Source organism: Brachyhypopomus gauderio, unplaced genomic scaffold (genome assembly GCF_052324685.1).
Source record: "Brachyhypopomus gauderio isolate BG-103 unplaced genomic scaffold, BGAUD_0.2 sc62, whole genome shotgun sequence".
NCBI lineage: Eukaryota > Metazoa > Chordata > Actinopteri > Gymnotiformes > Hypopomidae > Brachyhypopomus > Brachyhypopomus gauderio.
In genome coordinates, this window is record NW_027506883.1 from 1,817,006 (window position 1) to 1,889,094 (window position 72,089).

Here is a 72,089-nt window from a genome sequence, read left to right on the forward strand (position 1 = left end):
GTTTAGAAAGTTAATGGCCGTACTTTCATGAAAGTCACAGAGAACTTCTGTATTCTGAAAAGGTCTTTACGAATCGGTCTAGTTTGTATTCCAGTTGAAAAATCAAGATTTTAATTAAGAAGTCAACAATACTTCACGTTCCTTTGTGGGTGAAAAAAGAGATCACGTGACTTCTGGGAATTCCCCAAATCTGGAATCTGAACAGTTGAGATCAGCAGACGCAGCGTGAGTCAGTCATGATGAAACCAGTTCCAAACGTGTTCCCAGTACCATTAGCACAACTGGTGATGTCAGGCTTGAGACGGGGAGCTCCATGCCAGTTCAGCAATATTAGGTCGCTATGGAGGATGTTCTGTTTAGACTGTGGACCTTTACTGTAATCACACTAGGCATGAAATGGAGAGTGAGGAATTATCGACCCGCAGGTTGGCCCTGTGGAATTGTGGTCTGTTTCCTGGGCTGTTGAGTATCTCCTGATTAATAAGGGGCCGAGGTGGTTCTGGTGTTTTGGGCTAGTGCAGCACAGGGACAGCTTGACTGTGTGGAGGAAGATGTGTGTTTTGGTTTATATGATCCACAAAAGTGAAAAAGTTCAACATTTTATGAGCCATGATGCCAGTGTTGTGGGATGAGAGTTTGGTTTGGTCTGCAAACCACTGACATACCTGTCAGTTGTGTTTCTGCTCTGTGTGTTTTCATCCGAAGCTTGTAATATGTCAAGCTAGTTTTTGTGTGTGTGTGTGTGTGTGTGTGTGTGTGTGTGTGTGTCGGGCACATGTGAGTGGTACAGGAAGCCTCTGGTCTGGCAGGCCAGTGCGTTTGGCTTCCCCCTCACAGGGGATCATGCTTGGGGCGTTGGAGGGGCGATATGGGGTGTGGGAGGGGCGGTATGGAGTGGGGGAGGGGCGGTATGGAGCGGGGGAGGGGCGGTATGGAGCGGGGGAGGGGTGGTATGGAGCGGGGGAGGGGCGGTATGGAGCGTGGGAGGGGCGATATGGAGTGGGGGAGGGGCGGTATGGAGTGGGGGGCTGGTCAGGCAGAAGGAGAATTATGAGTTATTAGCTGTTCTTCAGCTAATGCTGATCTACTAGAAACAGAATTGAATCTAAATGTTACTTATTAAAATTACCAAGGTAGGTTGATGCGCACAGCCTTTCCAAACGTAGCATAAACAAGGGAAAGGTAGAGAAGAAAAGAGATGATAGCTGCCCCAGGCTTCATCGAACATTCGCTTTGTTTCATTTATAATATGGCATATTGGACCTTAATAATTCAAAGCATGTTCAAGCCCTCAGCAGTTTAAACCATATGGAAATGAAGAGATTACATGGTGTTTAAAGTAGTCCATTAAACGTAAGAGCAAGTCCTTCCTGACCTGCTGGAGTTAGTACTACCTGGACTTCTTTAACGCTGCCGAGAAGATCGGTTACCTCCAATCTCCTGTGTACAGACAGCATGACATGACCTTGGCTCAGCTTCTGGATCTCATTGCCAGTTGAAGATCACGTGGCAGTGGAGTTTAGTCACGGGGCATGTTGGTACAGACACGGCGGTGTTGGAGGCCCGTGGACCTTTGATGTCTCACACGGTGTCTGTCGGGGACTAAAGGCAGCAGACACGGCCCATGCAGATGACAAGAACAGTGAAGAACTCTGAGATAAATATGATGAAACTCCATGTAGTACAGTAAGGCTGCGTGCCCTTTGGCCTGTGCTTCCTGTGTGAATCCATGTATGTAATGCGTAATGAGTGTCTGATTAAAGAGGAGACTCAAAAGGAGAGGATGTATGGAGCAGACGCTTTGAGATGCACCTGCACTCATATACGTGTTCCTCTGTGCTCTGTGGAGATCAAACTAAAAGATCTTTCATGGCTCCTCAGTTGAAAGCAAAAGATGAATGTGTGGAGCACATAATGGTGGGGCTCCTTTAATGTGGTGCTTAGAAAGACACGATTGACACGCATGTGAAATTACACACGTGTATGTAAAATTGGTTGTGTTTTTTTTTTTTGAAGGTTCATTCATTAATTGTGACCAGACTCAAACAGATGTGCAGTCGTAATTGGGTTACTGCATCAGGCAGATGGGTATGTCTCACTGGGAGAGGCTGCTTGTGATTCAGGATTGAGAAACACCAAACGCCCATGTCCAGGGTCACGACCCATACAGGTTCTGATTACAAATGAACTAATCGCTGACGGGAGAGAGCAGGAGCGTGAGTCCTCCGGTCTCCTCTCTCCAGGACAGGCTGGTGAGGAATGTCTGCTGGGGAAGGAGGGGTGGGAGGGAGTAATGTGGACCGAGTCATGTGAAATGTCTGTCCACGTGTGTGAAACCCATCCAAAAATCCAACTGAGACAAAATGCAGTGCTGGGACTTCATTGAACTTCACTGCACTTCACTGGACTTCACTGGACTTCACTGGACTTCACTGCGCACTGTGTTGATATTGGTTTAAAATTGGCCTACAAAAAGTGGACTTAAGTGATCACTTTCATGTCATGTTTCCATATTATGTTCATTTTGTGTTACATGCTGTATAGATACTGTGGTGGTGATTATTTATTGTGTGAGCACATTGGCTGGGCTTTGAAAGCCAAAGAAAATCTGCGCCTGAATTTGTTTACTTCAATTCACCTCCTCGGTGTAATGAATGAAGATGGAACTCGGTCTTTATTCACTCACATCCCCTTTACACAAAGTGTTTACACACACTTTAAGCGCAGCCCCAACCGTTGATCTTAAATGGATCTACAGGGCCGGTCTTGTCCTAAGCTAGTCCTACTCCACCTGTGGTGATTCTTTACTGTTCCTTGTTTGGGCTTAAAGCGAATGCTTGCATTAGCAACTACATCCAAAGCGGGATTAGTCTTGGTGAACGAGGGTGCAGGATCATGTCCTGTGTGTTGGTGGGCGGGGCCAACTTATGAGTCAGCACCCAGCTGACTACGAGCTGCAGCCAGTCGGTTCTGTGTAATGGAAGTGTGTGTGTGTGTGTTTGCCTGAATATGGCCTTAGCCTCCCCCTCTCCTGGCTAACGGTTCCTCCCGTCCTGTGCTTGCCTGTCCTTCCAGACATGCCTATCGCTGACTGAATGACCGGCTGACCGCCCAGGTGAGTCCCGCTGCCTGCCTGCTGTGGTCAGCTCTGTCTGAACACTGGTCCTATGGCTCGTGCAGCAGCCGTGTAAAAAAACAGTCAAGCTGGACCGTGCGGCTCCGCCCCCCTCCACTGGCTCCGCCTCCGCCCTGCCCCCATCAGACAGCCCCACCGGCCTGCCATCACCGAGACAACATCCTCAACCCCTGGCAACCATCACCCCCGGCGACCACGAGGATCAGTATGTAAGCGAAGAAGTCCTCAACCAGGTCAATGCGTACTGCAAAGATGCAGGAACCCTCACAGGTAAGGGTCAAAGGTCATTGTCAACTCCTGCACAGTCAACCCACAGAACTAATGCGGTAAACTTAGGTGAGGTGTCCTTTGCTGTTGGTTATGTCATTGCTGTCTGTGTGATTTAGAAATGTTTCTGTTCCTGCTGGAACCACTTCTAATGCATGTCCTAGTGTGACAGGAGTTTTTGTTTGAACTTTCTTGCATAAATCTAGAATTTTACCACATATACTAAATGCAAAATGGCTCAGAAACCCTGACACTGTTCGCAGGGAGTTGGCCATGCTTGTAATTTAAGGCTTTTTGCATACACATGCAACAGATAGGCCTAAACAACTATGTCTCTCTTACTTATTACTAACCACTTGAAAATTGGTTTAAACCTTTAATCTCTTGAAGAACTTGAATCACTTTTAATGATGTGATACCATGGATTTCACAACATTTTTCAGACCCATAGAGGTTATGAAGTGTGTCCAGGTTAACACGCCATAGATATCAAACTCTCCATCTACATGTGGGCGGAGCATCTGTAGCTGGCCATCATTTACCTTTATGTGTGGGCAAATTCTCACTATTTAATCCTCTTAACACATATTTATAAAATGTTATATGCAATTGGAGTCGGAGCAGTAAGCATGTAATCATATTAAGTTATTTGTAGGGCCATCTGTGCAGCATATAAGGTTACCACAAGCCAGAGATAAATGTTTTTGATTAGATTTTGCATTTACATTACTGTGGTCATACCTTATAGCCCGCTTTCATTTACTTACCTACAGAGAGAACAGATCCCACTAATTAACCTGACACTGTATTATCTTACATTTTTGTAATTTGCTTGAGATTGTTAATTACATCTTAAACGTTTTTGTGAAAAAAAGGTTTATAGTGTGTAATACTGCACAGTAATTAAATGTTTATTTTCAAACATGTCTTGGGTGGTATGTAGCATCACCCCACGTGCAGTACAGTCTGATGGTGCTATTGGAATTCTCGCCTCTGCAGCTCAGTGAGGGGCATGCTGGGATATCGGAGATCTGCACTAATGTATGCGCACATGGGCGAGTGGGGTCGTGTCACACCTGCAGGTCAACACGCACACGGAGGTCCTGCGCTGGTTCTGGCTCGTACATCGCTGCTACAGCTCTTGATCACCACTTACTTGATTAGCCACATGAATGCCGAACAGAATAAAATAACTCTATTCAATTTGAACCTAAATATCTAGTGTGCAGCCAGGCTACAGTGCGAGGTTGAAACTCCACCTTCAGTGATGTTTTACTGTTTTACTGTGAGTTTAGTAGTTGTACATCTGACTCTTACTAGACTTCACAATGCTACACTTACTGTATTCTGTTGCTGTAACCAGTAGTGGACTTGTTCACTTTAGAGAGCGTTTACTTTGAGATGGTCTGACCAACAGAGGATGAGAGGCTATAATGTGATTTAGCACAGTCTCCTCAGCTGGGTTATGTAGCCAACTGCTTTTACTACGCTCTTCACAAATGCCTGAATTGCACCTTTTGTGATTCTGAAGTGTGCTAGAGATTTGTGCTTTTAATTTGGGCACAAAACCTTTTAGAACTTTGTATAAGCATCCTCATGATGCCCCAAGCTTTTAGGATAATGCTTTTACATCTCATTAAAGTAAGAGTGAACGTTTGGCAATAACTATGCTGGCATATGGTGGGGGTTCTCTTCCTGCGGGAGAGAGCGCTGACCCGGGTGTATTTCTCTTCCTGCGCTGATCTGGGTGTATTTCTCTTCCTGCAGAAGCATGTGCTGATCTGGGTGGTTCTCTCTGCTCCTCTCCTGGATGCTCAGGCTATGAGACGTGCAGCCACACAGACACACGCGTGCAGACACAGGGCAGACACAAGTTCTGGATCATCTCCTTTATATCAGCTGCTCCCTGCAGGAGAGAGAAGTGGAGAGAGTAGGACCACTCCTCATCAGTACCTCCCTGGCATGTAGCACTAGTGCCGCCCCCCCCCCCCCCCCCCCCACACCCAGGAGCAGGTGTAGTGGAGCTCATGCTCCTCCTTTAGGGAAACCGTCCCCCAGGAAGCTTGATCATGTTAGTGGGGGCTCACTGACTCCAGCAGATCCACAGAATGGCTCCTTTGGGGAATAAACCATTTTCTTTTGTTGAATTACACAGTAAAGGGGGATTTTAATCTCGAAATTGTTTTAATCTGTCACTTGCCGTAATGTGTATTATTTAACAATATTGTGTTGTAGTTGAACACTACAGTTGACCTACAGAGGAATAACAATGCTCTAAATGTCCTACAAAGAACGCTTTATAGAGGAAAATCTTAAATGTCTGTTTTTCATACTTGACATATGCCTGTCCAGCGGTAGCATCATGAATTATGCAGGTCGTACGGCTGGATTTGGTCCCTTAGCTCTAAAACGTCTGATAGGTCTACCATGAATGAGCTTATGAAGCAACAACACACAGCTGCCCCTGAAACAGCTGAGCAGTTGACCACTCTGAGCAGTTGACCACTCTGAGCAGTTGACCACTCTGAGCAGTTGACCACTCTGAGCAGTTGACCACTCCGCAGTCAACTCAAGCATATTTCAGATTAGCCCTCACTTGCTTTGTTTGTTTTCTAAAGCTACTAGTTGAGCTGAGAAATGCTGGATGTGACTGACTGTCAGGACTTTATTAAGGTGTCATGGGCAGAGAAACATCAACAAAGAGGGTTGCCTGCTAAGATCTTGTGAGGTAGTGGATTCTTAAGAGCTTGTGAGGTAGTGGGTTCTTAAGATCTTGTGAGGTAGTGGGTTCTTAAGAGCTTGTGAGGTAGTGGGTTCTTAAGAGCTTGTGAGGTAGTGGATTCTAAGAGCTTGAGAGATAGTGGAGGATTATTAGAGGTGAAGTGAGTGGGCTGAACCCTAAGCGAAACCCTATTGGTTCAGCACAGGATATTTGATCTCCCGTGCTGTGTAAAATTACATTGGGTAGGTATTTAATCTTGACAGGTTGCATCTGTCAAGAGGTCAGTCATCACATTTTTATTGGGGAGAGCCAAGTGATGATTCAGTGCACCTTTGGTGCAGGACATGAACACTAGGTTCTGATCTATTGTGTTCTTGTGGTTTGATTCATTGCTTAGCAGTTTGACACACTGGAGTTTGTCTAAATCGTTGTCACTTGCTGTTACTGTTTTAAACACAGTCCACCACACATCTAACCTATATGAATCTCACAGTATGTTACTGTTAATGGCAATTGAATTGCATTTGAATGCACTGAAGTTAGGCAAGATAGCATACTCCCTACATGGCTTATTTGTGAATTCTGCCATCTTGTGGATATTTAGGGACATGCATGGTGCTTCAGAATGTAACTGGTCATAATTGTTGCATGCGTTAAGTACAATATAGTTTTGTCTGACAGGATGGTTTCAGCATCATTCCTTGTTTAAAGGACTTCATACACAGAGATGTTGTTGCTAAGTGGCAATCCCATGCTGCTACTGCTGGAGTTAGTACTGCCACTGATACACGTGTAGGTCTGTTATATCTCAATCTCAGCAGACAGGACACTCTCAGTACACTCTCTGTCCCCGAGTTTGCAGACTGTCCATTTTGTGAAACAACTTTGAGTTAAGCCTAGTTACTTTGGCTTTTATGGTGTGTGGGTGGGTGTGTGTGTGTGTGTGTGTGTGTGTGTGTGTGTGTGTGTGTGTGTGTGTGTGTGTGTGTGTGTGTGTGTGTGTGCACGCACATGTCTGTGTGTCCCTGTCTGTATGTGTATATGGGGGGGGGGGCTTTTAGGCTTATGTATTTAATGCTGAATTCCTGCTTTTGTCCAAATCATCGGAGAGCGTTAACAGCAGCGGTGTTTATGCAGTCAGCCTGTTGCGACGTGCTCGCAGCAAACCGCCTGTGCGGTGTTTCCAGGGCACAGCCTCTGTTTAGCCATCATTACCATGGTGACGGGGAACACTGCTATACAGCTCAGCAGGACAGTCTGGTGGCCGCATGCCAAATCTCACTTCATTGAGTAACAATGAAGAGACTCGGCCGTTCTGGCATTTCAATAGTTCACCCAGAGGCACATATATTTTATACTGACTACTGCTGGCTCTACAGAAGCCTTTAGCCAACACAGCTCTTTGTGTTTATATTACAAAGTTACTATTCTAACAATCATGAGGTTTCTGTGTATTCTGTGCTTATTAAACATGCTAGTAGGGAATCTGGTTTTGAAATATGTATCCCCCCCCTCCCGGTAAATGAATGGACTGCTCTAATTTTAATAGGAAACTGCCTGCTTTAAAACTACTTCTTTTAGTAATACTACTGTTTTAATAGTTGGTGTTTAATACTACTGTTTTAATACTACTCCTACTATTAGTAATAATGCTCTTTTAATACGACTATTATTAGTAATATTGCTGATTTAACACCAGTACTAGTACATCTGTTCTGTTCCCTGTTAATATAAACTGCCTGTTTACACGTTATGTGAATTCTACATACATCTGTCAGACGTTCTCAGGGTGACTAGCTACCAGGACTGATGAGAAACCATTCAGAGAAGTGATTCACTGGGAACCCTTGGGATGGGTTTGTCTGTAAGGGTAGTGAATGTAACATGTAATTGTGAGGTTCCCATGAATTTCCCCATAGGTGTTCATACAAAGCAAAGTTTAATCCCTTCAGTCTTACTCAGGTCAGATTACATTAGCTAATAATTAGCCGCTTTCTAATGAGCTGTGTAGACAGAATGGAGAGGGCTGGGGTGAAGGTTTGTTTACCTGTTTTTAGCTGTTTGCTCGCCAGATTATGGGGCTGATCCAGTTAAATGGTGGGCTGATCCAGTTAAATGGTGTTCTGATCCAGTTAAATGGTGGGCGGTTTATGTATATTGCGTACACTTGTTCACACATTAACTCCTTCTGTAACATGTGCACTATGTACATATGAAGTATGATGAACCAGAACGAGAGTTTCCTGCTGCGTTTTCAGTTTTTTCTTCCTCTGCCGTTAGACTCCACTGGGTTTTGTCTTTACTGATCCCTTTCGCTTTTCAATCGATCAATCAGTCAAATTTTATTTTTACAACAGTTGTTGTCACAAAGCAGCTTTACAAGTGCCGAGTCCTAGCCCCCAGTGAGCAAGCCAAGGGCGACAGTGGCAAGGAAAAACTCCCTAGTTTTTTATTTTTTTGCAACTTCCTGTCTTAACATATTTGGACACTTGTGCCTGTGTCTGTTCACAATGACCCCTGACCCCCTCAACCACGTCTCCCGCCCTAAACACCGGGGACAGTGAGGGGACAATAAGTACAGCAGGACCCCGCTCATGGAGTAATCCAGTCTATGTTTAGGGAGGTGCATGTGACTGGTGTCATCAGCATACCAGACATGCTTGGCACTCCCTCTCTCCCTCCCTCTCTCCCTCCCTCCCTCTCTGATCTCACCCATTCCCTCTGTCCCTCCCTCTCTCCCTCCCTCCCTCCCTTCCTCCCTGATCTCACCCATTCCCTCCGTCCCTCATTCTCTCCCTCCCTCCCTCTCTCCCTCCCTCTCTCCCTCTCTGATCTCACTCATTCCCTCTTTCCCTCCCTTCCCCTCTCTGTCCCTTCCTCCCTGATCTCACCCATTCCCTCCGTCCCTCCTTCTCTCCCTCCCTCCCTCCCTCTCTTCCTTCTCTCCCTCCCTCCCTCTCTTCCTCCCTCCCTCCCTTCCGCTCTCCCTCCCTCCCTCCCTCTCTGATCTCACTCATTCCCTCTGTCCCTCCCTCTTTCCCTCCCTTCCCCTCTCTGTCCCTTCCTCCCTGATCTCACCCATTCCCTCCTTCTCTCCCTCCCTCCCTCTCTCCCTCCCTCCCTCTCTCCCTCCCTCCCTCTCTCCCTCCCTCCCTCTCTTCCTCCCTCCCTCCCTTCCGCTCTCCCTCTCTCCCTCCCGGACTTGTTCGCTCCACGTCCTGCTCTATCCTAAAGGACTGGAAAATGTAAGTTGGTCAAGAGGAGTCTGAGCGCTGGGGCGGCCGAACCATGAGTAAGTACCGAGACCCCGAGATTAAGATCAGATTCGTGCACTCTGAGGCGAAATGCCGCACCCTTCGCCTTCCAGTCTGAATGAGAGGGGCTTCGGGAACACGGCTCTGGGCTACGCGGGACTGTAGGGTGGGCTTCTGCCTGCTGACCTGTGACCACATGACTCGTGAGGTCAAGGTCGAACTGTAGGGGCATGTGACCCTCTTCACTGTTTGACAGACAGGGAAAAACGGACCATATTTTCAACTCTTGAAGTAGTGAAGAGTGTGAAGTATTTTCTTTGTTAGTACTAAACTAAACTTGAAAGAAACGTTCTGTATCTTTTTGTAAAAATCGTACGTTTGGAAAAAGTCTCATGAAATTGACTGTTGTTTGGCTAGAGAAATTTGACATTGTTCTATGTTCTGTACTACAGAGAGTAAGAGAGAAACAAACAAAAAACAGACTGCCACACACAGCATGTTGTCTTACTAGTTAAAAATGGCCAGATTTTACTGGACTATTTCACATATGAACGCAAGATTACTCAGCAGGCTTGGTTTTAAAACAAAGTGTCCACGCTTCACAGTGTTGAGCAGCTGTGTCTCATCAGAGCTCCCCCCCACCCCCCGTTCAGATACTCGGCGCCATGTTGACCGCTGCACTGTCAGGGGAACGTCTGATCTGGGATGCCATGTTGTGCAGGTCGAGGGGACTCGAAGGACAATAATGTTTGCCAGTGGAGCGGTTCCACTCATGAAGCACAGACCTAAAATACTGGCGGGTCAGATGGTGCGTTTGCACGTCAGTAACTCTCACTCTCTCAGTAACCTTTATTCATCATGGACCCGTCAGCTGACAAAAGGAGACACTAAATTTGGACATACTTCTAGGAATTGTAGATATAGATCATGCTGTTGTAGATCAGCATGTTTGACTGGTTAAGAACCCACACATGCTTCGTGTATTTTGTTATTTATAGAGTTTAGTTTTAGAGTTTTCCTATTGGAGCAAATCTGGCAATTTTGATGTAATTAAATGACTGATGATTTAAATCATCTTGCCTAACGTGTTCTGGTTTGAAATTGATCCCTTAGGTTGACTCACAACAAACCAAATATCTGTTTTCCTCTTGTGTAATACTATTCTGCTCCCAAACCTGCATTCACTAGGACATAATCTAATCATGATCCTGTCAGCAGGACAGTTAACAGCTAACTGTGAGTCTTAGTGAGTTTTAGTTTTGTCTGTGCTGCTTCTCAGTTCTGTTGATTAAAGATGTTCCAGCTAGATTAGAGTCACTACCGTAACATTTCCATCCTGTTGTCTTTGCAGTGTCACTCTGCAGTGTGTTTCCGGCATGGTATTTGTAAAACTCAGCAGGTGTGTGTGCATATGTATAAATGTGAATATGAAGTATTGTTTTTGTGTATTCACATTCCTGAAGTAAGATGTATTCTGTAACCTGAGAAACCCGCACACTCCTGCTGCACCCTACAACCGCTCCCTTGATCCCTCGCTCCCTTGCCCTCTCGCCCTCTCCGTCTCCTAGACCTGTTCTTACACGACCCCTAGAGGTCGGCGCCCAGCGGCCGGTGCTGACACTCCACACCCGTCCTGTCCAGCAGCGTTCAGGCTGAGCAGAGTTAACGTGTGTTATACTGCTCTGTTGTTTCCATTCTACTGATGAGTGACCTGTGCATTTAATTTTCTCCTGAAATACATTCAACATTTTAGTGCATCAGCACTTGCACACAGTTACGCCGAGTTTCTTTTGGCCCTCTGCTGCACGGTGTCTCCTGCACGGTGACCCCAGTGATGTCATGGATTAGCCTTGGCGTTGCACAGACGCCGTGATGAGTCAGGCGTGTTGTAGAGAGAGATCTGTATAGGGAAATGGCATCAATCTACCTGGGACAAACACTGAACGCTAACAGGCAATATCTTGACCTCTGAAGACTTCGTGTGATTGGACAGCAACATCATTTCAGTTTTTTTTCTGTACAGCAGGCAAGAACTGTAGAAACCTCCAATGGCCTTCAATTTTCTTGGGACGAGATTGCGTACTTTTCCAACAGGCCACTAGAGGGAGACATGAGACTCATATCTGTTGTCAGTTCAGACATTTCATTGCAGTACTGTTGTCCTAGAAAGTTTCTTGTGCCTGAAGGATTGTATGTTAGAGATACTCGCAATATTTGTTACATTTTCTTCCACTCTTTTTACACAATAATGAATTAATAATTGGTTTAGATTTGGAATCAGATAATTTGTTTAATATGAATGTATTTTTGTTTTATTTAAAAACATCCCAAATTTTGGAGTACATTGTATTTTCTTATACATGCTGATGTTTGTTCTGTTTCTGGATTGTGTCATCCATCTTAACTCCCCCCCCCCCCCCCCCCCCCCAGCTTGTAATTATCCCAGTGTGAATCCGTTCTCTCTTCCAGTGATTTCCACACGTCTCCTCCCTCGTTCTAACTCCTCCCCTTCTCGCTGTCTCCTCTCAGATGTGTGTAACAGCACTGACCTTCCAGAGGTGGAGATCATCAGCCTGTTGGAGGAGCAGCTGCCCCACTACCAGCTGAGAGCCGACACCATCTACGGCTATGAGCACGACGACTGGCTGCACACGCCCCTCGTCCCCCCTGACGCCAGCCTCCACCTGACCACTGAGCAGATCGAAGAGACCCTCAAGTACTTCCGTAAGGCGTACGCCCTTGAACCCGTTTCGTCCCCCTGTCTCTCAGTCCCTGCGTGTCCTCTCTCTGTCTCTCTCACTCTGTCTGTGGTAAAGTCATGACCCTGTGCTGCAGAATGTTCACACACGGGGTTGGGGTGGTCCCTTGGTATGTTGAGACTTGTCAAAACTCTATTAGTAAGTCTTTTTTAGTTATTTTATTTCTCTTTCCTTGGGTGCTGGAACAGGACTGGTGACCAGTGTTCTCAGAGTGACTGCACACTTACATTCTTTAAAACTTTAGAATCCGTAAAATCAGCAAACTATAATTATTCTCCCTGATCCTGAATAATAAGGTTACATAAGGACCTCTTTTAGAGAAATTAATTTAAGAGTAGTAATGTTGGGACATAAAGCATAAGACCAGGGGAGTTGATAGAGTTAATGGTTGATGCAGTTAATTAACTGGTTAATTTATCACAGAAAATCTTAATGCGATTGAGTAGTTCTTTCAGTAATCAAACCAAAGACTCTGTGAATCAATGACAACTTCAGTTGCTACAGCAAACAGTCCCCCTAAGACTGGGTACCAAGCAACATGTATACTGATCTAATTGGATGGCATATCTGTCAGTCAGATGGTCTGGCTTTGGGTTTACGGTAAACACTGGTCATATGGTCGAGCAATTGTGTTTTTACCATGTGCTCATGTAAACAGAGATCTCATATTGCTCTCTTTTTAAGCAATAAAGTCACTGATATCCTGTATGATTTTAAATTTCTGTTGGAATACCCCTTTTCATATATTTAATATATTTAGATTTACAACCTTTCAGTTCACACTAAAATCATTTTAACCAACGGTTTATAAAATGTTTTCGTTCATATAAAATGGGACTGATTCTGTTTAATCTTACTTTAAAATAGCCCACACTCAAACAGACCCCTGTAGGATCAGACCCCTGATAATCATAGATACAGGTTACCTCATGTTTTCAACATCTTTGTGAGAAAGCAGTGTGTTCACATTCACAGTTGTGATGATTTATCGATGCGTTTTGCTGTGTGTACCATCCACTACTACAGTAGCGCCGTAGGGCTGAAATACTGCTGGCCTCATCTCCCCCCACCCTCTCCACCGTCCAATCACCAGCCCCCTCCATCTCCACCGTCCAATCATCAGCCCCCACCATCTCCACCGTCCAATCATCATCCCCCCACCATCTCCACCGTCCTATCATCAGCCCCCACCATCTCCACCGTCCAATCATCAGCCCCCACCATCTCCACCGTCCAATCATCAGCCCCCACCATCTCCACCGTCCTATCATCAGCCCCCACCATCTCCACCGTCCAATCCCCAGGCCCCATCATGTCATCAGTATAAGCCAAAAGGCCCCTGCTGGGGAGTCAGGAGGTGAGGCGTCTCCTCTGCCACGTCCTGCTCCAGGGACCTTCTGCCACGACCTGCTCCAGGGACCTTCCTGCCAGCCCGACGGTTTGAATGGGGGCAGGAGTCTTGGGACTAAAGAGCTTCATTTTCCACCGGGATCTTGGAACAGCCCTGTGGCAGAAATAGAGTTGATTATATTTCTGGATGCAGTGGATTGAAATTGGCACTGAAAAAAATGAGGAAATTGCTTCACATTTAAAAATGGAGGAAAAGTTCAATTGGACACTCTTTACCATTCTTTCTGGTTGAGTGGCCTCTTTACTGTCTGGCCTGTGTGTCTGACTGTAACATGGTTTCTGTATGTCTGATCTCTGTCTGTACTGCCATCCCCCGCTGCTCTGAAGATCAGATATTGTTGGCCGTCCCTTTTGGCAAAGATGGTGTGCTGTGTTCTTCCCCTGACGAGCCCTTTAGCTTCCATTCACGCTGCATTGTGGAGCATCACATCAAACTCACTGACCTGGAGTGGAGCAGGTCGCTGAAAACAGTGTGAGACGGCAGCGCAAACAAAACCAGCCCGAGGAAGTCAAAGCACATGAATGCAGACGCTACCCTCCGGCTGGAGACTGAGACAGTTGCTATAGCAACCACTTTAGAGGGATGAACCGTGGAAATGAGGGAGAGTTGCGGGGAGGGTGTGTGTGTGTGTGTGTGTGTGTGTGTGTGTGTGTGGGTGGGGGGGGTGGGTGTGGTCTTGTGACGGCTGTCGAAAGGAGGAGCTCGGCCCTGACGCAGCGCCATCTGATTGGTGGCTCATCCAGGAAGTCGCCGCCCCTGACGTTCGCAGTGCAACCTTGACTAGGCAGTGCTGTGCTGTGCAGCCCTCCTGCGCACTGCTACTGACTCTCACTGCACCGAGCCCCACGTCTCGGCCTCCGACCGACGGAGGCACCGCACAGCTACACCCGCCAGCTGGGACGCTACGCCTACTGCCTGCTGGCAGGGAGAATGATCTGTCTGGTGGGGGTGTGTGAGCGTGTGTGTGTGTGCGTCACTACGGACGGCGGGCGCTGCGTCGCGAGGCTCAAGGAGACTGAACATGCAGAGATTTGTGGAGGCTGAGCACTATGACCTGGACTGGTATTATGAAGAATGTGCTGATGGTAAGATGCTGCTGTCTCTGCTCGTCTTAGCCAGAGAAGGGGAGGGGCCAAACATGAATGACAGCAAGAATATGAATGATGATAATAGCACAGAGTGAGTAAAAAGCAAAATGGTGTGTGAGTGTGTGTGTGTGTGTGTGGGGTGGCCTGGCTGGGTGACTCAGAGTGGTGATTGAGACTGAGATTGTAAAGCAAAACATCAATATTATCTAGAATATCTAGCAAGCTGAACGCACAAGTCAAACTATCAAGACAGACTGATGGAGCTAGCGCAGACGGGGGGGGGTGTTGGCGCAGATGGGGGGGGGGTGTTGGCGCAGACGGGGGGGATGCTAGCGCAGACGGGGGGATGCTTGCGTAGACAGGGGGGTATTAGCACAGGTATCTCTGCAGCAATAATAAACTTCTGCTCACATGGCCTTGAGTTGCATCAGACAGTGATGCCCGTGTGTGTGTGTGTGTGTGTGTGTGTGTGTGTGTGTGTGTGTGTGTGTGTGTGCGCTTTAGTTTATAGCAGTTGCTAGCACACAGCAGTACTTCCAAGTCTGTGAGGGCATTTCAACTAAATAAAGCCTCCTTTGTACTGATCTGGTAATGTTGACAGTCACCACGGTGACATCTGCGCAACGGTGGACTCAAATAATGCTTTAGCAAAACACAGGAGGTCATTAGCTGCTTGCACAGAATAACAGAACATATAGCAGGCTTTGTAACGAACAGTAGAATTACGTAGAATCAGATAAGATGAACACTTTCATTCCTTCGTGTGTGTGTGTGTGTGTGTGTGTGTGTGTGTGTGTGTGTGTGTGTGTGTGTGTGTGTGTGTGTGGCTCGGTTTGTTGATAATAGCCATCATTTCCTCCCCTCATGTCAGTGAGGCCGTCACTGGTCAGCAGTGCCCATGTCGGTGCTTCTGGTGTGTGGCTGTGTAGGCCGGTCCAGCTCGGCCCGTTCACCTAGAGCTGCATGATGTGTGTGTGTGTGTGTGTTGCGGTCTGACTCACGACTGCTGGTTGATATGAGACACCGATGGCATGACAACATGGCACCTTGAAGTGGACTATTTTAAGTCTTATGTAACACTTTGTCGGGCCTGGTGTAATGAGTTCATACTCAGGAGGATTATGGATTATGTAATGTCACCGGTATACATTGTATTTCTAAATTGGACTTTTGTTCGGCACTTGTGTATTGCGTAGCCTGATTTAATCAGTAATTTCCTGCTGTCCGTGTGCGGCCCTCTGAGTACATCGGTCTTTTCCTCTCAGCTGCCTCTTCTGTTTGTTTATATTTCGATCCGGTTTTTGTTGTACTCGAGCTCATCTTTCGTAGCAGCGTAAATGACTCGTAGGGTGTCTGGCGAGCTCTGTACCAAAGATCTCTGTCAACGTGGTGCGCAAAGAACTCAATACAGAACAAGAATCTAAACTAAAGTGTTTAGTTTAGAAAACTAAGTTTCTGCATGAAGAAGAAACTAAAGTGTGGTTTAGTTTAGAATAAACTCTTATGTTTCTTCACACCCATTTTGGATATATAATGAACTGAAAAGAAATGGCAATAATTAAAACACAACTTCACTCATTGTGGAGGTTGGTTCTGACCCACATTTGGTACGTGGGGGGGGGGGTCCTCACATGCTCTGCTGTAAACTGCTGCTCCACATCCTGATGGAGAGGAGGGCACTCCTCCGCCTTCACACACACACACACACACACACACACACACACACACACACACACACACACACCCCTCTCTCACACTCTGTTCTGTTTTGTGGGTTTGGAGAGTGGGAGGAGAGGAGTTAAAACAGCTCGGACAAAGGCGCGGACATCACAGCCGCCGCACTGCCTGGCTTTGCTGCTTTTGTGAGAGGTGTTTTGTGTGTTTTCTGTAGGAATGCGAGGCCTGTAGTAAGTGAATGCTGACCGACAGGCCCCTGCAGAACAATGCTAATTGTGTCACGGTGGCACAATCGCAGTAGTGATTATAAATAGTTTGGATGTTTAGAGTGTGACACACCGTGCCTCATGAAGATTCGGGGAAGAAAGGAGAGATGGTACAGGCCTGCCTGAGCTGGTGTTTCACCTTAACATTTAGAAGGACGGAACCATTTCTGATGACACGTCAATATGGGCCATGTGACCCTCATGCTGTTTTACTTGTTGTGTGTGTATGTCTGTGTTGAGCTCTTGGACAAGCTGTATTACACAAACCATGAGAGGCTTCTGTGAGCCTACACTCAGCCTGGCGACACCTACTGCCACTGGGTGGTAATACAGTCAGTGAAGTGGGCGGGTCTTCAGCAGTGTTGACATTGGTGTATTTTCCTTTTCTAGTTTGACAAATATTACTTTAAGGATTTTTTAAGCTACTCTATCTGTCCTTCATCTTAGAAAAGGCCATTATTATCAGCTGCTTGGCGTAATGGTAAGTGCTGCTGTCTGTGCTGGAGTTCCAGTGATTACATTTTGCATGACAACAGGGAAACAAACTCACCTGGACACATCACATGGCCACACCTACTCAACAGGTGTTGCCTGACAACTATGCTGTGCCTTGACCCATTGCTATGGTGCATGAAAGGAAGAAACCATTCCAGTTTCAGAAGGGAGGGGTGCTCAGCTTCCTATTTTGGCTAAGAAATAGTATCTTCTTACTAAAAGAAGAATACAATGCTAGTGTCTAATGCCACAATACTAATTTAAATCATCCAGTGCTAACCATTCATTGTCAGCCAGTGATTTCTTATAAAAATTAATTGATTTTGTTTTTGGCATTGCCCTTTCATTTGTAATTAAGTAAGTGGTAGTGGCAGGGCTCTTAGTCACAGACTGCTGGCAGGTGTGTGCACTGGGCAGAGTGCTGTGTGTCTTCTCAGAGCCTTGGACATGGTTTGTTTAATCTGAGAAGCCGTTCGAAATGAGGATGACAGTTGTGAAAATGGCACGAGGCAGTGGGCACACCTGCCTACCTCTGCGTCACTAGCGCACAGAGACCATGGAGCCGCGCTCTCTCGACGCTACGGAGAATTATGAGTGTGATTCTTCCTCAGAAGTGCTGGATTATACTGCTCTGTCTAGCTTCACCAGCTCCAATGGCACTGATGATGAACAGGACGATGAGGAGTCTTACATACTGGCTGAAGGTACCGTCTTCACCTCTGGGGACAGAGAGCGTGTCTCGGCCCGTTCTGCTGGGCTCTAAGCGCTCTTCATGTTGCAGAACTCCAGCTGAACTTTGCTGTTTACATTTCTGATAACTTTTGCCCTGGAACAGGTTTGGGTTTGGCTCATAACGTTAAGGTTGTGCAGAACTACGTTCGTATTGCAGGGTTTATATTTGTCAGTTTTGTATGCCCACATTTTCATAGTTGCATAACTTAATTTTTTAACCACATAACAGGCTTTGTCTGATTAAACTGCAGATAAAACCACGCCATCACATTTGTGATTATCTGCTATGTGCTCAGGTACGTGATTGAGAACACGTTTCAGGTGCTTCGTTTGTGTGTTAACTGCTTTTGAGTGAAGGACTGTCTGCAGGCTGCATGAAGAATAAACATGGAGACCTGTATGCAGGGAGGTATTCTTCTCTCGTCACGCCAGCTACACCTCCCTCCCCTCCGTCAGCACACAACCAAGCCCAAACTGTCCCGACCCGGGTTTGTACATGACCCTACGCACTAGCCCATGCGGTCTTCATTCAGTCCACCATTAGACTTTGCCCAATAGCAAGTGTATCGTAAGCTTCTAACATGTTGTTTATACCTACAGTATGAATTACTCCAGAAAATACATATTGTTGTTGACCACTCGTGTTTACTTTGTGGGCCGTAGTAAGGTTGTGTGCTTTTGTGAAATACACTAAAGGAAGTTCATCTCAGGTTTCCATGGCCTTGGCTGTGTATTGCAGGCTCCTGTTATCTATTGATGAGTTTGAGCTCAGTTTCACCGGTCTGCTCATCATCCACACTGCTGTCCCTACGGATGAGGGTCGGCCCTGTTTCGGGCGGTGCTGGGTGGAGGACTGAGGTTTGCGTAGCCACAGTCTGGTTGGCTTGCTGCACCCAGCCTCTGTACAGTGCTGTACATTCTGTGTGTGTTGTTCATAATGAGTCACTGTTGGTGTGGTGAAACTTTTATTTTTATCTGATTCATTTGATTTAATGATTCTCTAGTGCGCTATTGTACTCAATCTGATTGTTGTCAAGAAGCTAATGGTGACATTTGATCTCTCATTTCAGTTTTGACATTTCTTAATTTAAAGAAAAATCTTGAGGTGTTCAGTAGAGAATCGGGGGGGGGGGGGGGGTATTGTCTTTCTTTTGATAACCAGAGCTTAATTGCTCCATGTTAAAGCTAAGAGAAAGAGTGCGTGTGACTGTGTGTGCGTGTGCACGTGTGCCTGTGTGGAGACTGCAGAGGGAATCAGGGAGAGATTAGACAGGCTGTCTGTTGGCCCTCTGGTGTGTGACGCAAATAGCAGTGCCTGCTTTGCATCTTCAGCCTGTGGTCCAGTGGCAGAGAGCAGGTGATGCACGGGGCCGTGTTCACCATCACGGCCACAGCAGCGTCGCACGGGGCCGCGTTCACCATCACGGCCACAGCAGCGTCGCACGGGGCCGTGTTCACCGTCACGGCACGGGGCCGTGTTCACCGTCACGGCCACAGCAGCGTCGCACGGGGGCCGTGTTCACCATCATGGCCTGAACTCCTGCAGCAGGACGTGTGTGTCAGCTGTTCCAGCTATTATCAGTGGGGAAGTGTTTACTGCTAATAAAACCTTACTGCTGCCAAACACAAACACAGAGTACAAAAATCCCTCGATTGATACTGTGGCATTTGCAGTATCTGTAGTTTTGGTAATGGCGCTCTTTTTTATTTTTCTCACGGTGCCCTCTGACATGTTCAGTGGGTAGTGCTGCCTTCATAGTCGTAGAGACCTGGTGGTAGTTTCTGCGATTTTATTGCTGAATAATTAAATGAATGCATTACATTTAGAAGAGCCCACTCCATCTTATCAAACATTACTAAAGATAACTAAAGAGAACTGTATGTAGTATAAATGTATTATTCAGCTGCCTGTCTGTTGACTGGCATTGCCTTTGTGGCTTTGATTGGGTAGTTGGTCATTTCAGTATGATTTGTCTGTTTTCTAATGTGTTAAATGTAACCAAAGTATTTTTCACGTGTGTGTGAACATTTGACAGGATGGAGTGTGATTCTCAGAACTCCCAGGACTGTGAGGGCTATAATTCATGTTGTCTGTCGAAGTATATGGGTGACTTTCACACCCAATGGCATAATTCAACAAAGTGTTTAGTGTCCGTGCATGAAGCACACTGTGTACATGTATGTTCAGTACATGTTCCTGGACTAGCTATGCATTAGTAATATTAAGAGATATTTGCGTAGACGTCTTCAATCACAGCCATACATTCCAGAAGGAAGAAAAACACCTTGATTTCTTGCGATACTGTATGTTTTAAGATGGGGTCATTTAATTTAAACGTGCTAATGCTAGCTAGCACTTGTGTGTTTGTGTGTGTGTGTGTGTGTGTGTGTGTGTGTGTGTGGGGGGGGGGGGGGGGGGGGTGTTGGTTGAGTCTCTGTTGGGTTTTCCACTTCGGACCACTATGTTCTGGAGGGGATTTTGTGTGTGTGTGTGTGTGTGTGGCCACATACATGTTAACTGGTGCGTTACAGACATGAGCAATACTTCACAGGGACAGCACTAAGTGGGTGGTGCTCTTAGAGCATCTCACTGGTCAGACTGTTTTCATATAAAGAACTAATGGTGCACTGTAGCTCCTCCCCACGGTGTGTGTTTAGTGCGATGGAGTGACCAGTCCAGTTTGATGCCGCTGACTTCTCCTCCTTTACCGTGCAGTTCTGTGTGCTGACCGAGTGGGCCAGATGACTAAGACATACAATGACATAGATGCTGTTACACGTCTGCTTGAAGAGGTAAGTCCATCGTGTGTGTGTAGCAACACAACTCTAGATGCTACAGTTCAGCCTTGGGCCTGTAGTGTTCAAGATTACAACCCGTGGTAGACACATCCAGTTGGGGGAGAAATACACCGTGCAGAGAAAACACAAATTGCAGGAAATTTGTATTCAGAAAAAAAATCTGCATCTGTAGGCCACAGTGAGCAGTATTTAGTGTGATCTCCTCTTACACAAGAGCAATAGTAAAAGAGACATTCAACCTAGAGGTTTTGTTTTGGGAAGTGCTGATGGAACCCTGATGTATAGCAGAAGAGTTCAACACGCATGTCAGGACAGTGCCACCATGACACAAGATGTGCTTAGTCCGACCTTTTGTCATTTTTGTGTATACGTTTGCTGTATTTTCTGTTTGTATGTTAATGAAGAGACGCCATCATATTACCGTTGCTAAAACAGCATATCTCATGGTGTCCTAGGACGTTTGTACAGTGCTGTACATGTGGGGATTGCAAATAGCTTTACCTCTAGCAGGTGAGCTCCGTGAACATGCACCATAGGCCAGGAAAATGTCCCTGCAGAATAGAGAGGTTGTTCTGTTCCTAGATTGCACAGGGGGTTTGCATGTGGTCATCTTTACTTAGTCAAATGAGCTCAGTTTGTCCTTCATCCTTGGGCCTTTTAACTGATGTGAACTTTGTGCTTAAGAACTTCTCAGACCTACTTCTCCTTTTCAGAACCAGTTCTGTGCAGTCAGTCAGTACTCTTACACATCTCTCTCTCTCTCACTCTCACTCTCACTCTCTCTTTCTCTCTGACTACAGAAAGAACGGGACTTGGAGCTGGCCGCCAGGATAGGTCAGTCCCTGCTGAAGAAGAACAAAACCCTGAGTGAGAGGAATGAGTTCCTGGAGGAGCAGGAGGAGCACATGCGTGAGGAGGTGTGGTACTCCCAACACTGCAGACGTGGAACAGGGATAACGGGCAGAAGTCCTACAGAACCTGGACATTGGCTTAGAACATGTGGTGTTGCTTTATTATTGAGACCATTCTACTCGCTCGGTTAGACACTGGACCTTCACCTACACTAATCTCTCACCAGAAAGCTGTTTAAATCAGTACTTTAAAATAGTTCTTTATACCCATTGGCATATTTGTTGAAGTAGTACCATGGCCAACCCGCCACGTTAATTAATAAGAAGCATTTTGAATGTCTGTGTTTCATATGCTCTTACTAAATGATGTAAGACCATCAGTTGGCCAGACAGTGCTGGATAGTTTAATTAGCAGTAACACCCAATAACACCCAGGCTGTGTTGTTCTGAAGCAGGCCATCCGTGTTCAGATGTTCTGCAGATCCTGGGTGTCCTGCTGTCTCTTCAAGCTGTCGTGTGTGTGTGTGTGTGTGTGTGTGTGTGTGTGTGTGTGTGTGTAGGTTGCTCAGCTACGTCATGACCTCTCTATGAAGGATGACCTGCTCCAGTTCTATACCAGTGCTGCTGAGGAGAGCGAGGGAGAGTCTACAACCTCTACCCCGTGAGTCCTCCACCCTTCCCCTCCACCTGGGCCTGTCTGTTCTCGCTGTTCTGACCACCTCCACCCTCCCCCTCTGGCCTGGGCCTGTCTGTTCTCACTGTTCTGACCACCTCCACCCTCCCCCTCTGGCCTGGGCCTGTCTGTTCTCGCTGTTCTGACCACCTCCACCCTCCCCCTCTGGCCTGGGCCTGTCTGTCCTCGCTGTTCTGACCACCTCCACCCTCCCCCCTGAGCTCTGGACCTGGTGTGTGTCCGCTGTTCTGACCACCTCCACCCTCCCCCCTGAGCTCTGGACCTGGTGCGTGTCCGCTGTTCTGACCACCTCCACCCTCCCCCCTGAGCTCTGGACCTGGTGCGTGTCCGCTGTTCTGACCACCTCCACCCTCCCCCCTGAGCTCTGGACCTGGTGCGTGTCCGCTGTTCTGATCACCTCCACCCTCCCCCCTGAGCTCTGGGCCTGGTGTGTGTCCGCTGTTCTGATCACCTCCACCCTCCCCCCTGAGCTCTGGGCCTGGTGTGTGTCCGCTGTTCTGATCACCTCCACCCTCCCCCCTGAGCTCTGGGCCTGGTGTGTGTTCGCTGTTCTGTTTCTCCATTCTTCCTCCATTGATGGAAACACTTGAGCTTCATAATGCTCTTCTGATCACCAGTTATTTGTATAAGTATATATGAATGTATATATTATATAATGCACACAGGCTCATTTTTAGCACCTCCCACTAGAGCAGCTTTGCTGATTTCACTCTGAACAAACCGTGTTATGATGTGAGATGGACATTAAGACACTCTGAAAGACGCTGGGCTGCTTCTGTCAGCACAGCTGGTTGTCTGCTGCCCGGGGTGACCACCTCTCCTGACCTCTCAGCAACCATCTCAGCATGGATTTGTTCAGGGCTTTGACTCCCCTAACTGATATTGACCTTTCAGTGTAGGCTGGAGTTACATTACAGTGAAACAATTTGATTATTCACCGCTGTTGCTAATAATAGTTGGACTCCAATAACTCCTCCAGTGCTAGTAAAACATTGATTAAGGAAACAAGATAAGATCAAGCTGGCCTCACTACATTAATTTTGCAGAGCTACCTGTAGTTCCAATTAAAGAGAGCTTTCATTGATTTTAAAGCCTCACTGATCGTTGTTTTGTGTCCGTCAGGGTCCGGCGGAGTGAGTCCTGTGTGTCGGGGCCGAGCTTCTTCCCTCTGGACTCGCTGCAGAAAAAACTCAAAGACCTGGAGGACGAGAATGTTGTTCTGCGCTCCAAGGTACCCCATCCCGCCCCTACCCGCCCCTGCCCTTTGCCCCTACCCGCCCCTGTCCCTACCCGCCCCTGTCCCTACCCGCCCCTTGCCCCTACCCGCCCCTGATCCTGCCCCTACCCGCCCCTGATCCTGCCCCTACCCGCCCCTGCCCCTACCCGCCCCTGCCCCTACCCGCCCCTGCCCCTACCCGCCCCTGCCCCTACCCGCCCCTGTCCCTACCCGCCCCTGCCCCTACCCGCCCCTGATCCTGCCCCTATCCGCCCCTGCCCCTACCCGCCCCTGATCCTGCCCCTACCCGCCCCTGCCCCTACCCGCCCCTGATCCTGTCCCTACCCGCCCCTGTCCCTACCCGCCCCTGCCCCTACCCGCCCCTGATCCTGCCCCTATCCGCCCCTGCCCCTACCCGCCCCTGCCCCTACCCGCCCCTGCCCCTACCCGCCCCTGATCCTGCCCCTACCCCTGCTCCTTCTCCCTCTTCTCGAGAAGGAACTGGCAACTCGTTTCAGGGAAATGAAATGGTAGAAAAATGGACCCAGACCTGATTTCTTCTTCCTGTCTTGCAGCATGTTTGCACACAGCCAAAATGGTTAAAAACAGAGTGGTGTATTTGCATTTAGTTCACATTTGTATTTTAATCTTTGGTCCATTAAAAAATGAGTCTGTTTTTCTCTAAGCATGTAGTCTTGCTATTGTAACTCTACTCCAGAGGTGATGCTCCCACCATCTGATCGTGGTGAAGGGGTGGAATTCGATGCCTTATTGGCTACAATGTTCATGAATGCGCACAAAGCTATTTGTCTGAATTATCAAGCAACGAGAACACATTGTCGTCTTAGTGAGTAGCGCAGGCCTATTGTAGAACAGTCTGGATCCATCCTACGGACTTCACCAGAATAGCTGAGCACTGAGATTAGTGTTTACTGTGCTGAGCACTGAGATTAGTGAGATTTTGACCACGAACCAAAGTCTAAGACATCAACACTAGTAGGACAGTAGTAGAAACGTATAGCCCAGACGATCCTATTGTACCCTATTGTATTCACCAGGAACTGAAAGATCACAATGAAAGCAAAACCTGGTCTTTTTTGTGCGTGTGCATGTGTCTGATCTGTGTGTGTGTGTGTGTGTGTGTGTGTGTGTGTGTGTGTGTGTGTGTGTGTGTGTGTGTGTGTGTGTGTGTGTAGGCCTGCCACCTGGAGACAGAGACCATCTCCTATGAGGAGAAGGAGCAGCAGTTGGTTAATGACTGTGTGAAGGAGCTGAGTGAGTCCCCCTCGCCTGCGGGCTGAAAGAACCCCACACACACACACACACACACACACGTATAAAGCTGTAAATGCTGTCTGCCTGCTCCCTGTGACACGCCACACGGCCTCCGTGTTCCCTTCATGGATGGTGACCTCAGTCCCATCAACTCAATACTTTACATCCGCATGTTCAGATCGGCCATTTTATTAAGGAGTTGATAACGTTTACATGCAGTGGAAATAACGAAATTTAGTGTCACCTGTAATAATAAACTAGGGTTGATAAATAAATAATAAACGGGTTGTGGTGCATGTGGTCATGTGACCTGCTTCAGACATTCATGCTTCACTTGGGTTGTGATGCAAGCGAAAACGCCCTTCAGATCACAATGAAGTGAAGATAGGGAGGCCTGAGCTTTGTGTTGGTGGAGAATGTGAAGTTCCCTTTTGTCTGACGTCTTCCTCATTCCGTCCTCGTAGGAGATGCAAACCTGCAGATCTCGTCGCTCGCTGAAGAGCTGGCCAGGAAGACGGAGGATGCCTCCAGGCAACAGGAGGAGATCACACACCTGCTCTCGCAGATCGTGGACCTGCAGAAAAAAGTCAAGTTTGTGAGTGCTGCTTGTGCTCTGGGTCGGGCTGCCCCACTCTGCCCTCGTGGGGCTCTGATGGGCCGCTGGCCCTCAGCTGATGCCGCTGCTGTGTGCATGTGTGTGTTGCAGTATGCGGTGGAGAATACGGAGCTCACTCAGCATCTGGGAGCTGCTAAAGATGCCCAGAGGCAGCTCACTGCGGAGGTACTGCCGTTCTGAAGGACACAGTCCCATTACAGCACAATATAATGCAATATATTATCTAATCTATATTAGATATTATCTATACTGTTATCTGATCTAATCTGTGGTGTCACTGGTTCTATATGTAACTATTTTGGACAGAATTCCTCTGCGTAACCCAGTTCAGAACCTTTCTTATAAAATAGTCTATGTGGAATAAATTAAATGCTATTGTATTTATTTCGTATTTCGTGACCTCAGAGATTGTTTTCCTTGCGGGTGTAGCTGCGGGAGATGGAGGACAAGTTTGCGGAGTGCATGGAGATGCTACACGAAGCTCAGGAGGAGCTGAAGAACTTCAGGAACAAGACGATGCCTCAGAGCACGCCACGACGGTTCCACTCCCTCGGACTCTTCCCCATGGTGAGGCTGGCAGAACCCCGCCCCCTGCCTGGCTCTAACTCCGCCCCCTGCCTGGCTCTAACTCCGCCCCCTGCCTGGCTCTAACTCCGCCCCCTGCCTGGCTCTAACTCCGCCCCCTGCCTGGCTCTAACTCCGCCCCCTGCCTGGCTCTAACTCCGCCCCCTGCCTGGCTCTAACTCCGCCCCCTGCCTGGCTCTAACCTAATTTTTTTATAATTAATTATATTCTTTTTTTTTCTTAACATATTATATACTTTCATTACAGCCAAACTTTCTCCACACAGAAGACACACAGGTTTACCTTTTACCTCCGTGAACATGTACTCTGCCACCCACCTGGCTTGAAACCCCCTGTTCCCCCTGTTCTCAGTGTCCACCTCACGTTTAGCCATTTTTGAGGAGGGGGGAGCTGAATGTTGATATCTACTCTGACTGCTGATGAATAATGAATCCGCGCGCTGCAGTGACTTCGTGGGCAACCGTTGCATTGTGGGGCATGTAGTGTTTGTGCGTGCAAAACACCTGCGGCTGCCGGTTCTAATAGTAATTAAATATTGTCCAGTGGGCCATAGATAATCAATTCTTGGGCCGGATCTGGTCCGTGGTCCTTGACTTTGACATATGTGCTCTTAAAGTGAGGCACCCCCTGCCTCACTCTAACCCCACCCCCCGCCTGACTTTAGGAGTCCCTACCCTGGATTATGCACACATGCCCTCCAGATATTCACATTTTTGGAAGTGGACCTAATTTTATTGTTCTGTTTACACAACACAAGTTTACTCAACCCTGGATGGGGTGTGATCATCTCTACACTCCTCTAACTGACCTTAACATGAACCCAGAGACAACATGATCTGTTATCGTTGTTAAACTTTATTTGTGGTTGTACCAGGATTCCTTAGCTGCTGAAATCGAAGGGACCATGAGGAAAGAGATTCAAATGGCTGACCCGGAAGTAGAAGAACAGAGGTACGTATCACTTCCTGTATGAATGACGAACATCTACTGTATTGTTTGAGTTTGCGGTAGTCTAATTTTATTTTATTCTTAAAATAAATTTAATATGATTTAGTAGTTTATTCTAAAAGTTTTTCATAGTCACAAATGAGCTCTTGGTTCTCTTTTAACTCCAGTACTGATGTAGTTTGTCCTCTTTCAGATTACACCCAAAACGCGTCTTCCAGACGGTGCACAACATCAACCAATCAGTTCGTCAGCGCTCCCTGGGCCCCTCCCCCATGAACATCCCAGGGTCCAATCAGACATCGTGTCTGAGTTCTAGGCAGTCCAGCTGTCTGAGCACACCCAGGTCCAGCGTTTATGGGGGCGAGGGGAGTGTCAGTGACAACCGCACCAACAGCATGTTCCTGGGGGGTCTCTCCCCACCAGACGGGTGAGCCCGAGATTGTTGTTATATTTATTATGTTTTAGCACCATCACAGGAGAGGGAATGCATTCATATCAAATATCAGCATGGCTCATGTATAACAATACAACAGTTAAACAAGCTCCTTTTATTAGTTAATAGAGGTAAATAACAAACTATGATTTGCTGGTTTATTTAATAATTCATTTGGTTACACCAACACGCACAATTCCACGACTGGACTGTTGCCTAGAAACACACATTTCCCAGCAAGCTTGCTGTTTTGTGAGGGTGTGTTACCACAGGCCCGCAACGTTTGTATTATATACATGTGTTTCAATTATGCAAACGGCAAAAAGTGTCTTGAGACTTCACAGTGAAGTATGCCATTGTCTCCGTTAAAAATTGATAGTTATTATAATTAAGGGATATTAAAGCTTTAGAGCAGAGGAAGACGTACGTGTGTGTGTGTGTGTGTGTACGTACTGCCCCGCAGTGAAGCCCCGCCTTTCCCTTCTCTCTCTCTCTCTCTCTGCAGCTCCGATGACACGAACAAGAGGGCGGGCACGCCTGGCACGCCGGGCTCCTGCGACCTGGAGGCGGCCATCCGCCGTCTCTCCCTCCGCCGCGACAACTACCTGAGCGAGCGGCGCTTCTTCGAGGAGGAGCGGGAGCGCAAGCTGACGGCTCTGGCGGAGGAGAAGGGCGAGGAGACGGCCCACGCCAGCGGCTCCCTCACGCCCGCCGACAGCATCATGTCGCTGGGCACGCTGCACTCCGTCTGCTCCGTCTACAGCCGCTCCTACCTGCCCGAGAAGCTGCAGATCGTCAAGCCCCTGGAAGGTGACCGGCCCGAGGGCAGAACTCTGCTCCTGCGGCTCGGAGACTCGCTCTGGGCCCTCATACACCAGCACAGCGATGACCTGAACACACACCACTCCTTCTACTTCAGACACACACAGCCACGCTGCTGGTTCCAGATTTAGACACACACACACCCCTGCAGAGTCTATGACAAGACCTCTTTGACAAACGGGCTAAAATGCACTTTACGCTTTTCATGCAAATTGTTTTCTATAGTTAGCCATGTGATGTCCCAACAACAGATGGTGCATGTTTTGAATAAATTCTCTTGTAGTCATGCCTTAATATTTCCACAGTAAGTTTAGAGAAAATACTTTTTACTAAATTCTACGCTCTACTGCCACCTGCTGGTACTTTATCCTGTCATTTATTTTTTCTTTGAATAACGTAAGAAAATTTATGCATCCAAAGTATATACAGTACAATTGTGTGAAAGGAAATTTTTTGCATTGGGTGAGATTAGTGTGAAATGATGTAGCTACAGGAGTGTGTCCTACAAGTGTGTCTGGGGTTTTGTGGGGTTTTGCTCTCTGGTTGATCAGGCCCAGCACTTTATAACTTTATATTGCTTCATTTCCTTGAGCTGCTTGGCGTTTTTTTCCCCTCTGTTCTGTATTAATCCTCCAGTCCTTTGTTTCCACTTTGTTTTGAACCTTGTCTTTCATTCTGTTTTTAAAATTCCAATAAATTCTCCCTCATTTTTCTCACACCCCCTTCTTTCTTGTTTTCTTTCTACATTTTGTCAGTTCGCGACCCTTAGAGCAAAAGACCCACAAATCGAACAGACTTTGCTAGATGTCTGCTCAAGTGCTCATGCTGCGTGGAAGTTTGAGAAAGGTCTCCACACACCTAATGATGCAGCACTGATGGGAAAAGCTCTCTGGTTCTTCCTGATCCCTCAAACAGGGTCCCTCTCATAATCTCTCTGTTGGATGCAATTGATAGTAACTACATTAACCTCCACCCTCTTAGTCACTGCATATTGGACATTAAGTTATGTTTACTTACATTCGTTACTTCAGTGTTGCATTTTTAGATTTCTTTAGCCTAAAACTAAAGGAAGGTCCATCATGCTCTTTCTGCTAACAAGACTGACTCCCCAGAGCTCAACTGGTTTGTTATTTAATCCCTGAGCTGCTGTTTCCACATGTAACTCCCTCTGACATTAAAGACGGGTGCAGAACTATCCAGGAGTTTTCAAAGTGACTGGATTTGATGACTTGTCAATCATTTGCCTGTAAACATGAATGTTTTTCACATAATTGTTTTGGCAGGAATTTCTTTAATTTAATCGGTATTAGTTATGGTATATTGCATGTCTTTATTAAAAATGTTAAAGGTTTTGATTTCATGCTTTTACATCACACAGCTGTGACCGTACAGCGCTACAGTTTGAAGGGGCCTTTTCTCGTCTCATATCTCTCTCTCTCTCTCTCTCTCTCTCTCTCTCTCTCTCTCTCTCTCTCTCTCTCTCTCTCTCTCTCTCTCTCTCTCTCTCTCTCTCTCTCAGGGTCGGCCACCCTGCACGCGTGGCAGCAGCTGGCCCAGCCTAACCTGGGCGGTATTCTGGACCCCCGTCCGGGTGTGGTGACCAAGGGCTTCCGCCCGCTGCAGGTGGATGTGGAGGAGGTGTACCGGTTCACGGACATGGAGGAAGACGAGCCAGGAGAACGCCAGCATCCTCACTCCCCTCACCCCACCACGGGCCTGGACTCGCTGCCTTCTTCCCCAGCCCCTCGGCACCAGCGTATCGCCAACACACACAGCCCAGAGGAGCAGACCGGACGGGCCAACGAGACGGACCCGGGCGCCTCCGCTAACCCAGAGCTGCTCGAACCTGCAGAGGATGAGGAAGTGACATCTGGTGAGGGAGGATCTGACCACCAGCCCAGCACGGGGTGTCCACACCCCCCTACCCCCCCATAACACACAGTGAAGCTTTAATGGATGTCAGCATGCTGGGAAAATTAGCATGTTTATCATATTTGTCACATACAGCAGCACCAGGTGGCCTGGGATAGGCTGACACGCACCCCGGACACGCCCACCACTGCCCCCTCCATGCCCGACCGGTGCTGCCATGATTGTTTTGAGTATAGTGGCTCTTTTTTCATTTTTTTTATACCAGTACTTTCTCCTCTACCTGTTTTGGGGCTGGGTATGGCAGGCAGAGATGTGAAAATACAGTCTGTGAAATGGTCATGTCTCAACTGTGTTTACGTATTTTTGTTTGTCAGCCTCTTTTGGGTTTAGAGGCCTGAGATATAGACTCATTTTGCAATAATGATGTGCAGTGAAGAGTGTTGCAGGTAATCGGCTCCCGTGTTAAAATACATTCCTGTAAACATTTGGTTTTGTGCCATGGGGTTATGATGGGAATGGGAGTGTTATTGTGGATGTGAGTTACAGTTTATTACAAAGGTAATAATGCTGTCACTCTTGGGACGGAGCTAAAGTACAGACTGTATTCTCATTTCCTCTGCCTGTCCTGTTCTGATTGATTGATTTGTCATTGATTCTAAATTGCTCTTCACGCAACTCGGTGCTCCGCTTTGACCAGAGTGATCTTGCTCTAGAGATCTTTAGAGATCTTTCACCTGCTTGACAAGCAGGGCTGTTTCATAGATGCAGCTACTTGTTCCATACCTGAACTTCACCTGTTGAGCATGACGTCTTGAAAGAGCACCTTCACCGAGATATCACGGAGATGAAAACATGTTTGAGATAAATCACGTGTTTAAGTATGGTGAGAGGATAAGGTGTGTGTGTGTGTGTGTGTATGTGGACATTCATATGTACACACTCCTGTACGGGGGCCCCAGCACTTTGCTACAGTCCAGAACAAGGTCATAGAGTGAAATGCGTGTTAGAGCTCAGATGTCAGAGTTCTAATAAAAACTGTAGTGCACTCTGAGTGTACGAGAGAGAGAGAGAGAGTGAGAGTGAGAGAGAGTGAGCGCGCAGAAAGTCAAAGGACAGGTCACATTCACAGTCACACACTTGCTTAGACATGTGGTCTAGAAGACTGTGGCAGGACCTGTCAACGCTGTGCACTCCCCTCTACACACACACACACACACACACACACACACACACAACAGTCCTTGTCCTAGTGCCTGTTCAATGTTGTTCACTTACTGCAGTGCATAAAACCGGTACCTCTTTTGCATAACACCCCCTGTATGCAGAACTCTGCTTGGATTTCAAAATACAGGTCAACAGTCCTTAGAATACTAACTATGGTCAGCAAAACTATTTAGAACAATTAGAAGGGCCTGACTGCATGTGACTGGTCCACACACACACCTTTTATAACACCAGTTATTGTGCTAAGCATTTTTACTGCTTATTTGATCAACGGGAATGGCTGTCTAATGTAATCACACGTCTTTCTTATTCTTTGATTATATTGTGTCCATTTCATTAAAACTGCATCAGGATAAATACAAGCCATGAGATTTCTACTTACAAGAAATCAGTTATTAATTGTAACTGTAAAACACTAGTGTGTTTGGCATAAAAAATGAAACGAGTTGTGCTGGCTTTGTTTTTAGTGTCGTGATGCAGTTTTCTCCTGGTGTTTGGTGTGCTGGTGCGTGCGTGTCTGCCTTTGTGCACTAATGTCTTCCTCTCCTCTTTTTGCTGTTCCCAGTGCATTTCCCTGGTAAATGTATGTCTCACACTAGCTCTACATACACCTTCACTACCTGCCGGATACTCCACCCATCAGATGAACTGACCAGGGTGACGTCCAGGTGAGACCCCTGCACTGCCTTTTCATGAACACCAGAGGGCGCCAAATACCATACAAACACTATCATTCTTTTAAAGTGTATGATTGTTGTAGTTCTTCTCCTGTTAAGTATGCCACTATAGTCCCTGCATTGGCCACTGCTGATTGCAGAAGATGCAAGATATTGTTATTGGTTTTCTACAGATCATGTGATGGTAGTGATGAGGATGGTGAAGAGGGAGAGGAAGCACTGTACCATGTTGTTTTGAGGCCAGGCTTAGAGCAGGCTCTCTGAGCCACGCCCACTCAGGGTGAGAAGTTGCCACATGACCCCAGCATGGTCACGAGCATGACCGTTCTAACCAAAGCCGCACTGTTCTAACCCTCTAACGGCCCTGAAGTTGGGGGGGGGGGCCTTGAGCTTAACACTGGAGTATTTGTAGTGGGGGGGGCACTTGAGCTTAACATTGTAGTATTGGGGGGGGGGGGGGGCTCTTGAGCTTAACACTGGAATATTTGTGATGAGTCCTGAGGTTGGTTGATTGTTAGAACGTCAGGGTGGTTTCACCTGCTGTATCCACTAGCCGAGTTGTGCTGTGTGGCATCTTGAGTGGTGATGAATGTGTCTGGGGTTATTTTTAGTACTAAAGGGCAGCGAATAGAGATGCATGTGAAAACAGAGATGCTTCTGTGTGGAAACATTTCTCTCCATATAACAATCACTGGGAATGTTTTGCTGTGTGAAATACAACGTTTCCGTGTGAAGAAAGTCAAGGCGTCTTGCGTCAGGCCACTGGAGAATGTAAAATTCATCTTACGCAAGTTCCCACAGATCACAGAGCCGGAGGTTTGTGAGAGTATGGGCCCGCCTGGCGCGTGCTGTAATGGTGGTGTAACCGCTGCTCCGTTTGTTTGACAGCGTGATGTCGGCGGCTCCATCGCTGGTCTCCAGTGTGCTGCCCGGCTGCACCCGCTCCACCCCCGTCTCCACCCCCTGCACGCCACGCCGTCTCAGCCTGGCCGAGAGCTTCACCAACCTGCGCGACCACACCAGGACCACCAGCACCTCCCTGGGTCTGGTGCGTCTCCTGCAGGAGCGAGGTATCTACGCCGCTGTGTACAACCCACGCAGCTGGGACCGGGCAGAGCGGTCCGCCGGGCCCGGGCTGTCTTCCTCGGGTACCAGGTCCCCCGAGGCTGCAGGCCCAGACATGCTGCCCTCCACGCCGCCCAACTCGCCCACCAAGTCCAAGGTGACCCGCCCCGTGCTGCCTGTGGACTTCAGCCCCTCGGACCCCCCCTACGAGAACTTCCTGGCCTCGCGCCCAGCCAGCACCATCCTGAGAGAGATGCGGGAGGCCGATGCCAAAACCCGTTCGGACTCCCAGTGCCAGACGGAGGTGAGCGTGCAGAACCTTCGCCTGGTTGACAAGGTGAAGCGTTTCAGTCTCGGCCCGAGGGCCACAACACCGGGGCCTGTTCTGGGCTTGGCTAGGCCGCCATTTGGACCTCATACTGGGGGAACCAGCCCCATAGGAGGACTGCCAGGCATTCGAAGGAACCGAAGTTACCCAGTAATGGTGGGGGCTTGCATGGCCATGAAGGGCCCCGGGCCTCCCAGTGACGACTTGGTCCTGACCCCAGACTTGTCCAGACAGACGAACCTCAATGAGGAGTGAATGTGGTCTTTTACTCTGTCCCATTTCTTGCAATCTTTCTCTGTATAAATATTAATAAAGAACTCTTATGACTGATTGACAGTGCCTGTAAATAATCTATACAAAGTCATTTGTGTGGATTATTTTGTATAGCATCTGTGACTGTAATAACATTTATTTTCTTGTTTTCTACCGTACGTACAGTACAGATCATTCAGAGGCCAGTGTGGCATTGTTGATTCTGTGCTGCTGTTCACTACTGTATTAGATGCGTAGTTTTTGTGTACTGTAAGACAATGTAGCAAATTTAAATATGAGGGATTCTCACAGCCCCGTTCCCTGGTTAAAAGATGTTTTAAGAGCTTTTTGATTTTTGGGACTACGTTGGGATACCTACAGTATGACATCGTATCTCTTCATGCTCATGTTCAGCTCATTTGGTCTTCCTGGGTTTAGAGTTCTGTGTGTTTCATGGTCTGGATACTGAAGCAGTGATATCACCCACATGCTGGTGGGGAGAATAATGGACAGTGGAGGTGAGGTGTTGATGCCAGTTCAAACCAGCCAATTTCAACACTCTCCCTGTTCCATAAAGGCATTCTCCCAGTAGCCCTCCCTAATGTACCTAATTATGTATTTACAGCATATGAATTCCCTTGAATGGTTTGGTGTAATAGTGCTTATTACAATGTAATAAACATTTATATAGCCCTTAATAGAGGGTGGTGTTAGATTTGTGCTAGTTTGCACTGCGAGTGGAGTTCACCTGTACATGTAGGGTGTTCACCTGTACATGTAGGGTGTTCACCTGTACATGTAGCGTGTGTCTCGGTGCAACGTTCTGATAACTAATGAGTTAAAGAGGGAAGTGTCAGGAGCTTGTGTGGCCTTACTAGCAGGACATGTTTTAATCTCACTGAGCATTTATAGACTTGATGTACTGATTGTGTTGACAGACCAATGTTAGTGCAGGCACAACTATGGTGGATCACGTAAACCGTGAAGTCCAGGTGGGAGCTTGAGGAAGGGCAGACTCGTACCCAGATGGTTTTGAAGGCCTGTGTGGTTATTTAAAGCTCTCTGAAGACTGAAATTGGAAGCTTTGAATGGATTATGGTAGTTATGAATGTCTGTGGGGTGATGGATTTTATTGTGCCTGCATGTCAATAATTATTTATTGTTTTTGACTCGTGTCCGTCTGCCTCATTACATGCGGACACTTCTACTGTAACAATGGTGACCGCCAGGAGGGGTTTTAACTAGCTGGACATGCTGATCTCTGGTATAATAGCTGAAAGACAATTGGTGGTCAATATGATGGAAAGCACATGTCCAGATGTGAATTGTCCATGATCCTGTTCTTTTAAGTTGCAGCAGAAGGTTGTATGATGTGTGTGTGCGCACTTTAACCTGAACTTGAATGTGTCATTTCTGAATGTACTACTGAACCACGGAGGTGTCCCACATGACTGTCTTCATTTCAGTCATTTCAGTTGTGGGGTTTTTCTTCAGATGACAAAAAGGGTCATTGTCACTTGTATACACTGTAAATGGTAAATATGCGAGGACTGCAAACTTTTTATATAAGAAGTCACAAAATGGTCACTGACGAGATGAAGAGAAAATTACATTTGTGGCAATGGATGAGTTAAACGTGGAATTTTGTATTTGAGAACTTCAGCTTATTGGCTGAAAGTCCAATAAACCACTTGGTACAAACTTGATTTTCTTTCTTTCTATCTCCTATATAACTGATACAGATGACTGTGTGTGAGAGATGTATATACAAGGCTATACAAAAAAAAAAGACTTTTATTTTGATAGAACATGATGCGTATTGGGCCTATTAAACCCCAACATAAGTTCTACCGCAGTCAATTTGGCATTTCACGGGTAATTGCTTATGTTGTTGACCACAAGAGGGTGTTTTAATAAGACTAATTACAGCCATCTTTCCACCTAGTATTTATTATGCAAACACCACTATTATTTTTAAATTGATCCCAAAATAATCCTTTTGTAAGTCGCTCTGGATAAGAGCGTCTGCTAAATGCCATAAATGTAAATGTAAATGTAAATAATCGTCTATGAACTAGTCCTGCGTCAGAAAGCACACCTTAAGCAAGTCTAAATAAGGAGAGGTTTTTCAATCATTTAAAAAACTTATTGAACACCAGGTGATGGCTGCAGGTGAATGTGTGTGATGAACGTTACAGAAGGCTGATGCAGTAGCAATTAGCAGTAGCTGATGGCTCAAAACTTATAACCAAAAACTTATAACTTATATACCTTTGTAATCCAGAGAGCTACTGGATTGCAACCCGTATCACAAAACACATTTCAAGTTTCATCTGAAGGACTATAAACAATTGTGCTCTGAGCTTTAATATACGGCTGTAATCTAGCAATAAAGTCTGTACAGTTACAATTCTATAAAACTAATATGCTTGATCTTTAAATCTTCTCGGGGGAAATCAAAGGTTTAATTGTGAAGATGATTGAGCGTGTGTTAAATTTAGCCTCGCATCGACGCCTTAATTAATTCCTCAAATGATTTCTAAACGAGGTCCTTTGGCTTCTCGTTTTCTCCACTCCTGTGTGAGTAGTTCTGTTCTACTGATGTGCATGTGGCCATTTCTGCAGTATCTTAACAAACCTGTTTACGAGAGTCGGGAGACTGTGTTTGGATTGGTGTGGTGTCTAATTGCCCCGGCATCTTTTCATGTGACAGTGTGTGTGTGTGTGCGTGCGTGCGTGCGGGTGTGTAAGCGCTCATCTGTCTTTATTGGTTCACAATCAGAACAAGCCCTCTCCCATTGAGGCACACCTGTGGTATAATGGTGCTTTTTGTTCACTATAAACCATCGCGTGTCCGTTCTCCAGTTGTGTATTCTGTGCTAACTGAAGTGGTTTACACAGTGTTCCCTGCAGGATCCTCTCGTCTGCTCGTACAGCGTACGGGGTCAAAACCAACCTGTCATCGCCTGCACAGTCGTCTGTGCTCAGTGCTGCTCAGAGAGATCTAGAACTGGGTCTGTTGCCTTTCACTCACTCGCTCTGCTGCTTTAGAGGCTCTAGAACGTTCTAGAATGATCCTAATACAGACGGGGGCTCCCTCCCCAAACCATAAACAAACGGCAGCTCAGGCCGTCAGAGCTTTCAGGGAGGAGACTTTGTGTCTGTGGTGTGTCTGCTGTTACTGTTTCCATGTCATTCTGCATTGTATGGCTAAAGCTGTTATTATTAAAGTAGCAATTAAGGTTTCCAGAGTGACTGGGCCGTGTCTTCAGTGCTACGCCACTTTCAAGCCCTATAGCTGCTTGCAGTTCCACTAGAGTGCCCATGCTAACACAGCCTAATCCAATCAGTTTCCATGGTATCATATCTGCCTTTGAACAAGTGCACGCACCCCTCCCGTTTCAAATGCTTCAGTATATTTGAGATTCGTTTGAGTTTTAGTTGAGTGTAATGGCATCACGGCCATGAGACGACAGCTGGACACCGAACTCTGGGTGAATGAGTTAAGGCAATTATTTATTCTGGAATCCTCAACATATTTCTAATGAGATGATAAATCATATATACACAAATGTGGGAGAAAATAAATAGAAGAGAGATCACTCTGTACAGATGTTGGGCTGACGGGTAGATAGAAAATGTCTTGGGGGGATTATGAAGAGTATTCGTACTCCTCTGCACTCCGCCGGCCAAAGTCCATCCAACCCAGATAGTCCCGGTCCTTTATTCTGTGACTGGGAGACCTGCTGTTTACAGGACTCCTGCGATAGGATCCTGAGAGGCAGAAGGAGAAAAGCTTTCAGTTCAGGACATCAGGAAGGAGGTGGTGTGAAACATGCAAATGTAGGAGCATCTTGAGACTGAACGCTTGTAGGAGAATGAAACAGAGAAGGTGTGCTGGGTTCTGTCTGCGTGCGGATCGTGAGTGTGGCTGTCTGCTGAGGAGAAGCCCCAGAAGAGACGTCCTACCTTTCCTTGATATGAGTCGGAGGAGAAGTTCGTTCAGCCGCCGCCCCGGCTCGTCCTCCACCTCCTCCTCCTGTGGTTTAGACAACAGATTGAGCTGTCCACCAGGGGGCAGCGCACGGGCGTGGCGTGAGCGTGTAGCCGCTGTCCCGCTGTCACGCTGCCCCTCGTCGAACGAGTGTGTCGAGAGAGACAGGCACCCGCTGCCGGACAGAGCAGCCAGCAACACACACACGCAGATTCCAGTGTTCATGGCTGAAACACACACACACACACACATACACACACACAGATGACAACACGTCCACGTTAATAAGAATGTGAGAAATACTTAAGGCTGATAATATTGCCAATGTTTCCTGGGAATTTGTGGGAAATTCTTATTTGAAAGGAAGTGCATAAAATAGAAGAAAGAAGAGGGATAGAAGTATAGAATAGAAGAATAGAAGATTTAAGAAGAAAATAAGGTTATGAGGTAAAAGTATATTTTTTTTACCAACCAGTGCACAGCTGTAACAATTAGGTTTAGCTATGCAAACATAACGAGCTCAGAAATTTGATCAAAAAACACTTTTTGAAATCGCACTTTAATGCACATTCACTCAGTTTTATTAAAGCTCTTCTTTCATAGATGAGATTAATAATAATAATATCACTGTCATTATCGTTGTCCTTATTTGGACTGTTGCATTAAAAAAACAAGTGAAATTAGAAACATATAAAATATTAAAATAAATTACAAAGGTATTAAATGAGCAAGAAACTAGAGCACTAAAGAACAGATTAATGTGAAAAACGTATGTATGATAAATCTCTATAGTATTTATCTGGCCTCACAATAATCTAATAATATCCACTTAGTGAATCTGTTTGTGCTCTCTACTGTATTGCATGCATGCTAATGTATTATATATATGCTTCATTAGAGATGAACGATCTAATTCAGCCAGAATGCATTTTTGCTGATAAAATAGAAACAAACAAAAACAACCCAGATGAATTATTGCAGGATCACCTGCATGGCTACACGAGGTTCAGAGGTTCAGAAAGTGAAAGCAGTTACCTTCAGATGAGCTGGAGTCTGAGTGCAGTGGTGTGAGGACAGTCCTGTGCTGGGTTGCACCAGTGTGCAGGAGAAACTTCAGCTGGCTGTGGTGCGCGGCTCTTAAATACCCCCGTGTGGTGGGCTGTCTTTGGCTGGCCCACGGAGCAGCCTGCCGCCTCGTCTGTGTGTGCCTGCATGCGTGCGTGCATACGTGTGTTTGCGCAAGCCTGACGCAGCCCGGAATATTTTATTTTCACAGGATACACACTCTGACATTGTCGTTTAAGGGAGCGGGGACCACCAGAGGCCAGCTCATCTCACACACACACACACACACACACATATTCTCTCACTAATCCTCTAAATAATCCATCTGCTCATTATTTTCAGTCAGACCAGCAGTGACAGCATCTTGAATGACAGGTGAAACAGGATTAACAATAATCCAAATAAATTTGAACCAAAAATAATGTGTTTACATAAGACAAATGCCTGCAGTAAAAGTTACATGAGACATTACTGTTTAACCATTTCCAGTATGAAGATGCAGCACATAGTCGTTCATGTCTTTTATACACAATCCCAACACCATAGTTCCTCCATAGTGATGAAGAGGGCACAAACTTAAGAAATGTGGGAGACCACAAGTTGAATGGCTAAAGATGGCTAAAGCACTTCCTCTAAAACCTGTGATCTGGCCATGAGTGCGTGAGCTGTGTGGTGGGAACAGGACGGGCTGGGAGAGACGCTCTTATGAATCTAAACCAGCAGGAGGCGCCCATCTGTTTATGCAGAACAGGCCACTGAGGATGAGGAGAGTCGGAAGGGAAGAGGGAGATCAAAAGGGAAGAGGAAGGTCATTTGGGAGTGGAGTGGATAAAGGAGTTTTTATACCTCATTATATTCCACACACTCACTGGCCTGCTGTGGGGAAGTAGCTCCACACGCTTGGTACGGTCGGGGGAATGCTCGTTTGTACAGCCACTTTCATGCATGCTGGGCGTGGCCTAAACCCCGCCCCTGGCCTAAACCCCGCCCCTGGCCACACCCTCACCCCATCACTGTCTACACTGCCAGCCCATCCCCGCTTCTACCATCTGACTCTCTGATTGGCCAAAAGCTCATTTTAGAATGATTAAGGTTGACTGGCCTAAAGGAACAAGACCCTGAGGAGTAATTCACATGACATCCATTCATTCGTTCATTACACTGATACAGGTTTCTAAGGGAGTGTACAATAGAAAGCAACCACTATTCTACCCAATCTGAATATACTAAAGAATCAGTGCACACATCTGTACATTTAGTTCAGGCCCCAAGCTGTCGATATTCTTTCCTGGACAGTCAATTACTTGAAGACTAGTAACTTCTCTCCAAAACGTGCTCAAACTATAAAATTTAACATATGAATCACCATTCAAAGCATAACTGTACATTTGTATTACAGGAACCATATTGCAAATACAGTTTAAATTGACTTAATAGCATGCTGGTTATGTATAATCCATGGTGCAGTCATGCATGTACTGAAAACAATACACTTCCAAAAGCGTATTGTTTAAATTTACTTCAATAGAACTTCATTCAGTTCAGAATAACAACCAGGCGTCCACGACCAGGTTGTTTTAAGCTGCTATGTACTCTAGTACAAGAGCGTGCTCTTCAAAATGGATTTCCTTTCTGTTTGAAACAAACCCAGTGGCTGACCAACACCTCTCAAAAGATGAAGAGCAAATGTGCCCTCATGTTTAAGGGTCTCTGCTCTTCACAAACAAAACTAACAATTATCTCTGTATTACATCACCACATATGTAGTTCTCTTCCATTGACTCAACAAAACAGCACAACGTGACAATGGTAATTAGTTCTAAAAGGTTTCCATTATTAAGTGTAATGTTTATAGTAAGGGTTATTCAACAGCGTTTTAATTGTACTCTTCAGTGTGTCTGCTTTAGTGAGACCCCTAAGGAAAGATAGCAGGTGCATATCAGATCAGGAACATCCTCAGAACTGTGATATCATTAGATCTTCGGTTTCCTTATGCAGAGTGGCCATCAGGAGAATTCTGCTGCCGTAATTGATAAGATGCTATGAAAAGTATGTGTATGCTAATATGAATTATCGGCCAATATTCCAAAGGTTTGGACTAACGACTTTAGGGTTGACCTGTATTAGATAAGCCTGGTTGACCTAAAGTAAGCTGTACAATGCTGGTAGTCGTCTCTGGTTAGCTGTGTTCCTCTTGTCCACTCATGGCTGTGAAAATCCTTGTTTCACAATGCAAATAAAGGGCCCCCAGTTGGACAGTACCAGTAATTCTAACATTCATGGTCTTTCATATCATTTCTGTGTATCTAAGATCAAAAACCTCACTGAAGCAAATAAACTTGTAGATAAGGTCATAGTCTTGTAGAGCAACTCCCAAGCCAGGCAAGATCTCTTCGCATCAGAACAATGGGAACATTGTGAATATCAATGAGGTTAAACCCAACAGGGGCTGTTCGTCCACACTCCACACGGTCTCCATGAGAAGGAAAAAGACAACATGATTCATTAAATACCGCGAATTGCAGAACCCATCGTTTGGAGTGGGTACAAAGCGCTGGTACATGAGAGTAGCAATTACTTGGAGTGTGTGAGTCAGGGGACAGACTGTCTTTCACCAGCACACTCTTCTACCACCACATGGATACTTCTGGCCTTCTTCATGTAGCCCATCGTCAGGACAATTTGGGGGAGCAATTCTCAATGCGTTTTTCAAAAGGACGGATGGAAAATGGACAATGTCAAAGTAGCAAGACATTTTCTTCAAATACCATGAGTGTAATGATCCACCGTGAGCGGTCGGAAAGCGGCCCGGAGAAACGGCGACTGTGTGAGTTCTGTGTTTCCTACTTCACAAACCACAGCTGCTTCTAAGCTGCTTCTCGTCCTGAGTAATTAGCTCGAAACAGCTGCGACTCATTTTGCAGAGGCGAATCAGGTAAGTGCCAGTCTCAGAGCGCCTCCAGGAGATGCCACAGGTGTGCTTCTCTTACACATCAACCAGCTCTGTAATGTCTTGTAACGAGGAAGGTTGAATTGACTAATGAATTGTCCCTTAAATCTTACAAAAACAAGACAATAATGTTACAACAGCCAATTCACTGAACAGCCTACTCTTTAAAGTTATCGTTACCTTGGAGATTTTGGCGGTGCTATTTCCCTGAATAATCATTAGAACCTGCCACGCCGTTCCATCCACTTCCTGTTTAACAGCAGATGTTTAGTCACATGTCTGGGGCCTTTCTCCTTCATGTTTGGTGCCACAGGCGAACTGAGGCCTGTTCTCCTCCTGGCTCTGCTGTTCTGGAGAGGAGGAGGTGGGTGGTTCTCCTCCTCCCATATTAATGCAGCCTGGCCTGCGTCTTTCCCATCTATTCAAACTCAACTGTTGAGCATCTCAGACGTTTGCGGCTGGTGTGCAGTCCTGTAGATGCTTGACTGGTATGTTGCATAGCAACAGTTGAGAGAGTGACTCCGACAGGAAGCACAGCTGGGAGACAAATCTGCTTCTCCATCACGCTAAGACGTACTTTATTTGAGCACAATCTCAGAGCCTAAGAAGAAACTAGTCTTAAGTAAATTTGTCTGAAACACACAATTGCTGTAATTGCTGGACTCAAATGGACTGCATTATTGCTGGGTTGCTGGTTTAGTGCTTCTGGAAGTGGAATGAATGAGTTCCCTAACAATGTTTAAGTCATTTAAGACATCAGCACTTCATAGTTGAGATGCGAAACAGATGCCCTGCACTGTAACAACTGAACTCCTAATGGCAGAATTGATATTAATACTGGTTTTCTACAGACGTACATCCAAGTAGTTCTTATGCCAGCATGGTCGTAGCACATCAGTGTTAGAATATTAGTAAAATTTATAATAATGCATGTAAGAGAGTATTTGTCAAAGGTCTGTCTGCTTAAAGGAATTATGCCACTAAATCACAGAGAATTATATTAATATGGTCAGCTAAACATATTCTCTGTGTATGTACACGTTTATATCTAAATATTTGCAAAGTAGCTATTAAAGATTCAAGCTCCATATAAATTTATTTTAATTACAATCCTTCAGAATGCTTGTAACTGATTTTTTGAACAGTTTATTCCCAAATCAAATTCAAATCAAATAGTTTTAGGCTCACTCAGGACAGTCTTGGCTACTCCAGTAAGCCTAAGGGGCTCCTCTTCTCAAAGAAGACTCTCAAACAGCTTCTGCACATCATGGTTTCCTTTCTGTTTGCCTGATTCACAACTTCAGTCTGTCATGCACTACTCAGAGCCCTCCCGAGAGACGTCACTGCCTTCATACAGTGCTCTGGCTCCATCCCCCGCACTCCAGGAACACACACGCGGACACACACACACACCCACCCACACACACACACACACACACACAAAATCAGTTCCAAGTTTCCTGCACTTCAAAGTAACAAGAAGACAAAGCTCAACAATAACACATGGGCACTGGAATTCTGGGATTAAACTGGCACATTTATGGAGAAAAGGACAATGATGGAGATGAGATCTTTAGTTGGTTTATTAACAGAGAGTTGAGATTTTTGAGTGGAGCTAAATGACGGTGGTGTGTATGTATTATTACCTGCATCATATCATCCAGGTGAAAGTCACCTTGAAATAAAGAAAGGAAATTTTTGTTTATAAATCAAATTTTTGTGTGTGTGTAACAGAGAAGTTTACATTTTGTGGTCTAGTCCATTACTGACATTATGTAAGTTGATTAGTCTGAATATTCCCTGTTCAGTAAGAGTATTTCTTAAGAGTGGCCATGTTTGTTTATGAACAGTAACCTACCCAAATCCTTAAAACCTATTTAAGGGAAAGATTTCTGCTTTATGTGTTTTCAAAATATAGCCATGGCAGCTAGGGGGCGCTACTTGTTACTTCAGCAAAAACCTACTAAGGAATAAAGTACTAATATAATAAACTACTGGACAAAGAGAAGAAAAAAAATGAAAAAGAAATACTCAAGGATAAAAAGCAAAAGGAAAAAGAGCTCCTTGAGGAAACGGTGACAGAAGTGTAATAACTGAAGGGAATTGATGTGTTCATTCACCTCCATCTGCAAGAGCGCAGTGCTCCACATCGGCTGTGTTCAGGGCAGCCAGCAGAGTGATTCTGTGTTGAAGATGAAGGTTCATTTGGAACAGGAGTGCAGCCACAGAAGGCCAATAAAAACTTCATTGCATTTCTGCTTCCTCTGGTTTTGCGGTTTACAGTATTTCCCCTTTTGTATAAATGGCCGCTAGCAAAACCTCACGGTTGGTAAAGTTACCAGAAAATGATCTGCCTCTGAGCCTCGGGCAGAGAAAAAGTAATCGCTTGCTGTAACACCTTTAATAGCTTGGGCTCTGTCTGAGAGAAGTGTGACCTACGTGACTGACCTGAGACCTGTGCTCCACACTTGGATTTAATATTTGACAAGAGAAAAGTGCTGGCTGGAAATGTGCTGTCTAATAAATTGAAAGACTGAAAGTCATGAAACAAGTTTCACCATAATTGTAGTATATTAGGTCATATTTTAAAATTATGCATTAATAAGTCAGGGAGGAAGAGACTAAATTGTGCAACTTGTATCACACTGAGCCAACACAACTGAAAGCTGTGGCTATTTCAACATATTTTCCCCTCGACTTCCTGCTTCTCTACTAAAACATGGCAGTCCTAAATAAATGCTGTTTAAATCCTTTACTCATAGACTTCAACTACACATCGCCTGAGCCATGCTGAAGGCACCACAGCACTGTTATGTGGGAAAACCCATGTTTGTGACTTTGTCATCATCTACAGGCAAGGATTCATTATATAGTGTCGAGCGGTCGTGCACAACGTGTATGAATCGTGTCAGCTGCGAGCAGTCCTTATTCTGCTCATCCCCACAGCAGGAGCCAAGCTGTAGCCGGCTACAACATGCTGTACAGCAAGACAGAGTCCGACACCCACTGGCATGAAGTTCCTGGACCTGTTTTTGGAGAGATGGAGGAGAAGCAAGCAAAGTGCCAGTGTCTGTGAGAAGGCAATGCAGAATTGAGTCCAGGATCTCTTCTACAAGCTCATCCAAGCTAATAATATTAGATAATAAAATATTGGATAATTGGTTAATGTAGAAAAGGGGAGGGAACGGGATCAATAATAAATTAAGCAGAATTAAAGATAAAGATTTGTTAAGGCAAATATCAATATGAATCATTCATGATATGTTACATCGTGGTTACTGAAGCCTTCATATCAATCAGAACCACAGGGTACTTTGACAAGTCAAAAATGCTTAGTACAAATGCTTAGACATTCTGATGAAAAGGAGGTAAATGATATTGCAAACAACAAAAACACAAAATGGCTAAAGGCTGAATGACCAAAATGAAATGAAATAAAAAAGAAAAACATTTCATTGGTAACACAGCACTCTGTTATTGCCTTTAACGTGTGTGTGTGTGTGTGTGTGTGTGTGTGTGTGTGTGTGTGTGTGTGTGTGTGTGTGTGTGTGTGTGTGTGTGTGTGTGTGTGTTTATTGCTTTATTCGTCCTACTTATGTAAGTTTGCTTTAGCAATTAACAGCCAATATATCATCTCCTAGCTAATGAGAGCACACCCACAGAGAGATAGGGAGAGAGGAACTGAGAGAGAGAGAGAGAGAGAGAGAGAGAGAGAGAGAGAGAGAGGATTGAGTGAACAATCAGGATGCTATGGGTCTAATAGAGAATAGACTATAGTTCAATCACTCACTCCTGCTCTCTGCCCTGCAGTACTCGATAAGGCCAGTCACAGGTACACAGAGCAGAAAGTGTGTAATGACCAACCGGACACCAAAGAGACAGAAAGCAAATTGGCTCCCAAGGGCAACAGAGTGCTGTCTGGAGCCTGTTCAGATCATTGCTTTAGCAATGTAGGGCGATAGCTTTGACAGATGATAGAAGTGTAATTGTGGACAGGGGAATGAGGTTTCTTACAAGAATAAGGAGTCTTTCAGGGTATTTTCAACAAGCAATGCATTGTGTGTGTTTTTTTTTTTTTTTGCTATATTTTTTCATTTGGTTTTTCGCTAGAAGCATTAACAAAACATTAAAGATTAACACTGACAAATTGATATTCAGAAAAAAAAATGTTCGTCGTTAACTTTCATGACACCACCTCTGTGTTCATGACAGAGGGTGTCATGTACTGACAAGTATTAATTATGTTGGGTGGTATTTGACGACTGGATCTCCATGTGAAATCACTTGTGGGTGGCCAGTTTATCCACACTCTTCCAATTCTCGTGGTTTTCTTGTGGCCATCAGCTATCCGCTGGCCCATTTCTTAAAGGATCAACTTTACTGTAAGGCTTTGTGCAGCTGCTTGAGGACTATGAATGTATTCACCACCTCATAGATGTAGAAGCCTATTCACAACACTCTCTATGTTGACCATACTGCCACAGTCAGGCTGTGTGAGTGTATCTCTGCATATGCACATGTCTCCTCCAGATTTTAATTATGTCTCAAGGCCAGCCAGTGATCTGAAATATGTGCTCAGACACTACTATTAACAATAACATTTATCTTAACCATAATTAGATGGGGCATTCTCATATAAAGGGCTGCAAGTACAATAATTATTGAGGTCAGAGCACACTGAGGTTTGCCATAGAGAAGTCCTGCGATGGATCAGAGCCTTAAATGATTCATTACATGATGTCAGTTATGTGAAGCAAGTAATACACAGTGATGTCAAGGGATTCCCACCATTCATTTAATTCTTAATGACATTCTTAATGATGCTGACTGAGATACTTCTGACCTGAATGATGCCGACATCTCTAACTGCGAGCATGTTCTGTTAACCATCTGGAATTGGTTTTGACGTTTCCACCAGCTCCCCAAAACACACGCTTTACTGAATAAATGGCTTAAACAGTCAGAGATGCAAAATGCAAGAGGCATATGATGTTCTTGGATTATTACGTAAATGTGAATAGACAAATCCTTGTTCTTTATTATGGCAATATGATCAATATGATCAAATCCTATTAAAATTCAAACTTACAACATTTGTTTCATTTGCTAAGACTTCAGAATCCGGCATAATAGAAACTGCACGACACCACCAAAATGTTCCAAACATGAAGCACAGTGGAGGACAGTGGAGGACAGGGACAGTGGGGACGCTTCTGGTGGGACAGACGGCCTGGATGGTGGACACTCAGTGTGAACTGTGACAGTGAACTGCATCAGACGACCTACAGGAGAAGGTCACGGTGTCTGTCTGTAATCTAAAACTGAAGAAGTTTGGTTATCATGGCATGATGGAAAGATCCGTGTCACTTTGTGATTTGTGATCAGACTTGTTCAAGAGGAAAATCTTTTTTGTTCCCCGTTTTGTTTGGTTTTGATACTCTGTCCATGTTTTTTATTCTTGTTATAAAATTATTCTTGAAATTTATTCTTGTTATTTATATGTTATTCATTTTTTCTACTTCTGCTATTCTGTTAGTTGTTTAATGTGACACAAAATGATTTCATAAAATTAAACAAAGTTGAATAGACAAATTCAACTTTAAAGTATAATTTCACTGTATTTTATTATAAACTTTGAATGTTCATTGATATACACTATTTGCAGAGGGTGAGAAGCCAAAAGACATGGTAATTTGAATGCAATCCTTGTCTTTAATCTAAGGAAGATCGCATTCTCTGTCCAGCCTGTGATTTATTATAAAACCCTTAGGCTGATTCTAAATCAGATTCAGGAAGCCATTACTAAGATAATAATACCGCAGCTGTGGTGGAAAACTCTTGCTATAATCAATAGAACACACAGCATTATTAAGGATGATGAGTATAATTATTAATTCATAAATGACTTTGATAAGGAGCAGCTGTCGTGGGGTAAAAGGCTGGGGTAATAAGTGTTTACCCAAACCTCTGAAATGTCAAGTCTTTATATGGCAATACACTAAAAGACAGCATGAATTAAACTGTGTGTGTAGTCTTGTGAATAAATGACCTTGCAAGAGTCCATCTGTCTATCAATAGATTTCATATGGCACCCACCCACCTACACACACACACAAACACACACACACACACACACACACACACACACACACACACACATATATATATATATATATATATATATATATATATATATATATATATGTAACAGAATGGACTGTGTTCAGGGTGGGTGTAATGCCTGGGCTGGGACAATAGGGGAGCTGTGGCGCTGAGTGACAGGAAGTGCCCAGTTTGAGATGATTGCTCACCTATAAAAGCAGGAAGTTGGAGGTACTGAGCAGGGTCCAAATTTCAATTTATAAAGACTTTCCAAGTAAAGGACGTTCAGAAAAAAGATTTATTTTTCATTATTTTATTCAACAGATTGTGAACTCTATGGGACTGAGGTCCGGACTTTAACTGGGCCATCCCAGAGTGAAAATGTTCTTTTTCTTAAGCCATTCTTTGGTGGTTTTGCTGGAATGCTTTGGGTCATTGTCTTGTTGCACAATCCATTCCTATCCCAACTTCAACTTCCTGACTGATGGCAGAAGATTTTGTTTTGTCAACAATTTGTTGACAGGCCTGGGATTTCCCTGGATAAAATGGCGTCTGGCTGAAAAACAGAACCAGACCTTCGCGTTTCAACCATCATGCTTCACTAGTGAGAGGAGGTTCTCTTTATAATCGAAACATGGCGCCTGCGATTGTGGCCAAATTATTCAATTTTGGACTCATTTGTCCAGATAATGGACTTTCAGAAAGCCTCTGGTTTGTCCAAGTGCTCTCTGTCAAAGTTTTTAAATGGACAACTTTGTCCATCTGTCCTTTGTTCTTTCTAGAGAGCAGAGGTTTCCTTCTAGCAACTCTCCCATGAATGCCATGTCTACTGATTTTTCACCTGATTGTAGATGCATGTACATTTATCCCAGATGCTGCCAGAGAGATCTGCATCTCTCTGGAGGTGATGAGTGTGTGGTGTGTGAGTGGTGTGTGGGTGGTGTGTGGGTGATGAGTGTGTGGTGTGTGGGTGGTGTGTGGGTGATGAGTGTGTGGTGTGTGGGTGGTGTGTGGGTGGTGTGTGAGTGGTGTGTGAGTGGTGTGTGGGTGGTGTGTGAGTGGTGTGTGAGTGGTGTGTGGGTGGTGTGTGGGTGATGAGTGTGTGGTGTGTGGGTGATGAGTGTGTGGTGTGTGGGTGGTGTGTGAGTGGTGTGTGGGTGGTGTGTGAGTGGTGTGTGGGTGGTGTGTGGGTGATGAGTGTGTGGTGTGTGGGTGGTGTGTGGGTGGTGTGTGAGTGGTGTGTGGGTGGTGTGTGGGTGGTGTGTGAGTGGTGTGTGGGTGGTGTGTGGGTGATGAGTGTGTGGTGTGTGGGTGATGAGTGTGTGGTGTGTGAGTGGTGTGTGGGTGGTGTGTGGGTGATGTGTGGGTGGTGTGTGGGTGATGTGTGGGTGGTGTGTGGGTGGTGTGTGGGTGATGTGTGGGTGGTGTGTGGGTGATGAGTGTGTGGTGTGTGGGTGGTGTGTGGGTGATGAGTGTGTGGTGTGTGGGTGATGAGTGTGTGGTGTGTGGGTGATGAGTGTGTGGTGTGTGGGTGGTGTGTGGGTGATGAGTGTGTGGTGTGTGGGTGGTGTGTGTGTGGTGTGTGTGTGGTGTGTGAGTGGTGTGTGTGGTGTGTGAGTGGTGTGTGGGTGGTGTGTGTGTGGTGTGTGGGTGGTGTGTGGGTGATGAGTGTGTGGTGTGTGGGTGGTGTGTGTGTGGTGTGTGGGTGGTGTGTGTGTGGTGTGTGGGTGATGAGTGTGTGGTGTGTGGGTGGTGTGTGTGTGGTGTGTGGGTGGTGTGTGGGTGATGAGTGTGTGGTGTGTGGGTGGTGTGTGGGTGATGAGTGTGTGGTGTGTGGGTGATGAGTGTGTGGTGTGTGGGTGGTGTGTGGGTGATGAGTGTGTGGTGTGTGGGTGGTGTGTGTGTGGTGTGTGTGGTGTGTGAGTGGTGTGTGTGTGGTGTGTGTGTGGTGTGTGAGTGGTGTGTGGGTGATGAGTGTGTGGTGTGTGTGTGGTGTGTGTGTGGTGTGTGGGTGGTGTGTGTGTGGTGTGTGGGTGGTGTGTGGGTGATGAGTGTGTGGTGTGTGAGTGGTGTGTGGGTGGTGTGTGTGTGGTGTGTGAGTGGTGTGTGTGTGGTGTGTGTGTGGTGTGTGAGTGGTGTGTGGGTGATGAGTGTGTGGTGTGTGTGTGGTGTGTGTGTGGTGTGTGGGTGGTGTGTGTGTGGTGTGTGGGTGGTGTGTGGGTGGTGTGTGGGTGATGAGTGTGTGGTGTGTGAGTGGTGTGTGGGTGGTGTGTGTGTGGTGTGTGGGTGATGAGTGTGTGGTGTGTGGGTGGTGTGTGTGTGGTGTGTGGGTGGTGTGTGTGTGGTGTGTGTGTGTGGTGTGTGAGTGGTGTGTGGGTGGTGTGTGTGTGGTGTGTGGGTGGTGTGTGGGTGATGAGTGTGTGGGTGATGAGTGTGTGGTGTGTGTGTGGTGTGTGGGTGGTGTGTGGGTGATGAGTGTGTGGGTGATGAGTGTGTGGTGTGTGGGTGATGAGTGTGTGGTGTGTGTGTGGTGTGTGGGTGGTGTGTGGGTGATGAGTGTGTGGGTGGTGGTAGGTGGAATTATTCCTTTTCTGGTGCTTCTTGGTGTACATTTTGATGGCCGTCCACTTCTTGGTAGAGTTGTGGTGATGCTGAGTGTCCTCCATTTGTAAACCATTTGTCTTTGGAGCTGGATTTGGGAGATGATCTTGTAGCGTTCCCCAGACTGATGGACTGTCACCACCTTCTTCCTGATGTCCTCGAATGTCTCTTACTCTCAACATTGTTGATCTCTGTGCTTTACGCCTTGGCACAACGTTGGTTTGGTTGGTTTGTTCTCCCTTTTGATCAGTGTGGCTGAAATCTTTTCTCAATGATGTCTCATTTGATTGATCTGCTTAATTGATTACTTGAGCACTCACACACGTCTTTTACCGTTACCTATACCACGACTTCACCAACGGTACATGTTCTGACCCCATGTAGTCTCCTGGCAACTCACACAAATCAACTAAATGGGATTGATTAACATAAACTTTCATATGCCAAAACTGGTAACGATAAAATAACAGAATCAGGAAAACACAACAGAAAACTCTAAACTACTCAAGAGGTTCACCAACGTTCAAGCAGCACTTTATATAAAAAGCTATCAAACATGATTCATGGATTCATAACAGAGAACTCTCATATATGGCACATATGTGGCACACGGTAACTCCCCACACATACTGCTCACCACACATAGTTCCTCCCCACACATACTGCTCACCACACATAGTTCCTCCCCTCACACACTGTCTCCCCACACATACTGCTCACCACACATAGTTCCTCCCCACACATACTGCCTCCCCTCACACACTGCCTCCCCTCACATAGTTCCTCCCCTCACACACTGTCTCCCCACACACACTGTCTCCCCACACATAGTTCCTCCCCTCACACACTGTCTCCCCACACATAGTGCCTCCCCACACATAGTTCCTCCCCTCACACACTGTCTCCCCACACATAGTTCCTCCCCACACATAGTTCCTCCCCACACATAGTTCCTCCCCTCACACACTGTCTCCCCTCACGTAGTTCCTCCCCTCACACACTGTCTCCCCACACATAGTTCCTCCCCTCACATAGTTCCTCCCCTCACACACTCTCTCCCCACACATAGTTCCTCCCCTCACACACTGTCTCCCCTCACATAGTTCCTCCCCACACATAGTTCCTCCCCACACATAGTGCCTCCCCACACATAGTTCCTCCCCTCACACACTGTCTCCCCACACATAGTTCCTCCCCACACATAGTGCCTCCCCTCACATAGTTCCTCCCCTCACACACTGTCTCCCCACACATAGTTCCTCCCCTCACACACTGTCTCCCCTCACATAGTTCCTCCCCTCACACACTGTCTCCCCACACATAGTGCCTCCCCACACATAGTTCCTCCCCTCACACACTGTCTCCCCACACATAGTTCCTCCCCTCACATAGTTCCTCGCCACACATAGTTCCTCCCCTCACACACTGTCTCCCCTCACGTAGTTCCTCCCCTCACACACTGTCTCCCCACACATAGTTCCTCCCCACACATAGTGCCTCCCCACACATAGTTCCTCCCCTCACACACTGTCTCCCCACACATAGTTCCTCCCCTCACATAGTTCCTCCCCTCACACACTGTCTCCCCACACATAGTTCCTCCCCTCACATAGTTCCTCCCCTCACACACTGTCTCCCCTCACATAGTTCCTCCCCTCACACACTGTCTCCCCACACATAGTTCCTCCCCTCACAAAGTTCCTCCCCTCACACACTGTCTCCCCACACATAGTTCCTCCCCTCACATAGTTCCTCCCCACACATAGTTCCTCCCCTCACACACTGTCTCCCCTCACTTAGTTCCTCCCCTCACACACTGTCTCCCCACACATAGTTCCTCCCCACACATAGTTCCTCCCCTCACATAGTTCCTCCCACACATAGTTCCTCCCCTCACACACTGTCTCCCCTCACATAGTTCCTCCCCACACATAGTTCCTCCCCACACATAGTTCCTCCCCTCACACACTGTCTCCCCTCACGTAGTTCCTCCCCTCACACACTGTCTCCCCACACATAGTTCCTCCCCACACATAGTTCCTCCCCTCACACACTGTCTCCCCTCACGTAGTTCCTCCCCTCACACACTGTCTCCCCACACATAGTTCCTCCCCACACATAGTTCCTCCCCTCACACACTGTCTCCCCACACATAGTTCCTCCCCACACATAGTTCCTCCCCTCACACACTGTCTCCCCACACATAGTTCCTCCCCTCACATAGTTCCTCCCCTCACACACTGTCTCCCCACACATAGTTCCTCCCCTCACATAGTTCCTCCCCTCACACACTGTCTCCCCACACATAGTTCCTCCCCTCACACACTGTCTCCCCACACATAGTTCCTCCCCACACATAGTTCCTCCCCTCACATAGTTCCTCCCCTCACACACTGTCTCCCCACACATAGTTCCTCCCCTCACACACTGTCTCCCCACACATAGTTCCTCCCCTCACATAGTTCCTCCCCTCACACACTGTCTCCCCACACATAGTTCCTCCCCACACATAGTTCCTCCCCTCACATAGTTCCTCCCCTCACACACTGTCTCCCCACACATAGTTCCTCCCCTCACATAGTTCCTCCCCTCACACACTGTCTCCCCACACATAGTTCCTCCCCTCACATAGTTCCTCCCCTCACACACTGTCTCCCCACACATAGTTCCTCCCCTCACACACTGTCTCCCCACACATAGTTCCTCCCCACACATAGTTCCTCCCCTCACACACTGTCTCCCCACACATAGTTCCTCCCCTCACACACTGTCTCCCCACACATAGTTCCTCCCCTCACATAGTTCCTCCCCTCACACACTGTCTCCCCACACATAGTTCCTCCCCTCACACACTGTCTCCCCACACATAGTTCCTCCCCACACATAGTTCCTCCCCTCACACACTGTCTCCCCACACATAGTTCCTCCCCTCACACACTGTCTCCCCACACATAGTTCCTCCCCTCACAAAGTTCCTCCCCTCACACACTGTCTCCCCACACATAGTTCCTCCCCTCACATAGTTCCTCCCCACACATAGTTCCTCCCCTCACACACTGTCTCCCCTCACTTAGTTCCTCCCCTCACACACTGTCTCCCCACACATAGTTCCTCCCCACACATAGTTCCTCCCCTCACATAGTTCCTCCCACACATAGTTCCTCCCCTCACACACTGTCTCCCCTCACATAGTTCCTCCCCACACATAGTTCCTCCCCACACATAGTTCCTCCCCTCACACACTGTCTCCCCTCACGTAGTTCCTCCCCTCACACACTGTCTCCCCACACATAGTTCCTCCCCACACATAGTTCCTCCCCTCACACACTGTCTCCCCTCATGTAGTTCCTCCCCTCACACACTGTCTCCCCACACATAGTTCCTCCCCACACATAGTTCCTCCCCTCACACACTGTCTCCCCACACATAGTTCCTCCCCACACATAGTTCCTCCCCTCACACACTGTCTCCCCACACATAGTTCCTCCCCTCACATAGTTCCTCCCCTCACACACTGTCTCCCCACACATAGTTCCTCCCCACACATAGTTCCTCCCCTCACATAGTTCCTCCCCTCACACACTGTCTCCCCACACATAGTTCCTCCCCTCACATAGTTCCTCCCCTCACACACTGTCTCCCCACACATAGTTCCTCCCCACACATAGTTCCTCCCCTCACATAGTTCCTCCCCTCACACACTGTCTCCCCACACATAGTTCCTCCCCTCACACACTGTCTCCCCACACATAGTTCCTCCCCACACATAGTTCCTCCCCTCACACACTGTCTCCCCACACATAGTTCCTCCCCTCACATAGTTCCTCCCCTCACACACTGTCTCCCCACACATAGTTCCTCCCCACACATAGTGCCTCCCCACACATAGTTCCTCCCCTCACACACTGTCTCCCCACACATAGTTCCTCCCCACACATAGTGCCTCCCCTCACATAGTTCCTCCCCTCACACACTGTCTCCCCACACATAGTTCCTCCCCTCACACACTGTCTCCCCTCACACACTGTCTCCCCACACATAGTGCCTCCCCACACATAGTTCCTCCCCTCACATAGTTCCTCCCCACACATAGTTCCTCCCCTCACACACTGTCTCCCCTCACGTAGTTCCTCCCCTCACACACTGTCTCCCCACACATAGTTCCTCCCCACACATAGTGCCTCCCCACACATAGTTCCTCCCCTCACACACTGTCTCCCCACACATAGTTCCTCCCCTCACATAGTTCCTCCCCTCACACACTGTCTCCCCACACATAGTTCCTCCCCTCACATAGTTCCTCCCCTCACACACTGTCTCCCCTCACACACTGTCTCCCCACACATAGTGCCTCCCCACACATAGTTCCTCCCCTCACACACTGTCTCCCCACACATAGTTCCTCCCCTCACAAAGTTCCTCCCCTCACACACTGTCTCCCCACACATAGTTCCTCCCCTCACATAGTTCCTCCCCACACATAGTTCCTCCCCTCACACACTGTCTCCCCTCACTTAGTTCCTCCCCTCACACACTGTCTCCCCACACATAGTTCCTCCCCACACATAGTTCCTCCCCTCACATAGTTCCTCCCACACATAGTTCCTCCCCTCACACACTGTCTCCCCTCACATAGTTCCTCCCCACACATAGTTCCTCCCCACACATAGTTCTTCCCCTCACACACTGTCTCCCCTCACGTAGTTCCTCCCCTCACACACTGTCTCCCCACACATAGTTCCTCCCCACACATAGTTCCTCCCCTCACGTAGTTCCTCCCCTCACACACTGTCTCCCCACACATAGTTCCTCCCCTCACACACTGTCTCCCCTCACGTAGTTCCTCCCCTCACACACTGTCTCCCCACACATAGTTCCTCCCCACACATAGTTCCTCCCCTCACACACTGTCTCCCCACACATAGTTCCTCCCCACACATAGTTCCTCCCCTCACACACTGTCTCCCCACACATAGTTCCTCCCCTCACATAGTTCCTCCCCTCACACACTGTCTCCCCACACATAGTTCCTCCCCACACATAGTTCCTCCCCTCACATAGTTCCTCCCCTCACACACTGTCTCCCCACACATAGTTCCTCCCCTCACATAGTTCCTCCCCTCACACACTGTCTCCCCACACATAGTTCCTCCCCACACATAGTTCCTCCCCTCACATAGTTCCTCCCCTCACACACTGTCTCCCCACACATAGTTCCTCCCCTCACACACTGTCTCCCCACACATAGTTCCTCCCCACACATAGTTCCTCCCCTCACACACTGTCTCCCCACACATAGTTCCTCCCCTCACATAGTTCCTCCCCTCACATAGTTCCTCCCCACACATAGTTCCTCCCCTCACATAGTTCCTCCCCTCACACACTGTCTCCCCACACATAGTTCCTCCCCTCACATAGTTCCTCCCCTCACACACTGTCTCCCCACACATAGTTCCTCCCCACACATAGTTCCTCCCCTCACATAGTTCCTCCCCTCACACACTGTCTCCCCACACATAGTTCCTCCCCTCACACACTGTCTCCCCACACATAGTTCCTCCCCACACATAGTTCCTCCCCTCACACACTGTCTCCCCACACATAGTTCCTCCCCTCACACACTGTCTCCCCACACATAGTTCCTCCCCTCACATAGTTCCTCCCCTCACACACTGTCTCCCCACACATAGTTCCTCCCCACACATAGTTCCTCCCCTCACACACTGTCTCCCCACACATAGTTCCTCCCCTCACACACTGTCTCCCCACACATAGTTCCTCCCCTCACATAGTTCCTCCCCTCACACACTGTCTCCCCACACATAGTTCCTCCCCACACATAGTTCCTCCCCTCACATAGTTCCTCCCCTCACACACTGTCTCCCCTCACGTAGTTCCTCCCCTCACACACTGCCTCCCCACACATAGTTCCTCCCCACACATAGTTCCTCCCCTCACATAGTTCCTCCCCACACATAGTTCCTCCCCTCACACACTGTCTCCCCACACATAGTTCCTCCCCTCACATAGTTCCTCCCCTCACACACTGTCTCCCCTCACATAGTTCCTCCCCTCACACACTGTCTCCCCACACATAGTTCCTCCCCTCACACACTGTCTCCCCTCACATAGTTCCTCCCCTCACACACTGTCTCCCCACACATAGTGCCTCCCCACACATAGTTCCTCCCCTCACACACTGTCTCCCCACACATAGTTCCTCCCCTCACATAGTTCCTCCCCACACATAGTTCCTCCCCTCACACACTGTCTCCCCTCACGTAGTTCCTCCCCTCACACACTGTCTCCCCACACATAGTTCCTCCCCACACATAGTGCCTCCCCACACATAGTTCCTCCCCTCACACACTGTCTCCCCACACATAGTTCCTCCCCTCACACACTGTCTCCCCACACATAGTTCCTCCCCTCACATAGTTCCTCCCCTCACACACTGTTTCCCCTCACATAGTTCCTCCCCTCACACACTGTCTCCCCACACATAGTGCCTCCCCACACATAGTTCCTCCCCTCACACACTGTCTCCCCACACATAGTTCCTCCCCTCACAAAGTTCCTCCCCTCACACACTGTCTCCCCACACATAGTTCCTCCCCTCACATAGTTCCTCCCCACACATAGTTCCTCCCCTCACACACTGTCTCCCCTCACTTAGTTCCTCCCCTCACACACTGTCTCCCCACACATAGTTCCTCCCCACACATAGTTCCTCCCCTCACATAGTTCCTCCCACACATAGTTCCTCCCCTCACACACTGTCTCCCCTCACATAGTTCCTCCCCACACATAGTTCCTCCCCACACATAGTTCCTCCCCTCACACACTGTCTCCCCTCACGTAGTTCCTCCCCTCACACACTGTCTCCCCACACATAGTTCCTCCCCTCACATAGTTCCTCCCCTCACACACTGTCTCCCCACACATAGTTCCTCCCCACACATAGTTCCTCCCCTCACACACTGTCTCCCCACACATAGTTCCTCCCCTCACATAGTTCCTCCCCACACATAGTTCCTCCCCTCACACACTGTCTCCCCTCACGTAGTTCCTCCCCTCACACACTGTCTCCCCACACATAGTTCCTCCCCACACATAGTGCCTCCCCACACATAGTTCCTCCCCTCACACACTGTCTCCCCACACATAGTTCCTCCCCTCACATAGTTCCTCCCCTCACACACTGTCTCCCCACACATAGTTCCTCCCCTCACATAGTTCCTCCCCTCACACACTGTCTCCCCTCACATAGTTCCTCCCCTCACACACTGTCTCCCCACACATAGTGCCTCCCCACACATAGTTCCTCCCCTCACACACTGTCTCCCCACACATAGTTCCTCCCCTCACAAAGTTCCTCCCCTCACACACTGTCTCCCCACACATAGTTCCTCCCCTCACATAGTTCCTCCCCACACATAGTTCCTCCCCTCACACACTGTCTCCCCTCACTTAGTTCCTCCCCTCACACACTGTCTCCCCACACATAGTTCCTCCCCACACATAGTTCCTCCCCTCACATAGTTCCTCCCACAGATAGTTCCTCCCCTCACACACTGTCTCCCCTCACATAGTTCCTCCCCACACATAGTTCCTCCCCACACATAGTTCCTCCCCTCACACACTGTCTCCCCTCACGTAGTTCCTCCCCTCACACACTGTCTCCCCACACATAGTTCCTCCCCACACATAGTTCCTCCCCTCACACACTGTCTCCCCTCACGTAGTTCCTCCCCTCACACACTGTCTCCCCACACATAGTTCCTCCCCACACATAGTTCCTCCCCTCACACACTGTCTCCCCACACATAGTTCCTCCCCACACATAGTTCCTCCCCTCACACACTGTCTCCCCACACATAGTTCCTCCCCTCACATAGTTCCTCCCCTCACACACTGTCTCCCCACACATAGTTCCTCCCCACACATAGTTCCTCCCCTCACATAGTTCCTCCCCTCACACACTGTCTCCCCACACATAGTTCCTCCCCTCACATAGTTCCTCCCCTCACACACTGTCTCCCCACACATAGTTCCTCCCCACACATAGTTCCTCCCCTCACATAGTTCCTCCCCTCACACACTGTCTCCCCACACATAGTTCCTCCCCTCACACACTGTCTCCCCACACATAGTTCCTCCCCACACATAGTTCCTCCCCTCACACACTGTCTCCCCACACATAGTTCCTCCCCTCACATAGTTCCTCCCCTCACACACTGTCTCCCCACACATAGTTCCTCCCCACACATAGTTCCTCCCCTCACATAGTTCCTCCCCTCACACACTGTCTCCCCACACATAGTTCCTCCCCTCACATAGTTCCTCCCCTCACACACTGTCTCCCCACACATAGTTCCTCCCCACACATAGTTCCTCCCCTCACATAGTTCCTCCCCTCACACACTGTCTCCCCACACATAGTTCCTCCCCTCACACACTGTCTCCCCACACATAGTTCCTCCCCACACATAGTTCCTCCCCTCACACACTGTCTCCCCACACATAGTTCCTCCCCTCACACACTGTCTCCCCACACATAGTTCCTCCCCTCACATAGTTCCTCCCCTCACACACTGTCTCCCCACACATAGTTCCTCCCCTCACACACTGTCTCCCCACACATAGTTCCTCCCCACACATAGTTCCTCCCCTCACACACTGTCTCCCCACACATAGTTCCTCCCCTCACACACTGTCTCCCCACACATAGTTCCTCCCCTCACACACTGTCTCCCCACACATAGTTCCTCCCCTCACATAGTTCCTCCCCTCACACACTGTCTCCCCACACATAGTTCCTCCCCACACATAGTTCCTCCCCTCACATAGTTCCTCCCCTCACACACTGTCTCCCCTCACGTAGTTCCTCCCCTCACACACTGCCTCCCCACACATAGTTCCTCCCCACACATAGTTCCTCCCCTCACATAGTTCCTCCCCACACATAGTTCCTCCCCTCACACACTGTCTCCCCACACATAGTTCCTCCCCTCACATAGTTCCTCCCCTCACACACTGTCTCCCCTCACATAGTTCCTCCCCTCACACACTGTCTCCCCACACATAGTTCCTCCCCTCACATAGTTCCTCCCCTCACACACTGTCTGCCCTCACATAGTTCCTCCCCTCACATAGTTCCTCCCCACACATAGTGTCTCCCCTCACATAGTTCCTCCCCTCACACACTGCCTCCCCACACATAGTTCCTCCCCTCACGTAGTTCGAAACTCCATGCTTAAAATCTCATGGAAGACAAAGCTCCAGACTATTCTCCGTCCTGGCTCCAAGATGGTGGGCCGATCTTCCATTAGCTGCTAGGACTGCAGAGTCTATTGCTATCTTCAAGCGTAGACTGAAGACCCACCTGTTTGTTGAGATCTTACCAGAGCACTAACTCGGCTGATACCACTTGCCGTTGTTCTTAAATTGTATATCTGTCTATGGTTAATTCTGCTTCTTGGCAAACGTCTAACTTGCAAAACACTAGGTAATGATATTGACTCCTGTAGTTTAGTAGTAGTCTGACTCAATGGTATCTTGAATTCTGGCCTATCCGTACTATTACCTAGGAGGAATTCTGTGATCAGATGCAAAGCACTTTGTAAGTCGCTCTGGATAAGAGCGTCTGCTAAATGCCGTAAATGTAAATGTAAATGTAATGTTACCTGCGCGCAGCAGGGCAGACTTGCATTTATGTAACACAGAGCCCAGATGAGAGTCCTGCTTCATAGCACCACCACCATGTCTGTAGGAGTTACGCCACTCTAGTCAAACCCATTGTGAAGCAGCAGGAAATGACAAGTATGAGACTGATATTTGTATTGGATGTAGTCGGCTTCCTCACAATGTATGCTGCTTGGCCATATATCAGAAACCATGACAAATGTAACCACACGAAGGCAACAACAGAATCACTTAGCTTCGAGGTACTGTATTGTATAACAGAGTATTATATACTATATTGACTTTTATCCAGCATAAGTAGGCAGCTGAAGGCACAAAGCCATGAATAATGAGAAATCAATGAAAACATCCCTGTAGACCAGGATAGAGGGCCATAACCAACGCCTTACATCTTAATACCTGATTATCTGACTGATAAAAACAGAAGTGTGAACTATGAGGGAGAGGAAGTGACAGGAAAATGAAGTAAAATATTAACAATGCTGCTGCAAACAGGGACTATATTTGGTCAGGGACTATACGATTGGTCTACTGTTGGGCCAACCCTATATGAACATGCGTATACACATACTGCACGTTCCAAAAGGCAAAATCACTTTTTCAGTCCCACTAAGGGACCCTTTTCTGATCCCCCTGAACAAGGTTGTGTTAGGAGGCACTGAAGCATTTCACCGTTGAGTGGATTTTAACTACTCCATAAGGAGTCCAAAATACTAATAATACTAATAGTACTTAAAACGTGTGTTGTAGATCTAATTCATGCATATAGGACGAGCATTGTTGTTCTTTCAGACTTCTTGGTTTCATACTTCTGAGACATTTCTTACAGGTCAAATGATTCTGCATTTCGTGTCATTACCATCAGCTCAATGTTGTGTTATTGGTTCATGTATGTGAATGTATCTCACCTGCTACCTGTGAGATTATAATCTGCAGGACAAATAATCAATCACTGCTTAAACCTGATCATGTTAGACCATCATGCGTTGTTTGTAAATATTGTATATTGTAGATTTTTTAGATTGAATCCATTTGGATTTATGGACTTTAATTAATTGTAGATTTTGTGGACATGTCCAGCTTCATTCCGTGCAATTACTACATATTCTGTGATAGTTGGTTTAAACCTTGCATAGAATTTATGTACCATAAACATTTTAAACATAAATTCAGAAAACAATAAAATATTAATTCATGGCAAATAGCCTTAATACATTATTCACTAGCCATGACAGTTTCTACGCTGAATGCTTCAGTACATCATGATTTCCTGGGCTGCTTGCGTGTTTGAGCGTTTACAAGCTGAGGTTTGAGGTAAAATAGGTTACTTCACATGTGTTTAGCCATATTCTGTGTGTAAACAGTTTGTGTCATTTATTTTAAGGTTTGTTTCGAGCCGGAAATAAAGGATTTGCATAAACTGGGTAAATTGGTTTGAGAGCTGCGCTGGTTCTGCTTATTAAACGTGAGAATGGGAAATTAGGATGACAGGTGTCTGTCTGATTGGCTGTGAAGTGAAATTAATTGTGTACCTGTACCGTAGTACAACACACTTTTGTTACCTAGAATCTCAATAGACTGGATGAGAGCAGCAGAGTTTAATTAGACTTGAGAGAAAGAAATACAATGTCACAGCTCGAATTTCAAAATATACTATGAACACACTGAGTCAAAACAGAAACCCAGAATCCAGGCAGTCATATCCCAATAGCCAGTCCATGACAGGAAAATCCAAAAACTATGGAAAAGCCATCAATAAAAAGATGAGAGAGAGACAGAGAGAGAGAGAGAAATATTTGACAGAGCATCATAACTTTATGTCATAGGTTGTGCACAGTATGGTTTCTGTTTCAATGGATATTTCTATCTGTCTCTTATGCTTCTGGCCAGATTTGAATTGTCAATTTTTTTGTCATAAGGATACTTTCTTTTAATAACAGCATACAACAGAAATATTTTAAATCAAGCATATTAAATCAAGAAGCAGTCCAGATCAGTAGATCAGTGGATCAGTAGATCAGTGGATCAGTAGAGGATTCAACCATTCAGTTAATGGCATCTTACTGCACTGCACATCCATGAACACTGACAGATCATGGAGCTCTTTTTATAGAAATGAGGGTTTGAGTGGCAAGGCAGAGAGGACTCACCATATACGTCGGCTCATTCACAACTCAAACACTCAAACATGTGGTGTGTGGATTCTTCCCAGAGGTAGTGTGGCACGGCCAATTTGTCTGGTGTTTATAATAATATCCACAGGTCAGATACACAATTATTGATTTCTTGGACATGGCCACAAACATCCAGGCACTTGTCCATGTGAGCACACATCAGCTGAGAGTCGCCCACGTGCATCCTGCTCACTCGGCTCCTGGTGACACGGAGAAGGAAGTTTAAAAATTCACCACAACACATCTTTACCAAATTGTTGCCATTGAATGGAATGGAATATAACATTTGAAAATGTTATTTGTAATTATATATATGTATATTCTTATCTATGTATAAATCTGAACAACATCAAATTTACCATTAGGAAGGGTAAATATATTTATAGGGTATAGGGAATATATTTATAGGGTAAATATATTCTGATATACAAACCTAGATAAATATCATGATGACAGTATACTCTGTAACCAGTATGATTTTAATATAGTTTAGCAACTTTGTCATACTCATATAATCATAATCTTTTATTTTCTTTAGGAACTAAGATTCTTTAAGAAATGCATTAGAATGAACACTAGAAATGTACTGATTATAGGTATTCTATCATGCAGCAGCACTTCAGTTAGAGAGAAGACAGTTCAAAGACTTTTTCCTGTTTCAGGCCAATGGAAAGAATTAAAATCTATCTGGACTGCACACCAATTAAAATGCCCATGGTGTCAGCCTACGGAGAGGGGTGTGTGTGTGTGTGTGTGTGTGTGTGTGTGTGTGTGTGTGTGTGTGTGTGTGGACTTTGATGTTTAGGACTGTGAATATAAATCCTTGGATTAACACCCAAGTAAACGACGGGAGACAGAACACACTTGATCCAAGTATTAAGACCCCGTAATGATCAAAAACAAAAGTAATGTCAGGAGAAGTTACTAAACGCTGCAGCTACCTGATAGGTTTGGCATATGTTCAATGGCTTTCTAGGCAGGGGCCAAAATATCATGTCATGTTTCAAATGATATAAAGTCTGGATTGTTGCAGCTTTTTCTTTACAACACCCATAATGATGAAATTTTCTTTTCTTTTTTGGACAACCAACATTAATAATATATAACTTACAAATACTTAGAAAATATACTAATATACACAGCATGCTTAACAATTCATCATCTCAATTGGTCGACTGGGTTGTTCTATTTCATCTTCTGCAGAGATGCAGAGATCCCATAATCTTGCATTAGGGATGTAGTTTACATTTTTTTGTTTTAGCAGGTTTTTAGCAGAATAAATATCTGATGTTGAGGTGTAAGGTAATGATGTGGGACAATAGCTCTCAGCATGTCTGCATTAATCCCCAGGACTCAGCCCTGCTAGTTCAAATGCACACAACAACTCACACTCACATTCCTCAGACAAGCTGCAGAACACACAGCACGACGAGACGATGAACAGTAGCTGGGCGCACCGTCGCCGTGCATGAATTCAGTGAAATGTTTGCCACAGAAATGCAGTAAAATGTTAAATGACGATGCTAGAAGGTGTCCGAATGGCTTAGTAATCCAACTGCATGATGTCATTGCTACATATTGCTAGACATATATTAAGTTATGTTAGTTACTCTTTATAATAGAATTATACTCTCATATTTGCATTGTCAATGTTTCTGCAATATTATACATTTTTAGTATTAATAAAGAAAAATTTGCACCTACACACAGTCATGAAACGTGCATTGTGCCCAAGGATCAGCCCAGTGTAGCCCAATATATTGCGTTTCAGTAGAGTTGCTTATCTGGTTTCTTAGAGATCTTGGCATCAATCTCAGATCAGCCATGTTTGGTTCCATGGCGTCTCAAACATAATACACTAACAACAACTCCCAGAAACCTCTGGCAAGACCTCCCACAAATCTCCTGCAAGACCTCCCAGAGGTCTGCTGCAAGACCTAACGTTACATATTTACTCTATGATTCATGCCTGATGGCTGAGCTCATTAAGGGTTATGACAGATTCAAAGCAAATACAGTTGTTTGTATATGAGTCTCATCTGTCATAGGCTAACGAGGGTGTGCACAATAGTATTCACCTCACCTGACTCCCCATACAGCAGGAGTGGCTCCACTGGGCTATGTGAGAGGCTGAAGCTCTGATATTAGTGTGTTCAAGGGTCATTAGATATCTTTTAAATTTTTATGGTGCTTTTATGAAAATATTTATCTATATCTACAAAAGATTGTGTTCCTTTTTTGCCTATGGACCTAGTTATGACAATGTTCTTTTTTGTTGCTGTTGTTTTGTGTTTTGGTGGTTAAATGAGTGCAATACATTTGTTTGCATTACTTTAGGCCATAATAGTCAAACATTATCAACATGTACCCATGGGAATTTCAAAACAGAAGGTTACATATGGATGAAAAGGTTTGGAGGAAGTTCAGTCAAGATCTGAACTTTGAAAAATATTAGAAAACACACAAAAATCAAACACTGATATCACAGTAACATATTCTCCATCATCATAACACTGGACATGTGTTATTTATCAGTTTATTTATGTAACATGGTGAAGAAAGGCAAAGGAACTTTAAGGTCTTTAATGACGTCCGTAATGTACACACAGAGGAATCACAACATGACCAAAGGAGTCATAGATACAAATAAACTACAAAATACTGCACCAGAGTACTTAAAAAGCAAAAGGGACAATGAGTATGGGGGGGAAAGATAACAGGAAATAGTACATTCACATATACTTATAAATATGTCTCACCAAAAAAACCCCAAAAGATCAAGGAAGTGGATGTTTAAATACGAAGACAAAGACACATGGGACACGGGGACAGTGATGAGTTTATGGGCTTTATGACTAGTGCTATAGACACGGAGGTGGAGACAGGAAGCACCTTGTAAACCAAAACAAAGGAACATGGTGATGTCACCTTGGGAACAGGAGAAAAACCAAACAAGCAACTCAGCACTATGGGAACCACAGCACCACGAGAACTGTGACCGTTTATTCATTTATATATTAATTACCTGACAACCATGAATATGCAGAGAATTTATGCATTTTATAAAATAAGCCTAATTTAGTGTTGCCAGGACTAAACAATGCTAGTCCTATAAAACCTATAGCATGATATTTTTAAAAATAAATATCACATAAAGAAGAAATATGGAAGAATTTGTATAGTCCAATTTATATGAAGATGTCTGATATTTATTTGCCAATTAACATAGTAAATGTTTACATCAGATTGTACTGCTTAACAATGGAATACTAGTTGTGGGCATCTACTTGGTCAGACGTCATGTCTTGTCTATGAACTCTTTATCAGAAATCCTCCAGATAGTTCTTTATCAAATGAAGATGAGTTCCATGTGCCTTTTACATTTATTTCTTATAGTCATCCACATGAGTCTTGAGTCTACCCCTCGCCAGGCAAATGTAGGTGCGTCAGAAGTGTGACTTTGACGATGAGTCTGATTAGTGAAGTTTGTGATCTGATAACCTAGACTATACTGGAATACAAAATCCAGGTCACGTAATTGTTTGATCAATTACTTTCATCTAAAGGACTGCTTGAAATCATTTTCAAAAAGAAAAACGTTTTTGTTAGGGCTGTTTTAAGGTGCCTTACAAATGCTCAAAACTGACCTAGTGATTCATAACTCATTTAGAGATGAATCAAGCCCTTTTTTCTGAAGTAGCATTAAATTTTGAATTTGAAGATTTAACATGCTTAATATCACTTAATCAGAGTCACTTTGACATTACTGGCAAGAAAATGAAAGGCTTTGCTATTTTCCAGTTTAATTTAGGAATGATATTACTCGACAATGACTCTGACGTTTAAAAAAAGAAGTGAAGTGTATTTATGAACTTTGTGAGAGTTGTAAAGGCAAAACATGTCACTTCTGGACATCTGAAACATTCTTTCATTTGTTTAAAGTGAAGTTTCCTTATGTCATAGACTGGAGAGATGTGGGTGGTGTGGGTTCAACCGTGTCCACACACCCTCCAGCAGAACAGGGCAATATTCATGGACTGCAACCAGTCAGGCATGATAGGTCTCAATGGTTCAATTTCATAAATAATTCAATTTATTTTGATTATTTCATGAAACTTTACATTACATATTTCATAACTCATATTATAATTCATGACATTGTGCTCAAAATTTTATAATTCACCTTCTATCTGACATTTGACTCTAGAGACAATTATCCAATCAGAAAGCAATTAATATGGGAAAGCAGTTATTAAAATGTCAATGAAATCCAGCAAAATCCATTCTGTGGAAATGCTAAGAAAGGCCAACTAATTACAGATCAGACCATAGCCTACAGGTACCTGAATGAGACATTAACACAGCCATGTCGTGTAGATGAGATGAGACTATTAGCATGGGAGTTATTCTGGGACCAAACTGAGCTGCATGTTTCTGTGTTAACATTCACCAGGGTAAAATAAAGCTTATCAGGTGCATCAGCAGTGTGGATGGACAGAGTGCTTCATCATCCAATATGCAAACATTTTCAGAGTATACAGAAAAATGTGTAACAACTAACCAGAGACTAAAGGTCAAGATGTAATGCACAGATATGCAACAAATGTGTTTATTGATTTGTGGTCAGGCTAAAGCTAATGTTCTCCTGAAGTCTTTTTTTTTATTCTATTAAAATGCTCTCAACCCCTCACAGTATCTATGTGAGATGCATACTCGGTTTTCAATGGTTTATGAATTTCCATATAGTGTGTGGCCCCTTTTGAATACACACCTTTACCTTTGTGCCTGTAAGAAAGGTATATAGCAATTCCTTTTATGATTCATAAGCCAGTGTCTACGATCCAGTGTCCAATGCATAATTCATAGTATGTCATTACCAGTAGAAGGAATTTGTACTGAGACCCTGTTAGAGACCCAGTACTTCTTATTCTAGTGTTCCAACAATCCTCCTCAATACTTGTATCAATTGTTTACAAGTCCTGTGAGACTATTGAATTGAATGCTCATGATTTTTGTTTGTCAATAAACTGCATCCGTGTTTATATCTGAGGATCATTCATTAGACACATTCATGAAGTGAGCATGGGGACGTCATCACTGCAATGGGAATAACAGCCCCACTTTCCTGGAGTCTCGTAATCCCAGACGAAGACGTTGGAGCTCCTCAAATCGTGAGGTGGAGTAAGGGTGTAGACGCCTGCCTGGGTGGATGAGGGGAATGTTGGGGAGAGTTGGCGTTGTTTTTCCATTTCTAATACTGATGTACACCCGGCACTATCCACTATATTATGGTCAGGTCATCGCAAGAGACAAGAGTGGAATAAAAACAGATGCAGGAGCTATACATTGTTTCTACAAAGAGTGTGATTGGCATCATTCCTGTTTTGGGTCAATATGTCTGAGGAGGAGGGTTAATAGCCGGTTTTCTTCTTCTATTAATTTCCTAGGAACCAAATATACAATCTAACCATCCAGATTTTAATGATTGCATCATCTAAATATAGATGTATCTGCACTTTGTGAATTACTAACTAATTTGAAGTTGCATGACGTTGATATTTGTCATCCTGAGATTATTGCAGTGAATTTCCAAGGCTAGTAATCTGTACAGCACATATAACTTTGGTTTAACATTTTCATGAGTCAGGATCAGGCAGTTTGTTTCCCTGTTTGAAGATTCATTGGTTCTGAGTCTATTGACCTAAAGGCAGAGAAAGGTCAATGTTGAGATCACCTTGTTCATTAGTCTTAGAGAGTCTTTAAGGAGGGCAAGCTAAATTGCATGATTCAACATTCATGCAAAAATAACTTCTTGGTCAGAATGATGAGATACGTCATATTAATTAAAATCTTATTTCTGATATCATTCGTTTGCATAAATTCTTCAAAAAGGAATATAGGCATATTAACATTCTTCAGAATACATTTGCAGCAATTTGGGTATTTTTGCCTATTCAGAGCTGATTTCCTATTTCCTATTCTTAAGTGTCGAGTTGTCGCCAGAATATTTTGGGTTTTGGCACAGCAAACATATGACAACAGATGACTTCCATTAAGGTGTCATGGTAATCTCCTCCCCCATTTAGAGTCAGAGGTCTGAACTAAACATCTATGTACTGTATATAGATTTGTAGGTCAGTGGACCAAGGTGGACCAAAAACCAGGTCAGTGGACCAAGCAATTACAAAAGATCAAACATTGTTAGGGTTGTTTAGAGAGAACATTATTTTTATTTAATATCACTTCCAATAATGTACTTCCCACTAATGCTTTATTATATCAAGACGACATTACAGAATAATGCAGAGAAATAAACAGTAAACTGTAACATGACTCTGTGCTGACATTTTAAAATGCTACTCTAATTTTAAATGACAAGAATAAGACATGAATCTAAAATTGCAAATTACTCAGTAACTGTTTACCACACATTCTGCTCACCTTTAGCTGTTCATGTGATTTACATGCAGTAGTATCTCTGGCAGTCTGATAACAACGTTTCGTCTCTAAGCAGCCGTGTATTTAAACTCTTTCTCCCAAATGCCAGAGCTCAACTCTCATTTGTTTCAGCTGTGTTTCAGTGCCCTCTGAGCCCAATAAAAGGGTTCTGTTCACTCCATTACGACTTCCTCGTCTAGTGCAAATAACAAATCATTCAGCCTAATTGCCATGATTGCATATTATAAGCAGTGGAGGCACAGCCCCAAAACATGAGCAGATCAAAATGAGAAGCTAAAAGTTAGTGAGTTTACATCCTCGCATGGCTTTGCACTTTTCGTCTTTATGCCCTCAGATTTCTGCTTGGCTCTTCCTCATGGTGAGATCTTCATGACTCTTCACGACTCTTCATGAAGGGCAGCTCATCACTGCACACTGAGTTCAGCAAGACGGAGCTGAGATAAAATCCCTGGAGATACATCCCCAGGTCAACAACTTGGGATCTCACTAGAAAACTTGTGGATTACTCCATCTAACAAGACAAGCAACCTTGGGGCACTGTTGGATAATAACTTCTTCTGATCTCATATTGCTAACTTTACTTGGTTATGCAAATTCCTCCTCAGGTGCACCAGGAAAACCCACCTATTTCTCTCCATGAACAGGGGCAGAGCCACACCTTTTTTTCAAGGGGTGGCCAAAGGGTGACCAAGGTTTTATCAGAGGGGTCCATATACAAATGATGAACGAAAGGAAACACATATTTTCTCTTAAAATTACCATTTCCAGTGGGGTGGCACTAGGGGTGGCAATTGCCCCCCCCCCCCCTTTGGCTCCGCCACTGTCCATGAAAGCCAATCGTATACTTGTTCAATCCCTTGTTATCTCCAGACTGGATTACTGGACCTCACTCGTGGCAGAACCTCCACACACATCCAAAATTCAGCTGCCCAGCTTGTGTTGAACCTCCCGACATTTCTCCAGTCCAGCTCCTCCACTCTGCTCCCCCTACTGACGCGCCGTAGTGGCTCACATCAGATTTAAAACACTGAGGAGGACCTACAAAGCCTCAACTGGACCAGCACCTAATCAAACTCTGTTCTGCACCACTCTGCCTTTGAGCCTCTAGCACTGCTTGACTTAACCATTCCTCGAGACACAAAGAAGACATTCTTCCATACTCTTCTCTGTCCTGGCACCAGGTGGTAGAATGAACATCCACTGCTTGTCTTTCGAATAAAGCCTGAAGACTCACCTCTTCACTGAGTCACTAAGCACTTCAATATACATTTATATTTTTAAAAATTCTTCCTTCTTCTCTCTACGCTAGTCATGACTCTAGTCTAATAGTATTCTCAACACTGACCTGTCTATTGTATGTATTTGATAGAGACTACAAAGCACTGCTGTAGGTCACTCTGCACAGTGTGGTCTGCCATACACTGTAAATGAAAAGTGCAAAAAGAACTGGATGTGTTGTTCTCTCTGGATCACATGGTAGAAATGGCTGCTGGACCATGTTCATAATTCATATGTGATCAATGTGAATAAAAAGATCACAAAAATCATTAGATTGTTCAGTTGGTAGTCCATGGCTTTTCGGGCTGTCTGTTTCTGCCAAGACCAGACTAACTGTGCTAAAAATGACTGAGCATATTGAGTCATATTGTCGGAATGCTCCAATTTCCCACACACCTGGAGAGAAGGATCTGTCAGTGTTACAGAATCTCTAAATAACCAGATATTCGCAAGCAATCAATCATCCCTCTTCCATTCAACGATTCCTCTCTGTTCGTTCGTTCCTGGTGTCAATTAGTAAGACATTTTCAAGCTCTCTAGGTACTAGACTGAATTAGACTAATTGAACTCGTGTGGGAAAATAAACATTGCTGCAGAGGGTGTCCTACAGGGGATTTCAGCAGCTGTTTTGTAATCAGGATAAGACACACACTGTGCTTATTAAACAGTGGCCCTGTGGAGTGACACATGTCAGCTACTGTCTCATCTACAGAAGAATTATGCTCACTGTCCCATCAATAACTATGTTAACTGTTAATTGAACTGAAGTTGCCCTTTTATGTTTTACCTGTGGACCGATCTCACCTTTTTCTGTTAATAGTGAATAGTGAAAACATAATAGTGAATCTATTACAAAATGAAACCCATGTTTGCTGTTAACTTGTTCACAAAAAGCTAAATGATGTGGATGAGATTCCATAAATAGTGCTGAAGTTGAATACAGGGATCCATGCATTTACCATCAGTGTATTGGTGGGCAAAATAATGGATCTGTTTTCATAGATACACGGACCTGTTAGTGCCCTAACAGTAGAATGTCTATGGAAAGCTTGGATCTGTGGGCTTCACGGTTCATGAGATGGTTTCTAGTTTAAAGAGCAGGTGTGTAATGGTGTGCAAAAAGCTGCATGTTCAGCTGCAAGTCTCTGTTGGTCCAGCCAAGTGATGGAGAGCTAAAGAACATAAAACACACACCGATACCTTTTCCAGTTGGTTCGATAAAGCAAGATAAAAGCGCAAGTTTCGTTGACTACTAATTTTTGTTAACGTATGGCTTAATGGATAGGGTTAGGATTAGAACTAGAACTAAAACATAAACTCTGACCAGAAATCATCACGATCTGAGTTTCTTTCTCAACCTTTCCCTCAATATTGGGAGAAAAAGACGCTTGATTGAGTAAAAATACTTCACAGTGCTTATAAGCTATTTCGACAGTATAACATAAAATATAGGACTATATACGTTCATACAAGTCTTTGTATAGCCATGTATGCTACTCCATGACTGCTTATGTACGTTAGAGTCATTATTTTTGTTAGGTAGATAGCTAATTGTAGTAATTGCTTGCTTTGTCATATATTTGATTTATTTTAGGGTCAGAACTGTTAATCATACTGAGGAGATTTCATGAAGTCATTGCGTGTACTTCAGAGCGCCCCGTGTCTCAATCCCCTCCTCTACAGTTTCTAGTGGGAATCACCTCATTGGCTTAGAAGACTCAAATTAATTACAACTTTCTGCTTATTTTTGCACATTTGAATGTGTCTGCATAATAGTTTGTCTTTGGGACATTCCCTCATGACATACACAGATGTTTTGAAATAGGCTACTTAAAAAATTTGCCCGGTTTGTGATGGTTATAAATCCTTTTGACTGTTAATCCTTTTACGTTTATCCTCTATTTCGCATGTTATGGGTATAGATAAAAACTAACAGCAATTATTTGGTAGCTCAGTTAGCACCTGTTTAATTATAGTATTTCTGCAAATCGGACTACAACCTATTCCAAGATACAGTATTACAAATTGTTGATTAATTTGCTTTTTCAACAGTATTATCTAGTTCACAATTCTACGTGTCTCTGATCATCTGCCAGATATCATCTGAAAGGCAGACGTGTAAAACCCAGGAATGGAAAATAACCAATGTAAAAAATAAATAATAACCAAATAACCAATAACCGTATGGCTTTAATGTTGGACTGATTAAGAAAACCTTTACAAAACCCACGTATATTTAACTCTGCAGCACATCCCATTACTGCAATTATAATTACTCACACTGTAATTTAAGTAGA

General features: G+C 45.7%; 2 protein-coding genes across 8 annotated transcripts; one reads left to right on the forward strand and one right to left on the reverse strand.

Moving 5' to 3' along the window:
* Positions 1 to 3,159: 3,159 nt before the first annotated feature.
* Positions 3,160 to 35,170, forward strand: trak1a (trafficking protein, kinesin binding 1a). 6 transcript variants are annotated; one of them, XM_076988524.1, is made up of 17 exons: positions 9,262 to 9,417; positions 11,909 to 12,103; positions 20,524 to 20,600; positions 21,407 to 21,523; positions 22,018 to 22,118; positions 23,274 to 23,382; positions 24,564 to 24,642; positions 25,107 to 25,237; positions 25,349 to 25,423; positions 25,688 to 25,825; positions 26,718 to 26,794; positions 26,985 to 27,218; positions 27,730 to 28,034; positions 29,566 to 29,919; positions 31,708 to 31,810; positions 31,993 to 32,099; positions 32,708 to 32,847. In XM_076988524.1, exons 1-16 carry the CDS (start codon positions 9,414 to 9,416, stop codon positions 32,081 to 32,083), a joined length of 2,190 nt encoding a protein of 729 aa, XP_076844639.1. In that variant the 5' UTR covers positions 9,262 to 9,413; the 3' UTR covers positions 32,084 to 32,099; positions 32,708 to 32,847. The 6 variants fall into 6 exon arrangements, with proteins under 6 accessions (XP_076844636.1, XP_076844639.1, XP_076844633.1 ...); XM_076988521.1 differs by lacking the exons at positions 9,262 to 9,417; positions 31,993 to 32,099 and adding an exon at positions 3,160 to 3,406 and having other exon boundaries at positions 32,708 to 35,170; XM_076988518.1 differs by lacking the exon at positions 31,993 to 32,099 and having other exon boundaries at positions 32,708 to 35,170.
* A 1,797-nt stretch (positions 35,171 to 36,967) lies between these two features.
* On the reverse strand, positions 36,968 to 59,943 carry ccka (cholecystokinin a). Of its 2 annotated transcripts, XM_076988565.1 has the most exons (7): positions 59,863 to 59,943; positions 43,594 to 44,499; positions 43,120 to 43,148; positions 42,662 to 42,852; positions 38,494 to 38,666; positions 37,434 to 37,685; positions 36,968 to 37,238 (listed from the first exon to the last, which is right to left on the reverse strand). In XM_076988565.1, the coding sequence occupies exons 6-7, from the start codon at positions 37,681 to 37,683 to the stop codon at positions 37,117 to 37,119; spliced, it is 372 nt and encodes a 123-aa protein (XP_076844680.1). In that variant the 5' UTR covers positions 37,684 to 37,685; positions 38,494 to 38,666; positions 42,662 to 42,852; positions 43,120 to 43,148; positions 43,594 to 44,499; positions 59,863 to 59,943; the 3' UTR covers positions 36,968 to 37,116. The 2 variants fall into 2 exon arrangements, with proteins under 2 accessions (XP_076844680.1, XP_076844682.1); XM_076988567.1 differs by lacking the exons at positions 42,662 to 42,852; positions 43,120 to 43,148; positions 43,594 to 44,499; positions 59,863 to 59,943 and having other exon boundaries at positions 38,494 to 39,484.
* Positions 59,944 to 72,089: the final 12,146 nt, after the last annotated feature.

Bases quoted from the DNA above. Each gene is read 5' to 3' on its own strand.
- ccka (XM_076988565.1), bottom strand. From the start codon at position 37,683: ATGAACACTGGAATCTGCGTGTGTGTGTTGCTGGCTGCTCTGTCCGGC. The intron at 37,239-37,433 runs GTAGGACGTCTC...TCTGCCTCTCAG, and splicing joins CCGACTCATATCAAGGAAAG to GATCCTATCGCAGGAGTCCT.
- trak1a (XM_076988518.1), top strand. The intron at 24,643-25,106 runs GTGAGTCCCCCT...CCGTCCTCGTAG, and splicing joins TGACTGTGTGAAGGAGCTGA to GAGATGCAAACCTGCAGATC. The intron at 26,795-26,984 runs GTACGTATCACT...GTCCTCTTTCAG, and splicing joins CCGGAAGTAGAAGAACAGAG to ATTACACCCAAAACGCGTCT.